The following is a 71,426-nucleotide window of genomic DNA, read 5'->3' as shown; positions in this document are numbered from 1 at the left end:
TGTAAATGAGGCAACTTGCAAGGCGAGCAGGCTCGGTGCACACCGAACGCAGATGTCTCAGAGCAGTTGAGACGTGTCCAAGTGGCTGTCAAAGGACAGCACTTTGCCGGCGCCGTGGCTTAGTTGGCTAAAGCGCCTGTCTAGTAAACAGGAGATCCTGGGTCCGATTCCCAGCGGTGCCTTTCTTCCTGTCTTACTGTACAGAATTTATACTTATGGGCAAATCCCATGCCTTTTAATTCAGGTGCATGCAAGTGTTCGTTTCCTTTCTGGAACAACTTGTTTTGAAAGAAATCTATACAGCTTGCGAAAGATGAAACACAAATCTTGCTTATCAGTGAAGAAGAGGTACTCCCAGCAGGCCAGCTAATACCAGCAAAGTTTTTTTTTCACCCTAACCCAGAGAATGGAGAGAAGCGAGGCGCCTGTGGCTCTGCAGTGTAATCAGTTCGCGAGTTCGGCGGTTAGCTGAAAGAGTGGTAAATGGAGCTCGCCCCAGCCCGTCCTTATTCTTATTCTTTTAAAGAGGATAAAAAATTAACTTCGCCGCCATTACTACCAGCTTTAAAAGACTGCCATGGGCACAGAAAAAAAAACACACTACAGATGACTTTTCTGGAACCGAAGCAGAGATTCCTTTACGAACCAACTGATAGAGCTCAGCCAGTGCATACTGTTAACAGAATGTGAAAGCACGATCAACTTTGTAACTGCAACCACAGGAAAAACAGCAAGAAGCAGGCTCCATTCCCCATTTAAATCTGTCGTGCGAGGCATGCTTTTTGCACGCATGAAGTAAATCCCACGATTGCTTTTGAACTTGGACAAAGTACTTCCAAGGGAGCGCTATGCGCAAAGATTTAACAAGCTCAACCCCCGCCGACGATTTGGTGTGAAGAAGCAGAACATTCAAGTTTCACAGACAGAAGCAGCACGCCAGCACAGCCAACATTAAAACGGAGGGCACACTACGATTTGCATTGACACAAAAGTGATCTGGGCAGACATCGTTCCCTGCATAACGCAAAAAGTGACAAAGCGCTTTTGGGTTGAGAGGACGCAAGAAGGTTTTTGTTTTGTGCCTTGATGTCAAGCTGAGAAAGTATCTTTAAACACTTTGCTTAGTTTCTCGAGAGACTGCCAAAAAGCAGTTCCCTCCCTTTCGTCTGAAGCCAGCTGAAAGGGGGTCTCGACAGAAGAACCTGGCAGCGGTGGGATTTGAACCCACGCCCCCGAAGAGACTGGAGCCTTAATCCAGCGCCTTAGACCGCTCGGCCACGCTACCCGCTGTGCACTGTCTCTTTGTCTCATTACTTGCCCGGAGGAAGCCGGGTGGGTTTTGCTCTTGTCGCCCGAATTAGTGGCGTTATGACCATGGAACCGACTGCACCTGCTTTTTCTGAGATGCTTCCCCTCTCATGGCGAGATCTCGACTTCTTTAACACCTCTTGATAAAGATCTTCTGTTGAGCAGGTTTCAGACCTCTGCGTACAGCACCCTTGATGTCATTTTATTTTTACAGCAGCCGCATCCGGAAAGTTGTGTCTTTTACGTTTTATTTGAACAACAAAACTACATACAATACAAACAAGAGCACATATAACGTATCAAGAAAATCGTCAGGGGCACATGCTATAATACAATGACACTTTATGAAAAATGATTACACAAAGTAAATAAAGATAAGGTCCGCACAGCTCGTTCTTACATTTCGAAAGAGTCCGTAAATACCCCTTTACGTCTATTTTGAACTGTTCAAACGTAGGACTCTTCCCAGACCATTTCACTTTATACCACATTCCTAAATGAGGATGCTTCTCCTGTTTTAGAACTATTTTGGGCGGTATGGCTTATACAACACACCCACAGTATTCTAATGGTGGACTGCAGATCTGTGCTATAGTTCAGTCGAATTAAAAGGATCCAGCAATCTTACTGGATTTGACTGGGATTCTGAAATGTCTCTTGCAAAAGTATTCGGGTTTGCTTGAACCTTTGATAAAAAAAGTGATCTGATCTGAAACTACCCAGCTTACAATCTCTGAGGTAGTTGTCACTAAACTCGGACGTGATGTGGCACACATGTGCCGTGTGCCTTTACTTTTGTAAAAAACTGGTATCGGGAAAAGTTTCTTAATATTTCTTTTGATTAGCATGCAAGAAAATGTGATCATTACCTATGGAATTTCCCGCCAGCGTGGAGCTTGAATTCACAACCTTGAGACTCAGTGTTCAAGAGTCACAGAAGAGGTCAGCCTGGTCTTCAGTTTGCCAACGATAAGCTCCGGCAGTGCTCCTCTGTAAAGCAGATTGTTCGGATCGGTTATGTGGGACGGCACTTCGATACTAAGATTGTTTGCAGCACACGCATGGTTTCCCCCTTCACGCAAAAAACATAGACGAAGGAAACTCTCGTCTTGGGCTGCTGACTCCCGGATTTAAAGCGCTCTGGGTGCCAGCTATGTCTCTAACAAGCACACTATAAAGACAGGAATTACACTTTGCTCACGTCACGCATGGAATGGCGAGGCTACTTGTTCAATATTATCTAGTCTCACCTCATATGGTGCCGATTCCTGGTTTTCATTTAAGAAAGAGCACTGCAAACACCGTAAACACTGCAAAACGTGTGATGAAAGAAGTCTTTTCCCCCCTTTGTCTAAAGCAGAACACAGCGGAGTCATGCCGAGGGTTGTGAGATCAAGATTTCAGTGGAGCACTTTCGTCTACGTCTTTAGCTACATGAGTTGGACATCCTCTTGTACAGAGAAAGCAGATTGAGATCCTCTGACATGAAAAGTGACAGATAAAAGCCATTTCTCATCCTTTCTCTTAGTGGTGGAACTATCGCATGTAAATGAGGCAACTTGCAAGGCGAGCAGGCTCGGTGCACACCGAACGCAGATGTCTCAGAGCAGTTGAGACGTGTCCAAGTGGCTGTCAAAGGACAGCACTTTGCCGGCGCCGTGGCTTAGTTGGCTAAAGCGCCTGTCTAGTAAACAGGAGATCCTGGGTCCGATTCCCAGCGGTGCCTTTCTTCCTGTCTTACTGTACAGAATTTATACTTATGGGCAAATCCCATGCCTTTTAATTCAGGTGCATGCAAGTGTTCGTTTCCTTTCTGGAACAACTTGTTTTGAAAGAAATCTATACAGCTTGCGAAAGATGAAACACAAATCTTGCTTATCAGTGAAGAAGAGGTACTCCCAGCAGGCCAGCTAATACCAGCAAAGTTTTTTTTTCACCCTAACCCAGAGAATGGAGAGAAGCGAGGCGCCTGTGGCTCTGCAGTGTAATCAGTTCGCGAGTTCGGCGGTTAGCTGAAAGAGTGGTAAATGGAGCTCGCCCCAGCCCGTCCTTATTCTTATTCTTTTAAAGAGGATAAAAAATTAACTTCGCCGCCATTACTACCAGCTTTAAAAGACTGCCATGGGCACAGAAAAAAAAACACACTACAGATGACTTTTCTGGAACCGAAGCAGAGATTCCTTTACGAACCAACTGATAATGCTCAGCCAGTGAATACTGTTAACAGAATGTGAAAGCACGATCAACTTTGTAACTGCAACCACAGGAAAAACAGCAAGAAGCAGGCTCCATTCCCCATTTAAATCTGTCGTGCGAGGCATGCTTTTTGCACGCATGAAGTAAATCCCACGATTGCTTTTGAACTTGGACAAAGTACTTCCAAAGGAGCGCTATGCGCAAAGATTTAACAAGCTCAACCCCCGCCGACGATTTGGTGTGAAGAAGCAGAACATTCAAGTTTCACAGACAGAAGCAGCACGCCAGCACAGCCAACATTAAAACGGAGGGCACACTACGATTTGCATTGACACAAAAGGGATCTGGGCAGACGTCGTTCCCTGCATAACGCAAAAAGTGGCAAAGCGCTTTTGGGTTGAGAGGACGCAAGAAGGTTTTTGTTTTGTGCCTTGATGTCAAGCTGAGAAAGTATCTTTAAACACTTTGCTTAGTTTCTCGAGAGACTGCCAAAAAGCAGTTCCCTCCCTTTCGTCTGAAGCCAGCTGAAAGGGGGTCTCGACAGAAGAACCTGGCAGCGGTGGGATTTGAACCCACGCCCCCGAAGAGACTGGAGCCTTAATCCAGCGCCTTAGACCGCTCGGCCACGCTACCCGCTGTGCACTGTCTCTTTGTCTCATTACTTGCCCGGAGGAAGCCGGGTGGGTTTTGCTCTTGTCGCCCGAATTAGTGGCGTTATGACCATGGAACCGACTGCACCTGCTTTTTCTGAGATGCTTCCCCTCTCATGGCGAGATCTCGACTTCTTTAACACCTCTTGATAAAGATCTTCTGTTGAGCAGGTTTCAGACCTCTGCGTACAGCACCCTTGATGTCATTTTATTTTTACAGCAGCCGCATCCGGAAAGTTGTGTCTTTTACGTTTTATTTGAACAACAAAACTACATACAATACAAACAAGAGCACATATAACGTATCAAGAAAATCGTCAGGGGCACATGCTATAATACAATGACACTTTATGAAAAATGATTACACAAAGTAAATAAAGATAAGGTCCGCACAGCTCGTTCTTACATTTCGAAAGAGTCCGTAAATACCCCTTTACGTCTATTTTGAACTGTTCAAACGTAGGACTCTTCCCAGACCATTTCACTTTATACCACATTCCTAAACGAGGATGCTTCTCCTGTTTTAGAACTATTTTGGGCGGTATGGCTTATACAACACACCCACAGTATTCTAATGGTGGACTGCAGATCTGTGCTATAGTTCAGTCGAATTAAAAGGATCCAGCAATCTTACTGGATTTGACTGGGATTCTGAAATGTCTCTTGCAAAAGTATTCGGGTTTGCTTGAACCTTTGATAAAAAAAGTGATCTGATCTGAAACTACCCAGCTTACAATCTCTGAGGTAGTTGTCACTAAACTCGGACGTGATGTGGCACACATGTGCCGTGTGCCTTTACTTTTGTAAAAAACTGGTATCGGGAAAAGTTTCTTAATATTTCTTTTGATTAGCATGCAAGAAAATGTGATCATTACCTATGGAATTTCCCGCCAGCGTGGAGCTTGAATTCACAACCTTGAGACTCAGTGTTCAAGAGTCACAGAAGAGGTCAGCCTGGTCTTCAGTTTGCCAACGATAAGCTCCGGCAGTGCTCCTCTGTAAAGCAGATTGTTCGGATCGGTTATGTGGGACGGCACTTCGATACTAAGATTGTTTGCAGCACACGCATGGTTTCCCCCTTCACGCAAAAAATATAGACGAAGGAAACTCTCGTCTTGGGCTGCTGACTCCCGGATTTAAAGCGCTCTGGGTGCCAGCTATGTCTCTAACAAGCACACTATAAAGACAGGAATTACACTTTGCTCACGTCACGCATGGAATGGCGAGGCTACTTGTTCAATATTATCTAGTCTCACCTCATATGGTGCCGATTCCTGGTTTTCATTTAAGAAAGAGCACTGCAAACACCGTAAACAGTGCAAAACGTGTGATGAAAGAAGTCTTTTCCCCCCTTTGTCTAAAGCAGAACACAGCGGAGTCATGCCGAGGGTTGTGAGATCAAGATTTCAGTGGAGCACTTTCGTCTACGTCTTTAGCTACATGAGTTGGACATCCTCTTGTACAGAGAAAGCAGATTGAGATCCTCTGACATGAAAAGTGACAGATAAAAGCCATTTCTCATCCTTTCTCTTAGTGGTGGAACTATCGCATGTAAATGAGGCAACTTGCAAGGCGAGCAGGCTCGGTGCACACCGAACGCAGATGTCTCAGAGCAGTTGAGACGTGTCCAAGTGGCTGTCAAAGGACAGCACTTTGCCGGCGCCGTGGCTTAGTTGGCTAAAGCGCCTGTCTAGTAAACAGGAGATCCTGGGTCCGATTCCCAGCGGTGCCTTTCTTCCTGTCTTACTGTACAGAATTTATACTTATGGGCAAATCCCATGCCTTTTAATTCAGGTGCATGCAAGTGTTCGTTTCCTTTCTGGAACAACTTGTTTTGAAAGAAATCTATACAGCTTGCGAAAGATGAAACACAAATCTTGCTTATCAGTGAAGAAGAGGTACTCCCAGCAGGCCAGCTAATACCAGCAAAGTTTTTTTTTCACCCTAACCCAGAGAATGGAGAGAAGCGAGGCGCCTGTGGCTCTGCAGTGTAATCAGTTCGCGAGTTCGGCGGTTAGCTGAAAGAGTGGTAAATGGAGCTCGCCCCAGCCCGTCCTTATTCTTATTCTTTTAAAGAGGATAAAAAATTAACTTCGCCGCCATTACTACCAGCTTTAAAAGACTGCCATGGGCACAGAAAAAAAAACACACTACAGATGACTTTTCTGGAACCGAAGCAGAGATTCCTTTACGAACCAACTGATAATGCTCAGCCAGTGAATACTGTTAACAGAATGTGAAAGCACGATCAACTTTGTAACTGCAACCACAGGAAAAACAGCAAGAAGCAGGCTCCATTCCCCATTTAAATCTGTCGTGCGAGGCATGCTTTTTGCACGCATGAAGTAAATCCCACGATTGCTTTTGAACTTGGACAAAGTACTTCCAAAGGAGCGCTATGCGCAAAGATTTAACAAGCTCAACCCCCGCCGACGATTTGGTGTGAAGAAGCAGAACATTCAAGTTTCACAGACAGAAGCAGCACGCCAGCACAGCCAACATTAAAACGGAGGGCACACTACGATTTGCATTGACACAAAAGGGATCTGGGCAGACGTCGTTCCCTGCATAACGCAAAAAGTGGCAAAGCGCTTTTGGGTTGAGAGGACGCAAGAAGGTTTTTGTTTTGTGCCTTGATGTCAAGCTGAGAAAGTATCTTTAAACACTTTGCTTAGTTTCTCGAGAGACTGCCAAAAAGCAGTTCCCTCCCTTTCGTCTGAAGCCAGCTGAAAGGGGGTCTCGACAGAAGCACCTGGCAGCGGTGGGATTTGAACCCACGCCCCCGAAGAGACTGGAGCCTTAATCCAGCGCCTTAGACCGCTCGGCCACGCTACCCGCTGTGCAGTGTCTCTTTGTCTCATTACTTGCCCGGAGGAAGCCGGGTGGGTTTTGCTCTTGTCGCCCGAATTAGTGGCGTTATGACCGTGGAACCGACTGCACCTGCTTTTTCTGAGATGCTTCCCCTCTCATGGCGAGATCTCTACTTCTTTAACACCTCTGGATAAAGATCTTCTGTGGAGCAGGTTTCACACCTCTGCGTACAGCACCCTTGATGTCATTTTATTTTTACAGCAGCCGCATCCGGAAAGTTGTGTCTTTTACGTTTTATTTGAACAACAAAACTACATACAATACAAACAAGAGCACATATAACGTATCAAGAAAATCATTAAGGGCACATTCTATAATACAATTACACTTTATGAAAAACGATTACACAAAGGTATTCGGGTTTGCTTGAACCTTTAAAAAGAAGTGATCTGAAACTACCCAGCTTACAATCTCTGAGGTAGTTGTCACTAAACTCGGACGTGATGTACCACACATGTGCCATGTGCCTTTACTTTTGTAAAAAACTGGTATCGGGAAAATTAATGTCGAAACCCAAAACAGTAACATATTTAAGAGTAAATGCCTCCTAATAGCTAGCAAGCGCTCCTAGTTAGTAAAGTTGTTTGTGTCCCAGCCTGTCACGCGGGAAACCGGGGTTTGATTACCGACGGGGAGACAGCTAGTTTTTTTATGATCAGATTCCAGTCTTTAATGCTGTGTGTGAGAGTTTACGTAACTTTCCTTTTCTCACATTTTCTGACGACTATTCCGAAGGAGCGCCCTATCAACTCCTAATACTTTTCAAAAATCTGCCTGCATGTTTGATTAGTTTTGTTTTACTTAGAAAAAGTTCAATATTAATCATAACTAAAGAAAATTATGATCAGAAACAAAAACAAAATGTTGAAGATGCAACTCGATCTTGAATCAGAGCTGGGTGACATGGGCTTCTGTTCTGATATGGTTGTACGAGAAACAGGAGGAATCTCTTCTCTCCTATGGAACATGAGCTGAATCAGGAATATCAACGCATGACCTACATCGTAAAACTAAAATAAAAACTAACATTAAGTTATCAGAGACATCCATTTATATACAAACAAGAGACAGACAAAGCAATAATTCTACATTAACTTGTCCTGCACTGATCAGACTAATTGAAATGGTCTGATTCAGAGCCTGTGCAGCTTGTGCTAATACAACAACGCCAGTATTGAACCCTCAGCACCATACTGACTACTGAGCACAAGTTCAGCTGCTCTCCAGCTTTGTTACGCATGGTTTTTTATTGCAAATGGAGCTGATCTCCAGACAGTACAGTGTTAGTCAGCAGCCTCTTCTAGTAATACATCGCCCCTGTCCAAAATCTCTAGGTAAAAAAAACACATTTTATACATTTGTCTGTTTAAAGATATAATCTCTTTAAAAAAGACAAAGGGTTTGTGTGTCAATTGTTTCGAATTAATTTCGAACGCAAAGAAAAGTAGTTTTCTTCCAAGAAATCACACATTTGTCGCAACCTCCATACTATACTTCTCTCTTGTAGTAGTAAAGCATTTTGATTTAAACTGAACAATATATTAAATGTTTCATCTATACACTTACGATTAACATAGGCAGCCTTGAACGGATTGCGGAAATCAAATATACAGATGGACTCAGAGTGTGCTTTCCAACTTTTGTGTAACATTTTCCTTTGATAGGGCGGAGTTGTTTTTAAATTCTGGATTAAATAAAAAGGAGTGACGTCAGTGTAAAACAGCTTTCCTTTGTGGGGAACAACAGTTGTGTTCCATATTTCTAATTATTTTGGTTTCAAGATAGCAATTTAGTATGAAACATAAAAGCCAGCTGGATAAATCTGTTACACATCATTTACAATGGTCTTTCAACTAATAGCCCGTGCAGGGATCAAACCCCAACTGTTGTTGCGAGTTGCATAAGGCTCTGCAACATGCAGATGAGAAACTAACCTCCGCTTCTTCATTATATACACAGTGAGCTATATTTGCGAGCCTACTGCCCCCTGCGGGCTCTGTATTTGATTGCGGTACAAGACCGGCTGTGGAGGTAAAGTGAGATGGGTGTGTACATTAAAAGGCTCATAGCGTCCCTGGGAAGGCTCAAACCACCACCCTTTTTGTTAACAACCGAGCCACAAAGACTCATGTACAGCTTAACACTCCTCGGTCTCAGTGAAAGTGATACACTCCATAAAATATCTGGAGAATCATTTGTCAATTTCCCTACGGGATTAATAAAGCATTATCTATCTCTCTTAAAGGAAAATCGCCAACAGTGGCCGATATCTATTGGAGTTTTTTTCATTCTATACTGCAATTTCTGAAGGGTACAGGCTTGGGGAATCGGACCTTATGGTGAAGGCTGCGGGCTCAGCAGCAGCAGAACCTGATCAGTATTGGTTGACTCCGATATACTTTGACAACTTAACTTCTGGATTTAGAGACATTTACCTTAGTGTCGGTATACTAAGATGTTTTGGTAACGAGGAAGGAGGGACAAAGCAAATTGGCAGAATGTGTGCTATTTTGTTGACTACAAGTCCCCACATGCCAGAGGGTCAATATTAAAAAAAAAACGTAACAGTATAATCTCTTGTACTTCACAATTTAATAGTGTCTGTTACATTGTGTCTCACACCTCAGTCTCAGAATTGTGAGACGAGTTTGTAATCAGGAGGGAGGGCAATAGCAATTCAGCAGAAATTGCATTCACCTTTTCCCAATGCATTCTCACATGCCATTTTCTCACATGCCATGCTCAGAGGGTCATATTTTTAAAATGGTATCATAAAATGTCCTGAAGTTCAGGATTTTGACAGTCTGTTATATTGTGTCTCACACCTTGATGTCAGAAATATGAGATGATTTTAAAATCAGGAGGGAGGGCCCTAGAAATATAGCAAACATTGCATTTACCATTTGACAATGTATTCTCTCGTGCCATGTTCAGAGGGTCGTATTTAAAAAAACGGTACAGTACAATGTCCTGAAGTTCAGGATTTTTATAGTCTTTTCCATTGTCTCTCACACATCTGTGTCAGAATTTTTAGACATTTTCATAACCAGGAGGTAGGTTCGATCACCCTCTGCTCATCCTCAGTTAACCATATAGTCTCATATGCCATGTTCTAAATGTCCCATTTAAAACTGCTATATTAAAATTTCTTGTAAAATGCAAGAGTTTGAGACTTTTTATGATCAGAAGGCAAGGTCGTGGAAAATATGCAGGAAGTGCCAGTGAATTTACGTTTTGCCTTTGTCTTATTTACTCGTGGTATAACATGCCAGTTTGTTTTATTGTGAGTTGTGTTTCTGAAATGTGTTTCATACAAAAATGCAATTTTGACAGTCTCTACTTACATATTCCCCTTTACTGAGGAAATGTACAATAATACATCCGGATAAGTATTTTTAAAAATGTCTGTAGAGAGCCATCTACAGGCGAAAGACGACATAACATCACAGCAGTAGCATTTAAGATGGAACGAAAAACACAAAGCAGCAGCTGGTGAATAAGAAGCCAACTTCAGCCTTGTTAATGCAATAGCATTAGGTGAGGTGGAAAAATATTTCTTGCTCTGAATCTTAACATTTTTATAGGAGGTGTTCTAGGACCTCTTGCCTCAGAAAAAGAACTGCCAGTACATCAATTATTTCTACTCAATCAATAGCAGCAGTGTTATCAGTACTGAGCCCTAAATGTAGGTCCTATCATCATATAAAAAGTCGAAAGTATCGACTGCATTCAACTGATAAAATGTATCTTCTATGAGAGTTATATCTTTATCCAAAATACATCGGAAACAAATTTGCACGTTTTTTGGGGGGGATCCTGAAGACTGAGACTCAAAACTTTTTTTTCCTTCTTTCCAGGAGGAAGGATTATTCAGATGCAAACATTGTCCCAAAATCGATGTACTCTTCAATGATATTCAAATCCTCAAATTCTTCATCTGAATGTCGATATTGAAATATGATATCGTACAAATTGTGGTTTTCTTTTTAAAGCAAATTTTATGCTTTAAATTAAATAAATTGTATTTATTATGAATGTGCCGGAATTTTTTCAGTACTTTAGAGGGTTCTGCCATTTTAGATGTTATGCTGTTCCTGTCTGATTTATCAAATGTGTCATTTAAATCTCCCATCATTTCTATATCAGCCTGAAGACCTTGAAGTAAAGATTGCAATTCATCCAAAAATGCAATTCATCCAAAAAAAGTTTCCCACTGGTGATACATACAAGGAAATGAATGTACATTTTCCCCCCAAATCAACAAATTTAAAATCAAATACCTCCCTCATCTGCAGGTGGAGAGAATAATGTCAGAATAAATACAGGTTTAAAAGTCAGGAGCATTGATAGTCCTATTTTAAAATGACACTAAAATGCTCACAATATATTAAAAAGCTCTGTAAAATAATAAAAAGAAATAATACACAGTTATAAAGCTCAGGAATTATCAATGGGAACTTACAATGGGTTGATATGATTTAAAAAATAAAATATTTGAAAAAATCCACTTACAATATGCTAAAAATGGCAAGAATACTTAAAACAGGTTTTAAAATTAAAAAAAAATAAAACAAGTTAAAAATAAATACTAAATGGGTTTGAAATTCAGGAATGTGATTGGCCAGATGCTTACAATGAGTGTTGCTGGTGTTTCGTGTGATTTACTGAAATGAAAAAATATTCAATTTAAAAACGGCAAGAGCTCGTATGAAAAAAAAGTTCTTAAGTATCTTTGTTGTAAGAGCTGCACCAGAACTAGTGTATTCATATACATCAGAAAAGTAGCTGAACGTGACTGGTTTATATTCAGTTATATGCATTGGGGACGAAAAGGAGACTTACATGGATTTTATTAGGTTTTAGGAATCAGAACATTTATTTTTACACATTTATGCCTACGAGCAGAAATAACTTCCTGCTTTCAGCACTTTTATTGTTTCTGCTTGTAACCTCGAACAGAGAAACCTAGTACTGACTCACAGAAACGCCCCGGAGTTTCTGTGTTTCTGGGATTTAAGAGGGATGTACTGTATGAAGACAGTAAAGGGAGTTTTTTTTTCCCGCTGTAGAGTATGAAGGCGGTTTGATGAGTCTGGAGGGAGGAGACGAGCATTCCGCACGGGGAGCGCAGAACAACGAGTTTCACCTGCAGCTCGCCGAGTCCTGTCCTATATAACCGCTGAGCCTGGGACACACTGAGTCTCTAACCAGTGTTCGAGATGTAAAGGGTTAAACCCAGAAGTCGAGAGTGGAGTTTTTGTATAAGTGTAAGATTAAGGGAATAGGGTTTTGGTGGGTTTGGTGCACAGCAGAGGTTTAGGTTTAGGTTTAGTTTGCTTTTGACACATTTGTAACGGCCATGGCGGCCTGTAGGGTCGGCATGCACCGTTACTTTTGTTCACTTTTGGTGTATAAGGGTGGTGAGGGTTCGGCTCACTCAGGTGATATTTCACGGTTGGACTTTTCAAGGAAGGTGTTACAGAAAGGATTAAGGCATTAGATGTCAAATTCTTAATCACTTTGCTGAAGGGAATTGGTTTTGACATTAGTTTCAATCGGCGAAGTTACTGGAACAATTTTGGATAAAAATAGAGTAGAAAAAAAGATGTGGGCCTGATTAGAATGTTTGAATGGCAGAAGCTGATGGATCTTTCTAATGTGGTGTGAGCCTGGTCAGTACCTGGAGGGGAAACCTCCTGGGAAAAACCAAGGTTGCTGCTGGAAGAGGTGTTAGTGGGGCCAGCAGGGGGCACTCACCCTGTGGTCTGTGTGGGTCCTAATGCCCCAGTATAGTGACGGGGACACTGGACTGTAAACAGGCGCCGTCCTTCGGATGAGATGTAAAACCGAGGTCCTGACTCTCTGTGGTCATTAAAAATCCCAGGGCGTTTCTCGAAAAGAGTAGGGGTGTAACCCCGGTGTCCTGGCCAAATTTCCAATTGGCCCTCACCAATCATGGCCTCCTAATAATCCCCCCCTATGAATTGGCTACATTACTCTGCTTTCCTCCCCACTGAGAGCAGATGTGTGGTGAGCGTTCTGGCGCACTATGGCTGCCGTCGCATCATCCAGGTGGATGCTGCACATTGGTGGTGGTGGAGGGGAGTCCCCATTACCTGTAAAGTGCTTTGAGTGGAGTGTCCAGAAAAGCGCTGTATAAGTGTAAGCAATTATTATTAATTAATAGGACTGTGATTGTTCGCATGTTTAATGAGATGGTGATGAAGGAAGATGTTTTGACATGGTTGTCTAAGTATTGTTTAGTGAAAGGTGAGCTTCAGAAAGTCTTGGATGATGATGGCATCTGGAACTGTGCATGGAGAGTACCTGTTTCATTGCATGAAGACAAAAAATGGTTATGGTGGATTTAAACACATTCCTTCTTTGATTGGATTAGGTGAAAATAGAGGCCTTGTGTTCTACCAAGGGCAGCCAAAACCGTGCAGGAGATGTGGGGAGCTGGGTCACTTTGTGGATGCCTGTACAAATGTGGTGTGTGGTAAGTGCAAGGAAATTGGACATGCATATACTGAATGTACAAGCGTGAGGAAATGTAATCTCTGTGAGTGTGAAGGTCATGTGTTTAAAGACTGTCCAAATTCCTTTGCAAATAGAACAAAACTGGGAAGACCAATGCTCTTCCAATAGCCTGCCACCTGTGGAGACTGAAAGTGCTCAAATGAAATGTACAGAACAGAGGGTGCAGTCTAAAAGAGACATTAGATTTAGAAAATGATTTAACTCTGAGCAGAAGAGTGAGGGAAGATCATTTTCCGAGTCCTCAGGTAGGTTCTCCCATGGGTTTAGATGTCTCCAATATATGTGATCTTACTGACCTAGCTTTAGAACCAGAGACTCAAGGAAGGCAGGTGGAGAAATATCCTATGGATTGTGGGGGTGGTGGAGGAGGAGACAATTAAAACAAAAGGGGGGGGAGGCCTGTATAGTAGGTGTCACCTACTGAATGATTGTAGCCAGAGCTTTAAGTCTCCCCTGGTCCTACTTAAGTATGGCTCTTAATATTGTGTCCATAAATGTGAGAAGCATTCGCTCCAAGTTAAGGGCAAGGAATATACTATCATTTGTGAGGAAGGTAAATGCTGATATTGTGTTGTTACAGGAGTGTGGGTTACCCTTTAAAAACTGCCATAAGGATATGGAAGAACTGGGGACATTGGGCCCATCAATCTGGAGTGGGTCCAAAGAAAATAAATCTGATGGTATAGCTGTTCTAATTAAAAATAAGATGGTAGAGGTACGTCATCACCTTGTAGTGAAACCAGGGAAAGCACTGGTGGTGTATCTGGGTTTCATGAATGTCTAATTTAAACTCTTAAATATATATTGTCTGAGTTGCTCACATGACAGATATGTCCTAATTCAGGAACTGAGTATATTGATTGGGATGGGATTTGAATTCTCTTTTAGAAAGAGAAGGCAGAATGAGGGGCGAGAGGCGGGTCCAATTTGATAAATCATCAATATTATTGCAAACATTATGTAAAGATTTTAAACTGAAAGATGGCTTCAAACTTCATAGTCAGGGGAGGGCAGGTTTCACATGGGACTAGTCTAATGGGACCCAAGCCTCATGCATTTTGTTTTGATACATGATTTTACTTGCACGACCGCAGGCCTAACCCCTGTTTTTTTTTCTCTGACCATTGTCTGCTGTCATGTACAATTTCTATTCCAACAGCTGTTACTGTGGGGAAGGGTGTGTGGAAGCTCGATATTTTGCTTCTGGAAGGTGAGGAAGTGACGCACAGGTTCAGGGAAAGATGTAAGGAATGGCGGTCTTTGTATGACCTGTTTGGCACAAGAGCACAGCGGCCGACCCTGAGCTCTGACCCCCAGCTTCTCTCCCTGTCTGTGTGTCTCATGGAGTTAGAAAGACTACAAGCTGTGCAAACTTCCAAATCTTTAACATCATTTCAGGGGTGTATGATAGATCATTCACAAGATCAAATGGCTGTTTATTATTGTAAGAAATGTAGTTCACTACTGTTCTTTTTACTCTTTTGCTTGCATTATACAGCCGTTAAGTGCATTTAGAACCTAAGAGATATCCAACTGATTAACCTGTCTGATGAATGTTAAATGGGTTGTGACTTTTGGCAAAGTTTTTTGCAACATTATTTGTTTCATGAATACCATTCATCTCTATAACAACTTTCCTGTACCCTGAACATATGTTTTAAATTGCTTGATCCCATTTGGTGCAACCTTTCCGTTGTACTCGTAATGTGTTGTTTGCATTAGGAGTGTGTTAAATAAGCAGAAAAGCAGCCCGTTTCTTCTACTGCTTCTGATCTTATACAGTGGTCAGAATCTCTCATCCAAAAGCTGATGAGTGGGAGGGGGGGAAATTAGTGCGTAAAAAAACATTAAAGAGCATAAGGATTTTCATCACATGGACTTGTTTGACTGTTTAGGATTAATGTTTTGGTGCCAGATCAATTAAAGGACAACAACCAGAAACACTGGTTCTCAGACTGAACGCATTCTCCTTCAATAATCTTTTTTACCAACAGGTGAGTGGAGTTGCCATGGGCACCAGAATGGGACCCAGCTATGCCAATATCTTTGTTGGCTGGGTAGAAGAACGCTTCTTCGCTTCCTACACTGGCTATGTCCCTGACCTCTACAAGCGATATATTGATGACTGCGTCAGTGCCGCCACATGCTCCAACGATCAGCTTAAGTGCTTCCTGCATCATTTCACCAACTTCCACCTGTCCCTCAAATATATGGTTAACATATCTTCCACTACTCTTCCGTTTCTGGACATCAACTTCTCCATCAACTACCCCAGACTCTCCACTTCTGTTTATTACAAACCCACGGATTCACACAGCTATCTCTTGTTTTCACCCCAAACATACTAAAAATTCTCTCCCTTTTTCACAGTTCCTTCGGCTACAACAAATATGCAGCAACGACATCGACTTCCTGAATCAAACCCTCAAAATCTACTCCTTTTTCATCAACAGAGGATACCCCAGCAGTGTTATTGACAGGGCCCTTGCCCGAGCCAAAAACACCCCTCGGACCATCAACCCAATCAGGAACTCCCACCATAACAACCGCATTCCTTTGGTGCTTCCCTAACACACTTCCTATCCCCAGGACTGTTAATGACAACTTTTCCATCCTACAGGATGATCCCTCCATTGGGGCCCTCTTTTCTGACCGCCCCATCATCTCATATCGCCAATCACCTAATCTGCGCAACCTTCGTGTTCACAGCTCCCTTGACCGCTCTCAGCAACCATCCACACCAGGTACTTTCCCCTGCAACAGAGCTCGCTGTATCGCCTGCAAGTACACATCCAACACCACACTCATTCTAGGCCCCTCAGGACAATTCTGGATCACCCAGATGGCATCTTGTACCTCCAGCAACCTTATTTACTGTATCTCTTGCAGTAAATGCCCAGTTTCTTTCTATATTGGAGAAACAGGAAGGAGACTTGGAGACTGCTTCAGAGAACATGTCAGGGCTGTGAAGATTGAAGATCTCTCCAAAAAACATTGTTTCTCATTTCACCTCTGATGGCCATGACCACTCTAATCTCTCCGTCTGTGTTCTCAAAGATGGTTTTCTAAACTCATACATTAGAAAGACTACCGAAACCAAACTTATCCTGCAGCTAGGATCACACCTTCCCCCTTCTCTAAACAACAGACTACTATTCTACTAAATTTTCTCCATTCATTGGAAGTTGTATTTCACACCTCTCAACACCTATTCTGACTTCACACCTCTTGATTGCCCTCTCTTTCTGTCCCCTGCTCCCATCTCTCACTCCTCCTCCCTCCCAGCCTTTGTTCTCCCACTACTTTACCTTTGCCTACTGCCTTCTCTCTCTCACACCAGAAGAAGGCTCCACAGCCGAAACATTGTTTTCTCTCTTCTTTTTTTTCCAGCATGGAATAAACCTATTACTTGTTCCTTAACAACCGGAAACAATATCTTCGGTCTTTCCAGAGCTGTAAGTAGTCATTCCAAGTTTATTAACTCGTCTCTGTGCTTGTATGTACTCTTCAATAGCCACTGATGTTATTTACAGCAACTATTTTTAAAAATAAATTAGCATTTTTTTGGACTTCCTTTAAAGAATTGGCACATTTGGCAGAGCGGTGGCTCTGTGGCTAAGGATCTGCACCTGTGGCTGGAAGGTTGCTGGTTTACATCCCACGGTCGGCAGAGGAATCCTACTGTCACGGACGTCCAAAGGGACTCACTGTGGGGAGCAGGAGAGCGGAAAAAGACCCATATGCGTAGCGGCAAGACGGGAAAAAGGCCCGGGCTCATTAGTGCAAAGAGTTCAGGAATGCCGTATAGAAACCTATGCCCTCAGGGAGCGGACGTGGGGCGCCCTGGTGCTAGGCGGGTCTCAGGACATCCGAACGTCAATGCTGAGTGAGGACAGAGTGCAAGACCCGGAAATATATAGCCCAAGGAAAAGAGAAAGACCGGAAGGACAGCAGACCGGAAACTAGGGACGGGACAGAGAAGGAGCGCCCTCTGGCTGCAGAGGGCGTGACACCTACTCCATTGGGCTCCTGAACAAGGCCCTTAACCCCAACTGCTCCAGGGGTGCCGTATAAATGGCTGACCCTGTGCTCTGACCCCCAGCTTCTCTCCCTGTATGTGTGATTCAAGGAGAGCAAGCTGAGGTACGCAAAATAGGAATTCCTAATGCAAGAAATTGTATATGGTCAATACAGTGATCATATCTTATTGGCACATGGTAATCTCCAAGGAACAAGTAATAGGTTTATTCCATGCTGAAAAGAGAAGAAGAAAACACAATGTTTTGACCATGGAGCCTTCTTCAGTTATGATTTGATTTTTTACAATCATACCCACACAAACTTTGCAATTTTTAAAAATCTTGCAAACACAACCCAGATATGTTGACTTAAAAAAAAAACAATTTGGGGGGTATTTTTTTTTAAGAAACACATACTTCTTTTCTAGTTTTTTATGTGGCTGTGACTGTCAGAAATCCTCAGTGAAAAGGTATGCAGATCCTGTGCAGATGTAAGTAGTTATTGAGACAGGCAAACAATCCAGAACGTCAGGCGAGGTCCAAGGTCGAGAGGCAAAAGAGAGTCCATAACCAGTAAGCGAGATTCAGAGTAAACGCGAGGTAGAGCTCTCAAAGAGAAGACTCAATACCGAGTAGCGGGAAGCGGGTTTGAATGGTTAAAACAGTGCTGCTTGCCGCACAGTAGAGCATGTGCTGGTGGATTAACACATGTTGATCTCCACCAGTTGGCTGGTGGTCTTGACATTGACAGAATGCTGTTTTGTGATTGATGCTATATCAAAATATAGGGTCCCTCAAAAATTAAACACAGAAATAAAAACATTGAATGGATTTGTACATCTGTTGCACTCCTACACTATTAACATCCATTGGGAGTTGAATTTCAATTATGTTTCCACTTCATTCAGATGTGTTCCCTATTTTTCAGATTGTTGGCAATGCCACATGTTAAAGGAGGACAGAGAAGTAGGAGGCCAGACCTGTGGCTGGTGGAGTAGGGAATGAGATCAAAGAATTTCTGAAGTTTTTTAAGCTAGAAAAAAAAATTAGGTGGCAAGACAATATGTGGTCAACACTGTCAAACAGAGTCCTTGGAGAGGATTGCTCCAGCAACAGGAAATGGTTATCAGTGATTTGGCATGAAGATAGAAAAAAAGTAAGAATCCAAGTGCTTAGGGCGCAGAAGGAGGTGAGTATTGGTAAGGATTCCAAACCAGATGACAGTACACAATCTATAGTCCATATTTCAAGTCAAAGTGAGAGACATAGTTTGGAAGGCAACAAAGAGCTCAGAAGTTCATCAGGAGATACAGAAGATGCATGGGCTGCACACGGCAGCACAGACAGTGGTGACATGTTTGAAGGAGAAAAAATCTGTGTAGAATCAGAAAAAAATCCTGAAGAGCACAGTGAATATTCCCAGGGGGCAAGCTCATCTGGGACATCACCTCAGGATAAAAGGGGATTAAGAAAGATTATGTCTGTGCCTAAAACTTTCCAAGTATGTCTGAAGGCTGAACAATGGAGAATAATACCACCTTTAAAAGGTACATCTAAACTAAGATGATCATGGACCCATATCTTATATAGAGAGTTCAGGAAGATAAATCCTTGCTGCCCAATAGCCTTCAAATACATCAGGAAAGAGAACAGCAGAAAAAAAACTTTCTTATAATTAAAGCAGTCTGTACTTTCAGTTCCTACCTTCAGTACCTTCAGTTCAGTACTTTCAGTTCCTGTAATGTAAAATACACAATGACAACAAGACAAACCAATGGGCAATGATGACATCACAATTGATGTTGTACTAGTAGGGCAAATACAACACAGTGAAAGGGAAACACAATTTCGACAGGCACGTCAGCCTTATCGTTGAAAGATTGCCCGTGCCCTCACAAAAGGAATCAGCAATGTGTACTACAGGCAGCTGAGCAGAACTCCGCTTGCTGAAATTGCAGCAGCCAATTTATCTAGGGCTCACAAGCAAGTATTAAACTTGCTTGGCAAGTTCGGCATTTAATTTATTCTGCGGAAACATCGTATCGGAATGAACTGCCCGAGATAAAAGAGTAATTGCGGCTTCAGATCGTTTTTACAGAGCATTGCGTTGTTCTGTTCATGCTGACTACACGCTTTAGATTTGTCATTTACTGCAAGCGTTGCTTTTCCAGGTTTTTCTGAAATTCCTCGCATTTGAGCCAGCACTAAATATTTCATTCCCGTCGCTGAATACATCGTGGAAACGGTATTTGCAACGGAATGCTGTCACACATGAAACCTCTTTGTTATTCGGTTCTGAAGTTTGAAAATGAAAATAAAACGGGGGTCACTTCATAGGCTTGAAAGAAGTCCAAGCAGCATAAAAACCCGCGAATTCTCACAAATTGCATTGTGCTGCACCTTTCTTCTGCTGCTGTTATAAATCAGCCTTAAACACCTGAATGCATACCTTACTGCTGCTAATCACATTCACGTATTTACGAAGCTTTTTTCTGTCTGTTATGTTTTTGCTAAGCATTTTCTCCGTTTCCCTCGTACTGTGATTGTCAGTGAGCACAACAAGACTGAAACAGTGTAAAGGCAGGTAAAAAAGACAGGGTAAAACGCCTGACTGTCGGGAGTGGGATTTGAACCCGTGCCTCTATTTGGAGAGTGAAACACAAAGCTTAAAAGACACGAAGCTGTGAATTTGCTGTTTTAAACCGCTCGACTATCCTGAAAAAATGGATGCTGATTGCACCAGTCGCATTTTAATGTTGTTGATTAAAAGATTTTATTAAATGAGAAAAAAATCTGAATGTGAAAAAAGGTCAAAATGCTATTGAAAAAATCAGTAATGTGAGGAAAGATGGATTGTGGGAGCCCCTTAACTACCCATGTCATGCTGTATTTCTCACTCATTCTACTGGGAGTGGTGCCGTCGCTTCTGGATAAAGTCTGTCAGTGGTCATCCCGACAGTGTTGACCTTCTTTCAGAGCCCGGATAGCTCAGTCGGTAGAGCATCAGACTTTTAATCTGAGGGCCCAGGGTTCAAGTCCCTGTTCGGGCGGTTGTGCTGTTCTTATTGTGTCTATTGTGAATGTCATCCTAAATAGTCTTTTATCTTTCACTCTTCTAGCTGTACTGTGGTTATTTTAAATGTCCATTACTTGTATTTACAGTAGTGTATTTAGTGTTTCATTTCACAAACCGAAAATGTTCAAGTAGTTCTTGTCACTCTACTCCACGTAATCATCTAAATTAAATCACAGTAGAGTACAGAACACGCAGTGAGGAGCTCACACAGTGAGTACTCTTGAATACGACAAGAGGAAAGGCACACTGCAACTCTGCAGAACATCACGTCCGAGTTTACAGTGAGAGCAGAGGTTGGAAGCGACGTAGTTTTTTAATACTCGCTCGCTGAACGATCTCTCAAGAAACCTCGGTGGAGATTTAACGGGTGTCTAATAATCACGTTCAAAAAGATGACGATAAGTTTTTTTTTTAACTAGGTAGCGTTAATGGCAACACGGTGTGAGTAGATCTTAAAGCAGCTGCAGAGTACCCGTAATGGCAACACACTGCTTTGAGTTCGGCTTTTCTTATTTCTTCTGCAGAACCAGTGGTATCGGAATATACTGATCCGCATAAGAAGCGCTTTCGGTTTTTGATCATTTTTATTGAGCACTGCTCTAAGTGCCACAGGCCAGATGGCTGGTGGTCTAAGGCGTTACGTTCAGGTCGCAGTTAACCCTGGAGACGTTTGTTAAAATCTCACTTCTAATAAAGAGGTCTTTCTCGTTAGAGTAGAAACGATAGAAGCCTTAAGCGGGAAAAAAATCACAACATCTCGCATTTCACGTGTTTAATGTTAACTGTCTCAGTGGTTGCCTCGGTGATTGATGGCTCTTCTCCCTCGCAGGGTGACTGCAAACTTCTTCAGAGAGGGAGTCTCCCATGCACGGCTTTTCTTTATCAAGAGCTGAGACAACAGAAACAGACTTCCAACTGACATTAATTACTTCTTGAGCGTTTAGTTTAAAAGCTGAAAGCAGGTGAAAAAGTATTTGGAAATGAGGAAATGACTGCTGACAGTAAACAGAGCTGACGCTCAGCTGCAGACAAGCGCTCCTCTTTAGTATAGTGCTGAGTACCTCCGCTTGTTGCGCCGGAGACTGGGGTGCGTTTCTGTGACAGGGCGCTGGTTTAATTTTTTAACAACCTGAGTTCACTTAAAAAGTGTGTACTGTGTACTACGTTTCGGATTAGTTACGGCGGTAGAATATGGAGATCATCTCTAGCTTTGAGCTCAACTGCAACAAGAAGTCATGCTAAATGTAGTTTAGTGAGTAGACATCGCGAGACAACAGAACGAGAGAGTAGAAGGCGGGAATATACAGTATGGTGTAAGGGCGTGATCTGTGTAGTTAATAAAATAGTTAAAATAATATGAAAACGTCTCCTTATTAAGATACACAACATTTATGGCGACGAGAGATGAGTGGTTAACGGACTCAAAGCGAGCGGAACACTGCTGATTTTAGTTCTCTTGCTGGTAGAAACGAACTTCTGAATTTTCGGACTTTTCGTTTAGCTTTCGCCATGGAAGATATGGTAGCCGCGCCGAGAAGCTTTGCTTATGCTCAGCTTTTTCCACCATTTCTACTGAACCTCGGACCTCCGTATTTGTATACGGAATACAAGATATGGATGGAGTCGTACAGATTTTTTTAAATAGCCAGTGGATCTACAGAAGCTCAGGATGCCGTGAGACGGGCTACATTACTGCACTGTATCGGGGCTCCCGTGCAGCGGATTTTCGCCAACCTCCCTGGAGAAAAAGGTACATATGAACAGACTGTAGCTGCCTTAGACGCTTACTTTACACCGCGGAGAAAAGTGGTTTTGGAACGGCATAAATTTAGGCAGAGAACTCAGTCTCAGGACGAATCTGTTGTTGCTTTTGTGACTGCACTAAGAGAACTGGCTAAATCTTGTGACTTTGGAGTATTGGAAACTGACATGTTAAGATATCAACTTGTGGAAAAATGTGCACATAAGAGACTATAAATTGCTGCAGGAGGAAGGGCTGACTTTAGAAAGAACTCTTACAGTCGCTAGAATTCATGAAGCAGCTCAAGCAGAATCAAGAATGCTTTCTGACCACAGTGACAAAGTGACACTGAACGGGGCGCTCGCTCAAACTTTACAAACAAAAGCCGAGCAGCCGGACGCAGTCATGCTAGAGATATAGAAGAACAGGGGACGGCTGACATTACATGTTACAGGTGCGGACTAACAATGCACAAAGCAGATGAATGCGGAGCGTGAACAGCAAAATGTCTACACTGTAAGAAAACAGGACATTATGCACACGTCTGCAGAACTTCACGTCCGAGTTTAAGGACAGCAACATCAGAGATTGGAAGTTAGGGAGTTTCAGGTCTGTTTTTTTATTATAGGTTCAAGAAAGTCTGAATACCTTTGCAAGAAGTATTTCAGAATCCCACTCAAATCCAGTACGAATGCCGCATAAATCTGCATTGTACAATTAGTATACTGTTTGTCCGTTGAATCAAACACGCCTTATGAAGCATTTCTAAAACAGGAGAGTTCGTTAGGGAATGCGTCTTCCTGTAAAAATAAAATGACTTCAAGGGCACTAAAAGCAGAGGTGTGAAAGCCTGCTCTACAGAAGAACTATAGCCAGAGATGCCAAAGAGGTCGAGATTTCACCACGTGAGAGAAAGCATCTCAGAAAACGAAGCTGCGGTCAATTCCACGCGTTATAAAAACACTAGGTCAAACAACAACTCTGTTGAGAGTAACGTGGCCGAGTGCTCTAAGGAGCTGGCTTAAACCTCCAGCCTCTTCAGGAGAATCTGTTGGAGTCGCACTGCTACAGCGTATCTCCTTGTTAAGTATCCCTTTTATTGTTGTTGCTGCCTCCAGGCGATGTAAACCAGATTCAGAAAAAAATAATTTGGACAACATTATTCCCATATTTCCTCGAAGGTGCGGTGGCCAAGTGGTAAGGCGTCGGTTTTGTAAACCGAAGATCGTGGGTTCACCCCACCCGTGCCCGTTTCATTTGTCTCCACTTTCCTTTAGTTTCAAAGTCTTCAAAAAAACTCGCAATGTAGGAGTCTCAATAGTAAGAGAGCATAACTGTCGCCAGTGATTAGTATTCTTGCATATCCTGCCTTGTTTTTTAGTCGACAAAGCTTGTCTCTCTTCACAACCATCTTCTGAATGATCGCCTCAGCATTGGGAAGGAACGTGCGCTTGGTACAGCCCCCGACTCCATGGTCGGATCACAAACAGATCGGGTGAGCTGTCAGTCCAGGTTGGAAGTAACGTTCGGAAGCACTAAAAATCTGACTTAGGAACAAGAAGTGAAATAAAGTCCACAGTGTACATTTCTAAATACCACAAAGTTACAACATATGGAATAGCATTTATTTTAAAATGTATTTTAAAATGTGCATTTATTTAGAGCTATATTTAGAGCTTAGTAAAGATAGCATTGCTAATATTGATGGAGTAGAAATGTAAGATGAATTGATAGCTTTTTCTGAACTAAAAAAGTCCTACAACGCCTCCTGTAACAGGTAAGGACTCATAGCAAGACATTGCTATTGCATTGCGCATTTTGCAGATACGACCAGTTTCTGCTTCTGGTGAGTGCATCTTTTCCAAACTGAAATTAACAAGAACATTTTCAAGATGCGCCATGTCCCTAAATCGTTCATCAGGACTACTATTAATATCAGGTGAAAGCAGTACAAAGCATAAATTTAACCTAAATATTAAGAGACTATATCTGTCAGCTACTGCTGTAAGCCATGTTCAGCCAACGCTAGAAATATTACTGCTCTACTACAGTAGCTAAAGAAAGCAAGTCCGACTTAGAAACGGATCACAAGTCGAAAACATAAACCGACGAGAATGGGATTGGAACCCACGCGTGCAAAACACAATGGAGTAGCAGTCCATCGCCTTAACCACTCGGCCACCTCGTCACGAGAGCCACCCCACTTGGGCATGATTTTGCTCGGCGACCAGGCTCAGCGCACATCGACCTCAGATGTCTCAGAGCGGTGTGTCCAAGAGGCTGTAAAGAATAGGTAATAGGTTTATTCCATGCTGAAAAAAAGAAGAACGAGAACACAACGTTTCGCCCGTGGAGCCTTCTTCAGGTGTGAGAGAGACAGGGCAGTAGGCAAAGGTAAAATAGCGAGAGAACAAAGGTTTGAGGGTGGGTACCCACCTGTATAAGAATAGTATTCTGCCAGTGCTGTGGTAAAGCTGGTTAAAAGACCTGTTTCATAAAGAGGAAATCCTGGGTCCGAATTCCAGCGGTACCTTTTTTTTCCTGTCTTGTTTTACAGAACATGTAATTTGGGACACTCAAAGAGGTCTTGATTTGGTTTAATGCGTTTATTAATTTCCTTTGCAGAACAACTTGTTTTTTTTTAAATCATACAGCTTGCGAAAGATGAAATGCGAGCGAATTTTTTTGTTCACCAAAAGTATGTAAATGAAAAAAAGCAAGGTGTAAGCATTTCTGTGGTGCAATCGGTTAGCGTTTTCGGTTATTAATCCCCAGGTGGGTTTTTTGATCCCACCCAGGGACGCACTTCTTCCTATAGTAAACATCATCACCGCAAAAATTTAATTGTTCCGCAAAACCTGAACTATTTTGATATTTACTCAAACAATTGAGTACCAGAGTCAACATTACCGGGAATTTCCAATAATTACCGACATTGGCAACTTGCAAGCAGTTAGTATTCACCCATAGAATTATATGTTCCAGTGAGTGAGGGAGAATTCACTTATGCTCCCGTTGCATCTTCAGCTAAAGTAATTTAAAAAACAATGCAAAACTGTTCGAGAACTTGTCAAGCAAAAACAACAGATCGCCGGAGTTCTATTTTAATATTTTCGTATATTTACCTTAATTTGAATATAAATGTTAACATAAACGCTGTTCAATATAATGTAATGTTGTTGTACTTTTAAAATATTTTAGCTGAGGGTGAGAGGGGGGATATAACGCCTTGCCAAACATCTAAAATAACTGTAAAAGGGGATGGCATTTTAATAAAACTGGCAATCAAAAGAAAGTTACAATTTGTATGGTATTATGCTCAATATCCCTCGATATTGAAGGTCAGATGAGGAATTTGAAGAAATTATCAAAGAAACAACGGCAATAGCAGAGGGTGTTGATTTTGAACCAGTGTTTGCACCTCAATAATCCATCAGTCTTCGCTTGACAGGCTTCCTCAAGATATTCGGTGTTCTATACAAAAAATCGACAATTAAGCGCAAATGTGACAAGAGGCAAAGACTGCGGTAGAGGAGGAATAAACTCCACACGATGACTGTATGTATACGTCTGTCTAATATTCGGCCCCTGCAGGGGCATCATATTCGCTGAACTGCCTGCCAGCGTGTGTACGGTCTTATAATTCAAGAATATCAATGGTCAGACGCTTACAACGGGTGTTTGTGTTTGTATTATTTAGAGAATTGAAAAAACATTTTCAAAACTACAGCTCGAATGAAATTTAAAAAAGTTTATTTGTCTCTTTGCTGTAACAACTGTGCCAAAACTATTCAGATACATCAAAATAGCATCAGAATGTAACTAGATTTTATTGGATTTTAGGAAATGTATTTTTGCGCATTTCTCTATACGATCAGAATACCTTCCTGTTTTCACCGTGTTTATTGTTTCTGCCCATGATCTCGGAAAGAAAGATCCAGTATCTGTTCACCGAAATATTCCAGGAGTTTGATATGGTTTGAGAGGAGTGTATGAAGGTAATGAAGGATGGAGGACACGCGCATTCCGCACGGGGAGCGCAGAGCAATGAGCGGCGCCTGCAGCTCTCCGAGTCTTTTCTTATACAACCTCTGAGTCCGGACACACAGCGTCTCCAGCCAGAGATTTACAGTTCAGAAAACATCTGTCTCGAGCAGAAACTGATCTTCCTGCTTTAGTTAAGGTTTGGTTATTGTGGGGGTTTAGCGCTTGTATCTCTCTTCTCTTACTAAACACTATCTACTGTAAAGTATATAAATAGAAGCTAAAATGCAGCTAAAATACTTCAGTAAGGCCGAGCAGATAGGAAAGTTTAATAAAAATGTTCTATGATCTATGTTCTAGTTGCCCATATTTTTTTAACTCTCGGTTCGAGCTCTGATTTAATCCTCTCGGCTCCTGCCGCTGTCACCGGGAGAGTGGCTGCATTCCGTAGGGCTACAGGCTGATTTCACAATGCCACATTTAATGAAATACAGGGGAAACCGCAAGGAAAACAATATGTTTTAATACATCTTCTTCTGGATTTATATTTCGGTCTTTCACCTTTGAATGCATACCTTGACCGTAAATCTTTACTCGATTACAGGCACCCCAAACAGTTCTTAAGGGAGAAATCGAAGCCTATTTGACTTTCTGCTAATCACATTGAAGTGTTCACGAAGCATTTCCCTGCCCATCATGTGCCCGCAAGCCTGTTTCTCCGTTTTCTTCTTTCTGTCGTTGTCAGCGAGCACAAGAAGACAGGAAAAATGCAAGAGAGGGAAAAGCTGTCAGGAGTGGGATTTGAACCCACGCCTCTATTCAGAGACCAGAACACCCAAGCAATGGAAAGACAGGAGTCCTTGAGTCTGGCGCCTTAGACCACTCGGCCATCCTGACGAGTTGCGTAAGTTGGTGTGTTAAAAGCACCAGTAGTTCACAAAACTGAGAAATGCTTTGCTGGAGAAGCGCCACGTTGCCTAATGTTGCCTAAACGGATCGCGGAAATCAAATATTCGGATCGATTTAGAGTGTGCTTTACAGCCTTTGTGTAATATTTTAAATTGTTTTTAAAAAGTGTGTACTGTGTACTACGTTTAGGACTAGTTAGTGTGGTAGAATATGGAGATCATCTCCAGCTCTGAGCTCAACTGCAACAACAAGTCGTGCTGAACAAAGTCAGAGTTCAGCTGAACCTTTGCTCAGTGTGGTGCTCAGGACTCAGGAGTATTGTTGTGGTTCTAATTAGCATGAACTGCAGGGGCTCTGAATCAGAACATTTCAATTTATCTGTTCAGTAAGTTAAAATGCAGGACATGTTAAAATCAGATTATCACTGTGTCTGTCCCGTTTGTATATAACCGAATGTTTAAAAGATACCAGTAAGGACACACAACTACTAATGCGGTACTTATTGGAAATAGTCCCAAAACAAGTACGTCCGGCAGCTGGTAGACCCCTGTAATAATTTTGCAGTGACACTTTGAAGATTTACGCTCTATTTAAATATTAATTTACTAAATTTCAGTTCTCTTTTCTCACACTCCCTGGCATAACTGAACTCTCACTCTCGCATACTAAAGGCTTTACATTCATTAGCTGTAATACAGATTCTTAATAAAGACAGAATGAAACTGTTTGTTTTGTGTCTCATGGTGATCCTCTTCTCGATCCAAATGAAATGTTTAATATGATCCCTCGAGAAAGAAAAGGAGTCAATTTCCGCCTGGAATGATTGATGCTCCATCAAACATTTTGTAATATCTCCGGAAGTTTATACAGTAGAATCCTGGTATGTGGCTTAAATTCAAGGTAAACAAGACTAAGGAAACGAGTTGGAAACGATGTCGATCTGGGATTTAAATCATCCGGAACATTTCACTACATCGGACAGTATATGCCAGAGAGCATCTCCTGACATCTGTTGGTAGCTCAGTTGGTAGAGCGGAGGACTGTAGTGGAAACAAGAGGGAATCCTTAGGTTGCTGGTTTGATACTGGGTCGAAGGAAGGTGCCCTTTGTGTATTTCATTCAAACAGTTAAAATAGCCGATCTTTTTCCACTCAGACTTTGATCACAAGCTCAATAAACGACGAAGCAGAGGCTCTTGTTCTGAATTCAGCTCACGTCTGATTGTCTTGTTTTGGCCAAGATCTGATCTTTGAATTCAGGGAATACTCTGTCTGCTTTGTACAGTAATTCAAAAGTAGATACAAATGTCACTTTTTTATTGTAGATATAAAGGTGTTCTCTGTTTTCAAAGGATAGGTACTTAATTGGCTTTATGATTTGGTTTTGATTTTGTATCGTTGTATTATTAAGTTTGTGCTTTTTGTGTTTTTAACATATTGTGAACTTATTTTTGAAACAAATGCTTACAAAAGCAGACATGGCACACATCTGTTTATACCAGCGGTGAATTGTATATTTTATTAAGTAGAAGCTACTGCGCACTTCTGGGAGTATAACAGGTTCGATATAAAGTGGCAAAAATATAAAAGGGGAAAATACCCCAGACTGGGTGTAAAGGCCTCGTTGTGACTGTTGTTTTATTGTTGAATACGGCATACTGTGCACGAAATGTTGCAGAAACACAATCTGATAGTTAAATAATTAGTATGAGGCCACGGATCCAAATATTAATTGCTGATTTTTTTAAAGTGATATCTTCCTATCCTCTGGTAGAAGTAACACGATGTGAGCAATTGTTTTTTGTTCTTTTTTTTCACGTTGCGATCCAAAAAGCCTCAGATGCACAGTCTGACAGCAACCAAACCAGAATGGATTCTGCTGGGAGCCGGACTGAGCTCATTCTTGCTCCCTGTGCTGAAAACAGAATTAGCTCTTCCTCGAACATCGTCTACAGCTGCTGGATGGTGCTCTACGTCCTGCTGCTCCAGCAATTATTTGGACGAAAGACAGATCACTTGTGCGCTTTTAACCTTCTCGCAGCTACAGGCGAGACTGAAGCTGGCGATATAAAGGCACGCGCTGGTACACCTTCTCGAACTTTCACAATCGCGATAAACATTTTTTTAAGACCTTTGAAAAACTAGATATAGATATAGATAAAACTAGATAAAAAAACATGAGCTTTATCGGTTTTTACATTAATCGATTTTGAATCAAATTTGATCTTTTTACATTGCATTTTACGTTGAAATGTAGCATGCATACCTAATCCACCAACGGACAGAGCAATATTTTACGTTGCCTTCCAGAGCTTCCAACGTGTGATAGATTTGTATGGGTGTCTGTATGATACCACTACAGCACTGGCGTAGGTGCAAAATCCACTTTCACAAGACTTTTTCAGTGTCTTCTCTCTCAAATGGACCGAAGCACAGGAGCCAATATAAGAGAAAACGACAGATGTTTAAACAGAGTATGTCCCAATGTCTGCGACAACGCATTGTGATTTTGTATAAACGCAAATGGTTTATCATTTAAAAGCCAACATCATTCTTTTTATCCCTGGCGCTAATACGCTACCATACATGCGAGCTGTTGTGTGAAAGAAAATTCATATGTGCGTAGGAAGGCAGAATAAAATCCAGAACTGTGTTGGTGACATCGATAAACAGGGCTCATGTTCACAACAAAACTTTACTGTATAAAAGGTTAATATTCGTAAATATATATTTTTTTTAATTATGCAAGGTGTCTGTTAAACCATTCATGAAGGATTTTTAGACAAAAAAACACACCATTATATGAGAACATATATTTACTATATCTGCATTTAACTCACTTTTTAACAATATCAATTTCAAGGCCGATATAAATTGCTGCCCTGCTTTTTTGTCATAAATACACAAGCTTGTTATGTCTTGTGTCAGAAATAAACTGCATGAAATTTGCTAAAGCAACAGATCTTCCTGCTTTAGTTAAGGTTTGGTTATTGTGGGGGTTTAGCGCTTGTATCTCTCTTCTCTTACTAAACACTATCTACTGTAAAGTATATAAATAGAAGCTAAAATGCAGCTAAAATACTTCAGTAAGGCCGAGCAGATAGGAAACTTTAATAAAAATGTTCTATGATCTATGTTCTAGTTGCCCATATTTTTTTAACTCTCTGTTCGAGCTCTGATTTAATCCTCTCGGCTCCTGCCGCTGTCACCGGGAGAGTGGCTGCATTCCGTAGGGCTACAGGCTGATTTCACAATGCCACATTTAATGAAATACAGGGGAAACCGCAAGGAAAACAATATGTTTTAATACATCTTCTTCTGGATTTATATTTCGGTCTTTCACCTTTGAATGCATACCTTGACCGTGAATCTTTACTCGATTACAGGCACCCCAAACAGTTCCTAAGGGAGAAATTGAAGCCTATTTGACTTTCTGCTAATCACATTGAAGTGTTCACGAAGCATTTCCCTGCCCATCATGTGCCCGCAAGCCTGTTTCTCCGTTTTCTTCTTTCTGTCGTTGTCAGCGAGCACAAGAAGACAGGAAAAATGCAAGAGAGGGAAAAGCTGTTAGGAGTGGGATTTGAACCCACGCCTCTATTCAGAGACCAGAACACCCAAGCAATGGAAAGACAGGAGTCCTTGAGTCTGGCGCCTTAGACCACTCGGCCATCCTGACGAGCTATGTAAGTTGGGGTGTTAAAAGCACCAGTAGTTCACAAAACTGAGAAATGCTTTGCTGGAGAAACACCACGTTGCCTAATGTTGCCTAAACGGATCACGGAAATCAAATATTCGGATCGATTTAGAGTGTGCTTTACAGCCTTTGTGTAATATTTTAAATTGTTTTTAAAAAGTGTGTACTACGTTTAGGACTAGTTAGTGTGGTAGAATATGGAGATCATCTCCAGCTCTGAGCTCAACTGCAACAACAAGTTGTGCTGAACAAAGTCAGAGTTCAGCTGAACCTTTGCTCAGTGTGGTGGTCAGGACTCAGGAGTATTGTTGTGGTTCTAATTAGCACGAACTGCAGGGGCTCTGAATCAGAACATTTCAATTTATCTGTTCAGTAAGTTAAAATGCAGGACACGTTAAAATCGGATTATTACTGTGTCTCTGTCCCGTTTGTATATAACTGAATGTTTAAAAGATACCAGTAAGGACACACAACTACTAATGCGGTACTTATTGGAAATAGTCCCAAAACAAGTACGTCCGGCAGCTGGTAGACCCCTGTAATAATTTTGCAGTGACACTTTGAAGATTTACACTCTATTTAAATATTAATTTACTAAATTTCAGTTCTCTTTTCTCACACTCCCTGGCATAACTGAACACTCACTCTCGCATACTAAAGGCTTTACATGCATTAGCTGTGATACAGATTCTAATAAAGACAGAATGAAACTGTTTGTTTTATGTCTCATGGTGATCCTCTTCTCGATCCAAATTAAATGTTTAATATGATCCCTCGAGAAAGAAAAAGGAGTCAATTTCCGCCTGGAATGATTGATGCTCCATCAAACATTTTGTAATATCTCCGGAAGTTTATACAGTAGAATCCTGGTTTGTGGCTTAAATTCAAGGTAAACAAGACTAAGGAAACGAGTTGGAAACGATGTCAATCTGGGATTTAAATCATCCGGAACATTTCACTACATTGGGCAGTATGTGCCAGAGAGCAGCTCCTGACATCTGTTGATAACTCAGTTGGTAGAGTGGAGGACTGTAGTTGAAACAAGAGGGAATCCTTAGGTCACCAGTTTGACTCCGGCTTGAAGGAAGGTGCCCTTTGCGTATTTTGTTAAAATAGCTGATCTTTTTTCACTCAGACTTTGATCAAAAGCTCAATAAACGACGAAGCAGAGGCTCTTGTTCCGAATTCAGCTCATGTCTGATTGTCTTGTTTTGGCCAAGATCTGATCTTTGAATTCAGGGACTACTCTGTCTGCTTTGTACAGTAATTCAAAAGTAGATACAAATGTCACTTTTTTATTGTAGATATAAAGGTGTTCTCTGTTTTCAAAGGATAGGTACTTAATTGGCTTTATGATTTGGATTTGATTTTGTATCGTTGTATTATTAAGTTTGTGCTTTTTGTGTTTTTAACATATTGTGAACTTATTTTTTAAACAAATGCTTACAAAGGCAGACATGGCACACATCTGTTTATACCAGCGTTGAATTGTATATTTGTATTAAGTATAAGCTACTGCGCACTTCTGGGAGTATAACAGGTTCGATATAAAGTGGCAAAAATATAAAAGGGGAAAATACCCCAGACTGGGTGTAAAGGCCTCGTTGTGACTGTTGTTTTATTGTTGAATACGGCATACTGTGCATGAAATGTTGCAGAAACACAATCTGATAGTTAAATAATTATTATTTTAATAATTTGATAAGTATGAGGCCCCGGATCCAAATATTCAGTTCTGATTTTTTTAAAGTGATATCTTCCCTTCCTCTGGTGGAAGTAACACGATGTGAGCAATTGTTTTTTGTTCTTTTTTTTTCACGTTGCGATCCAAAAAGCCTCAGATGCACAGTCTGACAGCAACCAAACCAGAATGGATTCTGCTGGGAGCCGGACTGAGCTCATTCTTGCTCCCTGTGCTGAAAACAGAATTAGCGCTTACCCGAGCACCATCTACAGCTGCTGGATGGTGCTCTACGTCCTGCTGCTCCAGCAATTATTTTGACAAAAGACAGATCACTTGTACGCTTTTAACCTTCTCGCAGCTACAGGCGAGACTGAAGCTGGCGATATAAAGGCACGCGCTGGTACACCTTCTCTAACTTTCACAATTGCGATAAACATTTTTTTAAGACCTTTGAAAAACTAGATATAGATATAGATATAGATATAGATAAAACTAGATAAAAAACATGAGCTTTATCGGTTTTTACATTAATCGACTTTGAAACAAATTTGATCTTTTTACATTGCATTTTACGTTGAAATGTAGCATGCATACCTAATCCACCAACGGACAGAGCAATATTTTACGTTGCCTTCCAGAGCTTCCAACGTGTGATGGATTTGTATGGGTGTCTGTATGATACCACTACAGCACTGGCGTAGGTGCAAAATCCACTTTCACAAGACTTTTTCAGTGTCTTCTCTCTCAAATGGACCGAAGCACAGGAGCCAATATTAGAGAAAACGACAGGTGTTTAAACAGAGGATGTCCCAATGTCTGGGACAACGCATTGTGATTTTGTATAAACGCAAATGGTTTCTCATTTAAAAGCCAACAATATTCTTTTTCTCCCTGGCGCTAATAAGCTACCAGACATGGGAGCTGTTGTGTGAAAGAAAATTCCAATGTCCATAGGAAGGCAGAATAAAATCCAGAACTGTGTTGGTAATATCGATAAACAGGGCTCATGTTCACAACAAAACTTTACTGTATAAAAAGTTAAAATTCGTAAATATATATATTTTTTTATTATGCAAAGTGTCTGTTAAACCATTCATGAAGGATTTTTAGACAAAAAAACACACCATTATATGAGAAAATATATTTACTATATCTGCATTTAACTCACTTTTTAACAATTTCAATTTCAAGGCCGATATAAATTGTTGCCCTGCTTTTTTGTCATAAATACACAAGCTTGTTATGTCTTGTGTCAGAAATAAACTGCATGAAATTTGCTAAAGCAACAAAAACTAAGCGCCACAAAGAAGACAGACATTTGCGTTTATAGTGCAATGTTATCTCGAGCCTTTAAAATTACTTTAAATGCAATTTGTTTTTCTCTGTGGCTCTAAGGCTTTGTCATTTACTGTAGTTATTCAGGAGAACATTATGTTAATCATATAGATGAAACATTTAATATATTCAGGTGGGTAGCTACGTCAGCATGCGTATCTGCAAAGGAACAAGTAATATTGTAGGTTTATTCCATGCTGAAAAGAGAAGAGAGAAAACAAACCTGAAGAAGGTTTCACAGCTGAAACGTTGTGTTTTCTCTCTTCTCTTTTCAGCATGGAATAAACCTATTACTTGTTCCTTTAATATATTGTTCGGTTTGACTCAAAATGCTTTACTACTACAAGAGAGAATTATAGTATGAAGGATGAGACAAATTTATGATTTCTTGGAAGAAAATGTTTTTTCTTTGCATTGAAATGATTCGAAACTTTAGCGCGACACACAAACCCTTTGTCATTTTTAAAGATATAATATTTTTAAACAGACAGTATAGTAATTTTTTTTTTTACTAAGCAATTTTGGCCGGGGGCGATGCATTACTAGTAGTGGCGCTGAGGTCACTATGGTGCAGTTGAGCACCGTAAGATTAGGGCCAGTGACGTAATGTATAACGCATCTGACTGTCTGAAGATCAGCTCCTGCTCTGAGCTCAATAGCAATGCAAAACTGTGCGAAACAAAGCTGGCGAGCAGCTGATCTTGTGCTCAGTAGTCAGTACGGTGCTGAGGGTTCAGTTCTGGCGTTGTTCTAATTAGCACGAACTGCAATGGCTCTGAATCTGACCATTTCTATGGAAGCCCGTTTCCGCCAGGGAGTAAAAATAAAAACGCGCTATGGTATCTCAGAATTCCGACTTAGTAACTGAGAATTCCGACTTTATATCTCGTAATTACGACTACCTCACATTTGGGACTTCGAAATAACCCATATTTCATTGTCTGTCCTTTTGTTATTGTAACGGATTCGGGTTCCAGGGCTTGTGCCCTCGCCGCTCCCACCCTAGTTCGTGCCTCACTGCATTGGCTCGAACCCAGGCCTTGCCAGCTGAGCTAAAGAAGAGTTTCTTTTTTAAGTAAAAAATGACATACAATGGAAATATTTAAAAAGTATAAGTTTCAGCTTTTATAATTGTGAATTCTTCTGGATGTGAAGTGTCTATTTCTGTATCTTATTTCATATTCTTTCTTCGTTTTTGTATTTCTGGTGTTTAAATAAAAAAAGAATTTAAAAGCCCACCATCCACTATTCCATCCGTGTACTATGGAAGCCTCACTACCGGAAATGGGATTCCATAAAAATTAGTGTAATTAATTTGATTTTTATCAGGGCACTGTACAAGACAAGTCTTCAGGCTTATAGATCCTATGATCTTGTACGATTCATCAATATAGTGTAACGGAACGGCCAACATACAATTTGTAGTTCAGGTGGATAGCTGCGTCAGCATGCGTAGGCTGCAAAGGAACAAGTAATAGGTTTATTCCATGCTGAAAAAAAGAAGAAATAAAATATGTTTTGGCCGAAACGTACCAGTAAACTTTACATTAACAATACCAGCCAACGATACATTATCATTTCACACCGGTTCTACAGGAATCTACAGCAGAGCCCTGAGTTGACTCCTGGAGTCCCACTGAGCCCATAGAATTCCACATCAACCATCACTCCTGCGCACAGTCCGCTGAGAGCGCCTGTCCATAAACCACTGGATTGAGAAAGGGATCAAATAATTCCCCATTTTCTTAATTCTACATCAAAGGACTGTTAAAGGTCTATTTGAAGGCATCAATTCGTATTCTTAAACCAGATGAACGCCTGGAATAAGTTAATATTACTTATACATAGTCGTGCTACAATACTCCAGTTGAAGGCACGCTTCTAGCTTTGTGGTACTCGGTGCGTCACAAATTTATGTTTGAATTTCTGTGGATGAACTACTATAGGTGTACCCTCGCTCACTTTCTTTAGCGACAGTCGTTGCTCTTCATGTGAGTGATGTATTTGCCTGTTTTTCAGTTCACTTCCCTGCAAGGAATATTTACCTCAGAGCTCTCTTTCACAGACTGCAGGCGCTATGTTTGTTAACAGGTATTATAGTGATGACATCTTTCTGTATGATCAGGACAGGAGCTGCAAGTCCACTGTGTTGTGGCTGCAGTACAATTTTAGCTTATTATTATAATACTTTTTAACAGCGACAGATTCTTAAGATCACGAGGTGTTTACGATATTATTTCAGTATTAAGTTGTTACTACATTCGGAACTGTCCCATAGGATTCAGTGTTCCATTAGTTTAGCACTAAACTGCTTAGTCTATTGCAGGAATTGTACTTAGTCCTGTCCTGTAGTGTCCTCTAGAGAGCAGCAGCTGTTTCCTTGGGCTCATTGCAATTGGGAACATTGTGATTTCTGAGCAGGGGACTAAAGTCAGCAGACGAGCGAGTTGCAAATTGGTATTAATCTGGCGTACAGAGCTGCATGCTAATCTCTGGATCATCTCCAGTTAATGTGATGCTGTTCTTACCTTGCAATTGACCCAATCTGACTACTGGCACCGACAACCCTGTTATTACAAATAAACTTCTTGTGTACCTACCGTGATACATAAGTTTGGTGGAGAGGTTTGGCAGCCTATATTCAGTCAAAAGTGTGTGTGCAGATCACTGTGATATACAGGCATCAACAAACTGACATACAATATTAAATGTTTAACTGATAAAACCCAAATGAACCAAACCTGAATAAATTAGTGGTGGAAAGGAGTCTTTTTATATAGCAAAAGGTCTCTGAGCCTTTGGTAATAACGATGGGTATATAACCCATTGTCCTCAATATTAGAAATGAATCCTTGAGCACTGCTGTTGTACCAACAGTCCTCAAAAGTGCTGCCATTACCCCCATCCCATAAAAGCCTAACATTACCCTTTCTTGCATAAACTATAGAGCGTGCCTTCACATTTCAGTTGCAGTTTAATCTATTATCACCCTACTCCCCACTTCATAACCTTCACTCTTCTAATTCTAGTCTCCTAACTGTCCCCCAAGCCCGTCTACACTGTATGGGTGACAGGGCCTTCTCCTGTTATGCCCCCAGGCTCTGGAACTCTCTGCCCAAGGATACCAGAGTCACCTTCCCTAAACTCCTTCAAATTCAGACTCAACACCTTGTTCTGTAGAAGAGCCTTTACTGAACTGGTTCCATTCTTTACCCCTCTGCTTCTACTTTCCTTAGTACCACCATCCATGGTCTCCTCTGTCTATTGGAATTGTTTTATCCTGTGTATTCTTATTGTAATTCTGTCAAGTGCTTTGAGAAGCCACCTTCAGAACCATTATATAAAATAGTTTATCCTAAATCCTTGAAGCTTTAATAGGGCACTGCAGTAGGGCTAAAGATTAACTGTTAGTGGGCCAGCAGGATTTGTGCAAATTATAGGTAGGCACAAAGGAAGACTAGGATTCACTTGAAATTCATGACATGGGACACTGAAACAGGGGAGAGGCTTTGTGTAGTAAGCGTTAAGTAAGTCTCAATCTACACAGTCTGTGCTGCTGGTAGAGGTGGTTGTGAACACCCGCCTTCCCAGTCAAGTACTGGGATCTCCAGTCTCAATCCTAATACTTCCCCATGACTGTCCAATACCACTACTGTGAAACCAACACCCATAAGACAAGACCTCAGAGATTCTAACTGCACAATTATTCACTGATGTTTGTGCACCAGTATTGTTCCTCTGCCAAGGATGGGAAGGCCTACTTTACACCAAGCCCCTGTTGACAATTCCTTCCTTGCGTTTCTTTTAGTCAGTTTGTGCAGCCTAGAATAGGACACCAGATCTCACTCTTACTGGGCACTACAGTAGCAACTCACACTCCATAAGCACTACCCATCTCGGAAACAGGAGGATTTCCAGTATATTGAACACCATCTCTCACAGTAAAAAAAAAAAAAAAAAAAAAAAGAAGTCACAATGCCCTGCCCAAGGAATAGTGCGGCCATCTTCCCCCACTACAACGCTTTATTACTCCAGCCATTTTCAGTCCTCATTGGCAGCAATACGGGAAGCATTCTTGAAAGGGGAACCCCCACAAATACTTCCATTGATTAATGGGTCTCACTTCCCTTGAATTCCTCCACCCCATTCAAACCTATAAACCATAAAGAAACAAGGGCAGGCAGAAGGGTCTTTCACAGCTTTATTGAAATGTTGCCATTACAAGGCAAGTGGAAGCAGGAGAGTCACAAGGGCCAGGCTGGAGCCTTCATTCAGGCACCTGTGGAGGAAGAAGGAGAACAATCCAGCTACACTACAGGACACCACCCCTACAGGAGCTCCTCCTGCCAGACCCTACCTGTCCACTGGACAACATCTCCAAAGTCCTCTGCTCCCTCCACATCCTCACTGGTGCTCTCTGCATCTTCACTGGAGCTCTGAGGGTCTCCCTCCTCATCCTCAGTTCAGTCAGCTCCCACATCCAGAGGAGCTTCTACTGGTGCCACAGCCACCGACTGCTGGTCACCAGGCTCCTGGTACCTGTGGACAAGCAACACCCAGGAGTGAGGGATCTGCTATACCCAGAGTCCCACAGTGATGCTACTCATCTAAACAGTCCCTTTGTCCAGCATGGGATCATTCCTCAGTTGTCCAAGCATGGTTGTCTCTTGAGCAGAGATGCATCCACAAGGGATAGAGAACCAGACCCACCTTCATTCCAACTGCCAGCACACCTGGACTCACAGCAGGCACAGACCTCATGGTCACCATACAGCTCCTCCCACCTGGAGGAGAGGAGGACAGGTGAGGCCTCCACCTGGCATGTCCCAGAGCACCGTCAGCAGGCTCCTTGCAGAAGTACCCCTTAGCCTCCCTGTTGTAGGTGCAGGACTTGGTCCCTGGTGTTGCTTTAGCAGGAGCCACAGCCATGACACAATGCATGTACAGCTCAGTCACTTCATGCTGCAAGAGGGAAAGTCACAGCATTAAGGGATCAAGGCCAATAGAGGGACAGAGAAGGACCTTCTGCCATCAGTGAAGGCAAGCTGGCAGCTCTAGGCACTACAGCTGCCACAGTCTGGTTCACATCTAGATCATGGATGAAAAAGCAGACAATGGATCAGTACAGCAAGAAGGCTGAGCAGCTTTTGAGAGCAGTACCTTCCTGGACAGCTTCTTCTTCCTTGAGGAAGGCATCAATTGTGAAGCGGAGCACATCCTTCTGCTTGGAGGGGACAAACCTGGACAGGCACCCATCTGCCTTGCTGTCCACCATGCACCTGGGGACAAGGACAAGGATGAACCCCTGCAGGCTCTCGGGGCTCCTGCCCACCTCCCCTCCCAGAAGGGGCCGTACCCCAAGTTGTCGACCCAGTGGGCTGGAGAAAGAGAGAGGCAGCATTACACCTGCACACAGCACCCCCTGCAGGCAGGAGGAGCCACTCACTCAAGGAGCTTACAGTTGGTGGTGAGCAGGACAAAGCTGTGCTTGTTCTTCAGGTCCTTGAAGAAGGTCCTTCTCCTGGCCCACGTGGAGACATAGCCAACCTTGTAGGAGTAGTGGAACCTGCAGGACAGAGGGGATGAGGGGCTTCTGGACACTTTCCCAGCAGCTTCTCAGCAGCAGCAGAGCCCTGCCTACCTGTTGAAGGAGCACTTGACCGGCACAGAGAAGGGAATGAAGCGATGCACAGGTGCACTGGAGGAGGGCGGGGCATAGCGGAGAGTGTTGGAGTACACCAGGCGGCCCTGGACAACCTGCAGGGTCACAGAGGAAGGGATATTCCCAGGAAAGGCAACCCCGACACTAACCCTACAGCTCACATCGATACACTGCCTATAGATGAAGACCTGCTTACCGATCGCTCGGTGCCGCACTCGTGAAGCCCGTAGATGAAGTAGAAGTAACTGCGTGTGGTTCGGCTGACGCTGCAGTTGCCCAAGGTCACCTCCGATGGCCGACAGCTGAAGCCGAACAGGAGCCGACTGACCCTCACGTACATCCTGCTGGAGTCGCACCACACAGCCACTCCTCGGGTGCCCCCGATGGCCGGGCGAGCCGGCTGCCGCCCTCACTGGGGAGGAAACAGGACGCTCTTGATGTAGGCGGGTAAGGGGCGTCTGCCGGCTTCGGGCTTCATCTTCTCCTTGTCGAAGTAGGGCGAGTACGCGTCTCTGGACACGGGAAGGGGGCGAAAGTCGGGAGCCAAGGACTGCGAGTCGTTCTCGCTTGCAGACAGGTCTTCAGAGGGCGCATCTGCCAGGTTCAAGTCCACCAACTGGACTGCGTCTTCAGGAGCCGGGAGGTCGGCCTGGAGCGCTAATGCCCGAGAGTCCCAGCCAGCCGGCCCGGCGGAGATCAGTGCGGGGAGCCCGGCCCCTGCGCACAGGCACAGCACAAAGAGAAACGAGCACATCGCCAAATTAACGTCCCGCTAAATTGCTACAGGAGTAAAATAAGTAAACCACCAAACTGTGTTGAAGCAAGAAAGCATAAAGTGTGAACGCGGTGACTAGGTTTTTATACTGGCAGGACCTGCTACCACACACCTGGTCACACTACCGCTCAATCAACACAATCAATTACACACAGAGACTCTTGTTCTCAGCGTCTAATTAGAACCTGCTTCCAGTCTGAGGCGGGACTCCGGGAAGCCGCCTGAACACTTTCCCGTGTGTATCCGACCTCAGCGGAGGAGTTCCACGCAATTTAGACAGAATTAAATCACCCACACGTGTAGATTTGGCTCAGATGAATTTATTGTTCAATTAGTTTCTAATTTACGAGGACAGTGTGTTAAACTCACTGTCAGACAGAGTACGGAACATGTGACACGTCCGTCCACACTTTCTTTTATCGAGGGGGCTGTTCTATCAACACGTACTGCAATGAAAATAATTTTACTATTTTTCATTTTTGCATGTCATATTAAAATGTGTAATACAAGCATTTCTTTGCTTCCCAGTAAAGAAATACTGATCAGCTTTTGACATGATCTGATAATAATTTGTCTGATTTTTCAGATTGCTTTTGCTTCGCAGCACTGAGAACCTATGGAAGCCCGTTTCCGCCAGGGAGTAAAAAATAAAACTATGGTATCTCAGAATTGCGACTTAAACACTCAGAATTCTGACTTTATATCTCACATTTGCGACTTCGAAATAGCCCATATTTCATTGTCTGTCCTTTTATTATTGTAATGGATTCAGGTTCTAGGGCTTGTGCCCTCGCCGCTTCTGTATCTTATTTCATATTCTGTGTCCGTTTTTGTATTTCTGGTGTTTAAATATTTTTTTTAAAAGCCGCTATTCCATCCGGATTTTTATCAAGTCTTCAGGCCTATAGATCCTATGATCGTTGTGTTTTCTTTCTTTTTTTTCAGCATTGAATAAACCTATTACTTGTTCCTTTGCAACATACAATTTGTACGATCTGGTTGCAGTGTGGTGATGGCACCGCCCTCCCCTGCGCATAACAGGGATGCTGGCCGCCGGGGCTAAAGAAAGTGTTCTTAAGCTCAGCTGGCAAGACCTGGGTTCGAGCCAATGCAGTGAGGCACGAACTAGGGTGGGAGTGGCGAGGGCACAAGCCCTTAGAACCTGAATCCATTACAATAACGAAAGGACAGACAATGAAATATGGGCTATTTCGAAATCGCGAATGTGAGATATAAAGTCAAAATTACGAGATATAAAGTCGCAATTCTGAGTTTTTAATTTGAAATTCTGAGATATAAAGTTGGAATTCTGAGTTACTAAGTCGGAATCCTGAGATAACATAGCGCGTTTTATTTTTACTCCCTGGCGGAAACGGGCATCCATACATTTCAATTAGTCTGATCAGTGTAGGACAAGTTAATGTAGAATTATTACTTTGTCTCTTGTTCGTATATAAATGAATGTCTCTGACAACTTAATGTTAGTTTTTAATTTAGTTTTAGTTTTACGATGTAGGTCAAACGTTGACATATGCACAGGTATAGGAAATGTCTCCCTCCTGATTCAGCTCATGCTCCATAGGAGAGAAGTGATTCCTCCTGCTTCTCGTACAACTATATCAGAACAGAAGCCCGTGTCACCCAGCTCTGATTCAAGAGCGACTCATATCTTTAGCCCCTTTTTTTATTCGTGATCCTAATTTTCTTTAGTTATGATCAATATTGAACTTTTTCTAAATAAAACGACAAAAATCAAACATGCAGGCAGACATTTTAAAAAGTATAAGGAGTTGACAGGGTGCCCCTTTGGAATAGTTGTCAGAAAATGTGAGAAAAGGAAACTTACATTACAAGCTCTCACACACAGCATTAGAGATTGGAATCTGATTGTAAAAAAAAAACTACCCGTCTCCCCAGCATTTAACGGTGCTGTTGTTTTTATTTTACATATTGTTAGCATTTTAATAAATTGTTAAAAGCGGAGCTGCCAGCACACTTACAAGTATCCTTGTGAAGCAGTCAGTGAATATGAGTCTGGTGTTAGCGTACAGGGCCAACTCCTCAGTTAACACGCAGTTCAGCAGTCACTGGTGATTAAACTGCTAGCACAACTGGTCTATACTTATATTGTTAATAATATAATCTTAATAATATTATTAACCTTAGGGGTGCCTGTCTGGACTCAGAGGGAATCTTGCTGGCACAATATCGTCGCTTAGCTCACCTTGTTCCGTTTAGGGACTTTGCCTCGCCCCAGGGGGAAAGCTCCCTGGTTTAGAGACCCGCCCAGAGCTCAGAGGAACCACGTCTTGTCTTGGTTTCAAAACCAAGCTCAGAGGAATCATGTCTTGTCTTGGTTAAGGGATTTTTACCCTGAATCTCAGAGGCGTGTCCTTACTCTTTTCCCTATAAATGATTCTTTATATTCTCTGTATGTTTCCGGTCCTTCCTTTTCGGTAACCTAATTGTGTGGTAACATAAAAAATATACTCACCCTGTGTGCTGTCTGGGAATTACCGAAGACTTGGAGAATCCTGTCGACTACGCCAACTGTTGTGGGAAATTCTTCATCAGAGGAGCAGGACACGGTCTTGTGCAGATTCAGTTTTATTGAGCTCAATAAGTCTGACAATGCGTGCTGGGTCTGCCCCACAAAACAGACAAACCGCAAGGGTTTCCCAATTCTTATATACAGTCAGAAGAAAGTTTGTTTCACCACCTGAGTGCTTGTCATGTTCTTTGATATGTAATTACTTCTTGTCCTACTCTGTCTTGCTCTAGGTTCTTTCTTTTGATATGCAGCAGACATTGGTCTGGTTTATCCTGTTTGTGGGTGTTGTTCCTGTTTTTTATTATGTAGCATTAAGCCACTGGGGCTGCTAAAGCAGGTCAGCTTTATGGCATCTTAGTTTAACTTATGTTTGAGGCTAGATTAACAGACCCCATCAACACCTCTCACAGTGTGCTTAAGTGGTGATACTGTGATGCTGGATAAGTGAGATATATACACATGTCCCACTTCAGTTACAATGGACTTCACTGGGCTCCTAGGAAGATTCAAAGCTTTGCCAATCTTTTTATAACCTTCTCCAGCTTTTCTCCTCCTAACAACTTTATCTCAAAGCTCCACAGGCAGCTCCTTGGTCCTCATGACAGCAGGACTGATCTGATCTGCTGTTTTAGTTGTGAGACCTCACAGTCAGTGATATTTATTGTGCAATTTATCGAGCAAGTGAACACCGGTGAACTTGAAAGGAACACAGGTGTACCTTGTTAACATAATTTAGTATGACCTCTCAAGATAATTGACCCAAATTAGGTTGTTAAAACAAAGGGAGTGAATACTTATCAATTAAGTAATTTTCCATTTTTATTTAATAGATGACTTCAGAACTATAAATATTTAATTTCATTTTAACATTATAAACAATGGGGCATGAATACTTTCTGAAGGCACTGTATATATTGCTTGTCTTGTTTAAAAAATAGTTGCATTGAAAAAAATGACTATTATAGAATTATTGCTAATTCATACGATATCTTGTTCTTTATTATTTACCCTTTATTGTAAATAAATATTATTTATTGTATAAATATTTCTTGTATTTGATATATATCCTCTCTGGGGAAAATACACTTTAGATTGTGCAACAAAGACTTTGAGCTTTTGTTTGTAGAATTTAATCAGATGTGTGACTTTTTTTCCTTAAGAGTGACAGTTAAGGATCTTAATCTGTTTTATACACATTCTGTGTATAACATGGTAAGTTAAAAGCTGTTACACAATTACAAGCTTATCCAATGAGAACAGTCTTAATTGGAAAATTAAACAGGACTAAAATTAACATTTCAAGACTATAAGGAATCCAATTCAATTGACAATGAAATTTATTCAATTTAGACCTCATTCATTTTAAAATTGAATAAAACTAAAAACATTTTATTATACACATAAATTAAACTCTGTGACAGGAGCTATTTCTATTTTAGTCAATCGTAAATAAGAGTATAGTCATAATTTAATTGACCAGATGAACTCAAAAGTGGGTGAGTCCAAAGTGACTGTGACTAATAGATATTTTATTAAAGTAAAGGTTTGTTCCATGCTGAAAAGAGAAGAAAATAAATGTTTCGGCTGTGGAGCCTTCTTCGGATGTCACAAGCCTACTTGCACTGAAAGACATTTTAGTTTACTTGACTGATAACTGACCTGCTGACTAGATTGGTGTTTTTAAGTCACCTGACTGGAAAAAAACCCACTCTTAACTGCAGCGGAATGGTCTCTCTCCTGTGTGAATGCGCTGGTGCATTTTTAAGTCATGTGACTGAATAAAACTCTTCCCACACTGACTGCACCTGAATGGTTACTCTCCTATGTGAATGTGCTGGTGTGATTGCAAGTGGCTTATCTGACTAAAACTCTTCCCTCGCTGACTTCAGCTGAATGGTCTCTCTCCTGTGTGAATGCGCTGGTGGGCTATTAAGCTACTTTGACTAAAACTCTTCCCACACTGACTGCAGCTGAATGGTTTCTCTCCTGTGTGAATGCGCTGGTGGGTTTTTAAGTCACAAGACCGAATAAAACTCTTCCCACACTGACTGCAGCTGAATGGTCTCTCTCCTGTGTGAATGCGCTGGTGGGCTATTAAGCTACTTGACTGACTTAAATTCTTCCCACACTGACTGCAGCTGAATGGTCTCTCTCCTGTGTGAATGCGCTGGTGGGGTTTTAAGTCACCTGACCGAATAAAACTCTTCCCACACTGACTGCAGCTGAATGGTCTCTCTCCTGTGTGAATGCGCTGGTGGGCTATTAAGCTACTTGACCGACTAAAACTCTTCCCACACTGACTGCAGCTGAATGGTCTCTCTCCTGTGTGAATGCGCTGGTGCCTTTTTAAGTCATATGATTGAATAAAACTCTTCCCACACTGACTGCAGCTGAAAGGTCTCTCTCCCGTGTGAATGCGCTGGTGGTTTATTAAGTTACGTGACCGACTAAAACTCTTCCCACACTGACTGCAGCTGAAAGGTCTCTCTCCTGTGTGAAGGTGCTGGTAGGGTTTTGAAATGCTAGACGGACAGAAACGCTGCTCCTCCCTGTGCCATAATGGCAGTTTGTCCACTCCATCTGAGCAAGGCCTTGACTGATCTTTCCTCATCCTCTGAAAATGCTCCATGGAATGATCTTGCTCTGTGTGCTGAAACTGAGATTTGTTTTCTCCACCTTGTCCCTCAGTGTGCTGCTCAGCAGTGTGAATCATCTGGGGCTCCTTCTCCAGCTCTCTGAGACTAAAACCATCCAGTTCATTCAGTTGTTCCTCTCTTTGCCGAAGAACAGACATACTCTCCAGTTCATTAAAACTTTCAACAATTTTCTCAGTAACCAGATCATTAAACCTGTGTGTAAAGTCAACAGATACTAAGGGATCATATGGTTGTTTGAGACTCTGCAATGACAGTCTCTCCACTTGAACAGAACAAGGCCTAATGATTATCAAGCCCTGTAGGAGCTGCTGTTGCTCCTCCTTGTACTGACTCTTCTCAGTGTGCTGTGACTCAGTATTGTTCTCTTCACCAGGTACATCAGTCTGCTGCTCTGCAGGGTCAATCAACTGGGGATCCATGTCCTGCTCTGTAAGATTAAACTCACACAGTTCTTCTTTGTGCTCTTGTACAGAGAAACAGCCTAGTTCATTACAAACTTGCGTAATATTGTTTGAGTACAGATTATTCATCTTATCTGTAAAATCATCACATACTAAGAGTCCAGGTGTCCCACTCTCAGACTCCATCTTCATCATGGGCACAGAGTCCAGAACCTCAACAATCTGTCTGCTCTCTGTGTGCTGCTCACTGAGAGTCTTTTTCCCTTCTGGAGCAGTGAGCTCTGTCTCCTGCATCAGACTGGAGCCCCACTCCTCCGCACTATGCTTCTGTTCAAGAGCAGCCCTTTCCCCAGCCTCAAAGAGAGCACTGGCCTCTGAGCCTGTAAACACAGAACAAGATAAAATCTTTATAATAATAATAAAAAACCTTATTTTATATAGCACCTTTAAAGGTGGCTTCTCAAAGCATTTTACAGAATGCCAACAACAAAAAATACACAAAATAAGCACAATTAGAACACACAGTTAGAAGAGACAGTAGATGGTGGTACTAAATACAGTAGGAGCAGAGGAGTAAAGAACAGTTCAATGAAGGGTCTTCTAAAGAAGAAGGTTTTGAATCTGGATTTGAAGGAGTTTAGAGAAGGTGACTCTCTGATATCCTTGGGGAGTTCCAAAGCTTGGGGGCATAACAAGAGAAGGCCATGTCACCCATTGATTATAGACGGACTGGGGGACAGATAGGAGAACACAATTAGAAGAGTGAAGGTTGTGACGTGGGGAGTAGGGTGATAAACCAGACAGGTACTGAGGTGCCAAGCCATGGAGAGCCTTATAGGTGAGCAGGAGGATTGTTAAGTCGACATGCAACTTGACAGGAAGCCAGTGCAAGGACTCCAGGATAGGAATAATGTGAACACTTCTTCTAGACCTGGTCAGGATTCTGGCTGCCGAATTATGGACATACTGGAGTTTGTTCAATGTGGATTTAGAATCCCCAGAGAGTACAGCATTACAGTAGTCGATTCAAGATTAGACAACACTTTTCAGCCACAGTTAGTGATAACATAGGGCGTAGTGGAGCAATATTTTTGCTGCACATATGGGTCAAACGTCAAATAGCATCCCTAAGTTTTTCAATATAGACTGAAGCTCAAGTATAAGATTATCTACAGATAGAGTTACAGCATTGGTTTTACAAAGTTGATGGGTGGTGCCAATAAGCATGACTTCAGTCTTGTCACAGTTAAGATGAAGGACATTTTGAGTCATCCAAGATTTTATATGGGAGATGCAACTAAATAGAATAGAGACAGACACATCAGCGTCAGGTTTGGTATGGATGTATATTTGAGTATCATCAGCATAGTAGTGATAGCTGAGGCCATGTGATCTAAAAAGCTTTAAACTACACACATGCGTACTAGTACACTGACAATCAATTTGGGTTGTTTAAACATAGCGGAATAAATGGGTATAAGGGGGTGTTCTGATTTAGCTTTGTCAAAAACCTAACTACCATATAAAAAGAAAGTCTACTGTAATAATATCACAATCACGTTACATTTACTTTAACAGTGCACTGAGAGAGAGAGGGGTTAATACAGACACATTGACTGGACACTACAGTACATTAACACTACAGTGAGAGAGAGGGCTTTATACAGACACGGACAAACTGGAAATAAAAGCATATTAACACTGCATTGACAGAGGGGGGTAAATACAGACACTGGACATAACAGTACATTAACAATGCACTGAGAGAGAGAGGTGGGTTAACAGACAAATTGACTGCACACTACAGTACATTAACACCACACTGAGACAGAGGGGTAAATACAGACAATGATTGGACATAACAGTACATTAACACTGCACTGAGAGAGAGGTGTTAATAGATACATACTGACTGGACACTGCAGCATATTAGCACTGCACTGAAAGGGGTTTATACAGACATGCTGACTGGACAGTACAGTACATTAACACTACACTGAGACAGAGGCATTTATACAGACCGTACATTAACAGTGCTCAGAGAGAGGGGGGTAAATGCAGACAGACTGACTGGACACTATAGTACATTAACATTGTACTGAGAGAGATAGAGGGATAAATACAAACACACTGACTGGACACTACAGGACATTAACACTGCATTGAGAAAGAGAGGAATTAATACAGACACACTGACCACACATTACAGTAGTTTAAAACTGAACAGAGAGAGGCAGGTTAATACATACATACAGACTTAACACTACAATGCATTAACACTGCACTGAGAGAGGGGTGAACACAGACACATTGACTGGACACTACAGCATATAAACACTGCACTGAGAGATGGGTGAATACAGACACACTGACTGGACACTACAGCACATAAACACTGCACTAAGTGAGAGGTTAATACAGACACTTTCTGGACAATACAGTACATTAACACTTCAATGAGAGAGAGGGGTTAATACTGACACTACAGGACATAAAGACTGCAATGAGAAAGATCTAAACCAATCAAAATAATTTTTATTTACACAATCATTAGTATAAATAAAAAAAATCTAGACCGATACAACGTGAATACAATATTTATAAATGGTGTCTCCTAATGACGTTGGATTACAAATTGATTCAGTGGAACAATTGTTGAATGTGAACGAGGGGTTTTCAGCACCGTAACCGGACAAAACAGTTCAGTTTCCAGTAAAGAATCCCGTTGCTACATCACACATGTCTTTCCCACGTCACTCTGCATCTCTCAAAGTTTATTTGATGACAGTTTGATACCTTGTTACTTTGTTAGATACTTTGTTAGAATGCGTACTGAGAATGAGAATGAGAATGTTAACTATTGTGAGATGTTTTCTTTAAAATAAAGTTAGTTATTTAAAAAATCTCACCAGTGAGTTAGTTATATACAGTGGTTTTTTAACACACACACACTCTGACTTCATACAAGTCACCACACTGACCTGACAACATTTCTTCTTTTATTTCTGCAGTGACTTCACAGGGAAGCGTCTTGGTACCCTGATCTGTGCGACCCTGATCTCCTCCTGCTCCCGACTCCTTCTCCCTCAGCTGCAATCTCCACTTCAGGCTCTCGTTTTCCTTCTTCAGCTGCGCCATTTCACTCCCGACACTGTCCTCCACAAACTGTGTGATTTTAAACACGGCCCGTCTCACCAGAATCTGGGAGACGCTGAGGAGTTTGTCTTGAAACTCGTCCTCAGAGTCAGAAATTCTGTTTCGGAAAACTTCTGAAACTTCATACACGATCGATTTGAGCAAAACCTGCATGAAAGAGTCAAGCTGGGTTTGCAGATTTAACAAGCACTCCGCCATCCTTCTTCAGAGTCGGTCAGAAACAAAGGCTCACTTCCGAAGTTTAAACAGAATAGCTTCTTTATTTTTATTCTTCACAGATCCTGCTCTGTTCAAGCATAAACACAAGACGTTACGTATTCAGAACCTGAAGTCATTTAAAAAATAATAATGAATAATGATAAGAAAATGATTCAGTCACCCACACGTTGGTGAAATACACGCAGTGTCGCGCAGTATGATGACGTCATTCTTTAGCGCGGATGCGGCTTCAAGACAACCGAGAAGCGGAGCTGAGAAAGAGGAGTTCCTGCAGCCGGATATAAACTTCACTGCACCTCCTAGCGCCACCTAGTCAAGAGGAGTGAATCGCCCGCGACCTTTGCCATTCGTAACGGAACAGATACATTTTTTTGCCCTTTCACATCCCTCCTCCCCAACGAAAACGTCTCAAGCGGATTTTTGTTCTACATCTCCCTATGCAGGTTTTTGGTTAAAGAAAAAAAATGCTGTCGTTTTCTTGCCAACTGGCAGTATTTCTCCTGCACCGATAAGCAAGATTTCTATTTCATATTTCACAAATTGTTTGAATTTCTCGAAAAACAAGTGGTTCCAAGATAGGAAATAAATACTTGCATTTAACAAAATCAAGCCCTATGTGATTGTCCTTAATGATACATTCTGTATGACAAGACAGGAAGAAAGGCACCTCAGGATTTTGGACACAGGATCTCATTTACTTTTTAACAGTTTCAATAAGACCGATGAAAATTGTTGCCCTGCTTTTTGTCGTAAATACACAAGCTCTTTACGTCATGGGTCGGAAATAAACTGCATGAAATTAGCTAAAGCAACAAAAAGCAAGCGCCACAAAGAGGACAAAAATTTGAGTTTATGGTGCAATATTACCTCGTCTTTAAAATAACTTTAAACGCAGTTTTTTTTCCCTCTGTGGCTCTAAGGCTTTCTTATTTAGCTGTACTGTTTTCTTTTACATATTGTAAAAAAGTCGCTAAATCATACGAACCATAAAAATTCCAATTGTAAACAAATTACAAATTTGAAATTATTAATATTCCTGAATTTTAAACCCATGGAGTATTTATACCTTGTCTTAGTATTTGTGAATTTTACAGAGCTCCTTTTCAAAAACTGTCTGCAGTCTTGTTAACGTTTTTTTTTACATTTTGTTACATATTATTAGCATTTTAATGTCTTTTTAAATTATTTGTAATCTCTAAACCGCCGTCACCCAGGCGGACTGGGTTCGACTTCGGGTATAGGAGCGCGTCTGTTGCCTTTTGGATTTCAAAGGAGCAGCTCAGCGCAGAAGAGAGCCCTGTAAAACAGCATACGGAGTGCAAAAACGTGTAATAATAGTTATCGCTTTGGTGTGTTAACAGAGATACATTGCGCGAGGAGGGGAGGAGTGACTGGCAGAGAGTGCTGACCTTCAAAAAAAGGACTCGTCTCGGTAAATATATTTCCACATCTTGAAGAGGAGGTTATCCCCATTTCTCTAGTCGGAACTCCTCTATTGCTAGACAGCTGTAGAATATGGAGTCTCCAATCCTGCTCTGGGAGTGGGGTGTACTGTCGTTTCCGTAGCGCGGTGGTTATTACGTTCACCTCGTTTCTTTGGCCTTCTGACAGGCATGTCTTTTTTAAAGAAACTACTGTATAAAAAATAGAGAGGAACTAAGCTACCAATAATGGTTGCAATAATGAACAATGTTTTGCTCAAGCAATTTCATACTATAATTTGGCACGTATTAACTGCGTTTATCTGTCCTAGTGTCTGGTTAAAATACATTGAGAGCAGAGTCCTTGATTCATCTACTAAAGCAAGGAAAGAGATTTGCTTCTTGCTAATCTTTAGCTGGACCAAATACATGCATTGCTATTTAGTGCTAGGAAGTAACGTGCAAAAATAATAAAACGGTAAATATTTTTGTACAACATACTTTTAAATACTGTAGGTGTAACTGAATATCAATGGTGTAGCGAAAGATTTAAAGCACACTTGATAAAAAAGTGATATACTAACAGTATGTAAAAAAACTCAGCATAATTAAATACAGTAAAAAAGTTTAAAATGAACGATCAATAATGAATTTCTTATCATGGGTGTTGTTTGTGTTTCATGCAATTTATATTAAAAGCAATCATTTAGAAATACATTCAAAAGACAACAATATTTTTATAAAAATATATATTTTTAAAAAGTCAGCAGAATGCACAAAACAATGAAGTGATGTAACAGAAAATGCTCACACAATTTGTAAAAACATTTTTTTAAAGCTCTAATATTCACAAATACTAAAACAAAGTATAAATATTCTGGCAGTTTAAAATTCAGGATTATGAATGCTCAATTGCTTACAATGGGTGTTTGTGTTCTATACCTGAACCGATAGAAACACCTATTTCTCTACAAGACATAGAAATAATGACTTAGTAAAACAGAGCACTTTTGCTGGAACATCATTTAATCATAGGATTTGATCGCTTGAAGATGGGCACACAACATGTCTTTTTCCAAGGCTTGTCACACTGTCATTCCATGAACCCATTCCAGCTTCTCATAGCAAAACGTCTACTTTTTACTACTATAAGAACAGTGATGCACAAGAAATATTTAGTTATATAAAATATTGTAATAACAACAGGGAGCTATTGGCCTGACACAGTATATCCAGGTGGATGCTGCACATTGGTGGTGGTGGAGGGGATCCCCATTACTTTGAGTGGAGTGTCCAGAAAAAGCGCTATATAAGTGTAAGCAATTATTATTATTATTATTATTATTATTATAAACAACACAAACCTTCTGCCTTACTGTATGCACTTCTCCAGGACCAATTTCAGCACACGATGATCCTCGGTCAAACGAGAACTTTAATTTATATCACATTGGCTTCTGGAAAAGCAGTTGATTTGACATCACATTTGCCGCAACACACTTCGTCCTCACTTTGAGTGTAATCTTGGGATTTGAGCACAGAAGTGAGACACACCCCACCCCATATAGGACTTGAGACCCAAATTCCTGCCTTAAAAGACTAATAAACATCCACTCTGACACAATTTTAATATCTAAGTTCTCTAATTGGCCATCTTCACCTAGGTAATGAGCCAATCATCTGGTCCTGAGACTTAATAGGCTGGATTTGAGCGTCTTTACGAAAAAATTATTTGAAAGCCTCATTTTTTGCAAATAGCGACACTCTATCTGTTCTTCACATACCAGATTTTAAATATTTGAGCACTTTCCTCTTCACACTCATTTATCTATAGTTAGTGGTATCTTTGCATCATATTTCACCATGGAAAGAAAGATCAAAGGCTTTTGGCAGAAGAGAAGGAGCTCTCCTGGCCCGTATAGGAACAAGCAATCTTGGTGTTATTAGCACCACACTCTAACCAACTGAGCTAACCGGCCATACAGAAGAAAGTGCTCTCTGTGTAGCATAAAATTTCATTTAGAGATTTTTTTTCCTACACTGAATTGAAACTCTCCCAATTAAGTGTGTGGACTCTCTGGAAGTGGACAAAATGGTCATTGATTTTCTATCCCAGTCCTCCTTGGAAGAGGGAAGGATTGCTCACTGTGCAACATAGACTGTGTTTTAGAGCTTCTTTTACTAAGAATTGAAACTCTTGCAAATACGTGTCCTTACTTCCTGGAAGTGGATACACGTGGTCTGAGTTGCTTTCCTGTGAAGTTACTGGAATAATAAAAGAAGAAATGCACACGAAACTGGAGCTGTCAGGTCAGTGGGGTGACTTGTATGAAGTCAGTGTGTTTAAAAACACTGTGTTTAACTTCCTCACTGGTGAGAATATAGTGGAGAGATGCAGATTGAAGTGGGAAAGACTTTCTGTGATGTAGCGCCAGGATTCTTTACTTGAAACTGAACTGTTATTGTCTGGTTTTGGTGCTAAAAACATCTGGAAATAACAGTAACAAGACTGAAAATACCTTTTCAAATACAATTACTGTGTCAGTATTATAGAACTCAAATCATTAAATAATATTTTGCATATTTTATTATAGTGTTGATATGTAGAAATATATTCTGTTAATAATTGCTAATTTCATTTAATTTGGAAAATTCCCTTTCGTCCCAAAACCAGGCAACCTAACATTTTCTGCAGACAAAAGGTTAAATACATTGTTAAAGATCCAGACTGAAAGTATATAGAATATAGTTTTACACAATCCCTTAGTGTTTCACAAATTATATTTATTTTACAGGTGGCACCGTGGTTAACATTGCTACCATGTAGTGCTGGAGCCCTGTATTTCATTCCTGACCTGTGTGCTATCTGTGCGGAGTCTGTATGTTGTCCCCCATGTTTGCATAAGTTTCCTCCAGGCGCTCCAGTTTCCTCCTAAACTAAAACATTCTGATATTATTTTAGGAAGTGAGCTTAAAAGGCTCATTCTTTCAGGATCATGAGTTTTGTAATGTCAGTTTGTCACACTTGTCAAAGTGTGTATTGTTTGAGCATACTTTTAACTCTCCTGTGTTCCTGTCATTTGAATCCAGATGCTTTAGGAGATGTCTGTAGTTATAACATTTCTGAAGTTTTAAAATTTGGGATTCTGTGCCTTCTTGTAGGGAAATTTCAATACCAGGTTGTCTCATGTTGTGTCTGGTTTTGTCTACAGTGTCCTTTGTGTAGATCAATTTATATGACTAAGTTGATAAACATTTAAATCTCCTTTTCCTGTGGGGTGAAGATTATCATTGTGATTGGCCAAGGGCTCCTTAATTTTTTATTGATACTTTTAATATCAAACATTAGAAATAACACGCAGATAACAAAAATAGTTTTAAAAAGTTTATTGCAAAACATCTTTTTAATAACATTTAAAAAAATTGTTACCATCAAAAGTGGTACATTCAGAATTGTACATCAATGAATGGTTTTATTTCTAATTTCTAAAACATCAAAATATAAAAAGAAGAAAGACTGAGCAGAAATGGGATCTTCAAGCCTCCCTTTTCTAAAACACAAGCTGCAGGTACTGTAGACACAGACACTGAGGATAGTGTGGAAACAGAGGAGTGAAGTGGACTCAGGTCACAGACAGTATCAGTGTGGAAACAGTGGAGTGAAGTGGACTCAGGTCACAGACAGTATCAGTGTGCAAACAGTGGAGTGAAGTGGACTCAGGTCACAGACAGTGTCAGTGTGGAAACCGTGGAGTGAAGTGGACTCAGGCCACAGACAATGTCAGACAGTCTCAGTGCTCACAGTTGTTCTAAGACTGTGTGACTCTGTTGGTGAAGCTCTTCTGTGTCTAGACCTGCAGGAGGAGCTTCTCCCAGACAGCCCTGTCAGTCTCACAGCACCCATCCTCTCCCTGAGACTCGTCCCCAACATCATCGTAGTCAGTCCTGTGAGGGGTAGGGGCTCCTTCTTCAGAGGGCATTGTGGGCAGGACCCTGTCCACTCCAGGGCAAGTGTGGGGGACACCTGACAGAGAGACACAGCCTAAGAGACAGGCAGTGGACAGCTGATGGAAAGGGACGACACTCTAAGCTGATATTTTTGGTTTAGCAGGTCATTAAAATTGGACCCATCAATTTTTAATCATGGGTACAGTATGCATTTTTTTAATTGTATATGTGCGATTTTAAAATCTATAGGAATTAATTGCCTATAAACAATGCTAGAAATAGATAGTATCACAAAATAAATACTTGAAATTCGGTTTGTCAAATGAGTCAGGTATTGAAATAATATTACAAATTACAAATAGGGGTTATGAAAATGGTGAATATCAGAAATGACAGAGTAGATAAATTAATAATTTAAAAAATCATAGCCCCCACCTTGTAAAAATTGTTAAAAATTTGCTAAGAATATACCCAAGCTTTTGGTATAGTTAAAGGCAGATGCGTTCTTTGTTCTTTGGTACAGCTTTAGGAAAACAAGTAATATTTCAGACACAATGAGTTAAATATTTGTTAACAATGACAATACTCACACTAAACAACACACAGAATAAACATACAGCACACATGCATTGTACAAATTAACTAACAAGGTGTTTTAGGCAACTACTTCCTAACCACCCAGAGAAACCACAAAGTGTCACCAAGTATTTAACTTTTACAGAACACCTACACAGGCCAAAAGAAGAGATATACAGTAGCCGCTTTTTTAAAAATCAAATAGAATACGACCTACACTTAAATCTCTCTCTTTATGAACCTGGATGCTACAAAATCAATATCAAAATCAGAACAGTTGTTACAATCATTTAGTCAAAAGCCTTGAATAGGACATTTTTTAAATCAAATTGTATTTTTTAGGAAGAGTTGATGGTTCAGTGCAGATTTCACTTATGCTTATGAAGCTCCAGTGCTCTAAAACCACAGTGAAGAAATACTTTGACAGTATTTTCTGGACTAATTCTCTCTGCAGTCAGAGAACAGAATTCCTAGTCTTGGGGAATCCAGAGCTGTGCTCTGCCCAGACCTCACTCTCTCATAATAGATCAGCAGCTGATCAACCTCAAACATCTGATTGGCTGGATATGTCAGTATTTGGGTTTCAATGAGACTTGTCACGCCCTCTGCAGCCAGAGGGCGCTCCTTCTCTGTCCTGTCCCTGGTTTCCGGTCTGTTGTCCTTCCGGTTCCCCTCTTTCCCTTGGGCTATATATTTCCGGGTCTTGTACTCTGTCCTCGCTCAGCATTGACGTTCGGATGTCCTGAGACCCGCCTAGCACCAGGGCGCCCCACGTCCGCTCCCTGAGGGCATAGGTTTCTAAACAGCATTCCTGAACTCTTTGCACTAATGAGCCCGGGCCTTTTTCCCGTCTCGCCGCTACGCATATGGGTCTTTTTCTGCTCTCCTGCTCCCCACGGTTAGTCCCTTTGGACGTCCGTGACACTATCGTGTAAATTTCGCTTTGTTGCTGATAGGTTAAGCTTTCGAAACTCTGCCCCAAAGTCATGTGACTGATTTTTCGCCCTGTTTCGTTGGTTAAACGCAATGATCACAAGCACCACCATGGTAACTGGGATGTGTAGTTTTTAATTTGAATTTGTTTGAATTATAACTGTACGTACTGTCTTCATATTTAGCCAGAGCTTTAAAGAGAAGGCGCGCCAAAAAATTTCGGTGCCATCATATCCGCTTTAAAGGTACCCCCGTGCTGGAAGAATTTGACCTTGGAACGTTTGCCCAGCGTAGTTATAGTGGACATAAAAACAAGAGTTCGCTGGCATTATATCCTAGAAGACACAGACCGGCGCCAGACTGGTAAATGCTTGATGAACTAGGGATTGGATAGTTTCCAAGTGCTTGTACAATCGATGGAAATGTTCAAATAAATGTGCAAAAGAAATAAACAAAATAATCATTTTGTTTCTTTAAATTATTTCTTTATCATATTGGCTAGCTAATGTCCTCTCTTTGCTAGTTAGTGGCTGTGTTTCTGCGTTGGGTAGCAACGGGTGACTGTTCTCAGGCGGAAGATGTAAACAGCTTAATTTTCGTGTTAAATAATTTTTAAAAATTAAAATTCATTCTATACAGCAATCACATATTTGGGTACCGTTTCATAAAACTTTCATGCTTAAAATGTTTAGGGAGAAATGGAAAACTGGTGTGTATTTTTTCTTTAAACTATCAAGACCAGCCATACACAGTACAGTTTATGTACAGTGCCTTGCGAAAGTATTCGGCCCCCTTGAACTTTTCAACCTTTTGCCACATTTCAGGCTTCAAACATAAAGATATAAATTTTTTATTTTATGTGAAGAATCACCAACAAGTGGGACACAATTGTGAAGTGGAACAAAATCTATTGGATTTTTGAAACTTTTTTAACTAATAAAAAAATGAAAAGTGGGGCGTGCAAAATTATTCGGCCCCTTTATCTTCCAACAAGACAATGATCCCAAACATACAGCAAAATCTACAAAGGAATGGTTCACAAATAAACGTATCCAGGTGTTTGAATGGCCAAGTCAAAGTCCAGACCTGAATCCAATCGAGAATCTGTGGAAAGAGCTGAAAACTGCTGTTCACAAACGCTCTCCATCCAACCTCACTGAGCTCGAGCTGTTTTGCAAGGAAGAATGGGCAAGAATTTCAGTCTCTCGATGTGCAAAACTGATAGAGACATACCCCAAGCGACTTGCAGCTGTAATCGCAGCAAAAGGTGGCTCTACAAAGTATTAACTTTTGCACGCCCCACTTTTCATTTTTTTATTAGTTAAAAAAGTTTCAAAAATCCAATAGATTTTGTTCCACTTCACAATTGTGTCCCACTTGTTGGTGATTCTTCACATAAAATAAAAAAATTTATATCTTTATGTTTGAAGCCTGAAATGTGGCAAAAGGTTGAAAAGTTCAAGGGGGCCGAATACTTTCGCAAGGCACTGTAAATGCTGTGCTACAGTACGTGCAGAATTTTAGAAAACAGTGCATCAACAAAGTATACTGTTTAGGTTACTTTAGAAGACAAGGTACCAAAACAATATATGCTGTCTGGGTTGTTAGAATTAGCTGAAAGTAACTGATAAGCTTTGAATAACAAAATATAGTGCTTCTTCTCTCGCTTTTTGATGTAATCTGTTTTCTCTTAGGGAAAGGGGAACTTTTAGAAGGGACAAAGCGCTGAGCTTTTTTACAGCGCAACATCTTTTAAAAACCCTGTACTGCTTGTAACAAATTGAGTCTCTGGTTGCACTTTGCGAAGTGGCAGCAGGGCTTGCAATATTGAAATAAAGACCTTACTCAGGTGAGAACTCTCTCTTGTGGCTTCCTTGAGAGTTCCATGACAATTTGAGGCTGCTAAAACTCCATCTGGACCCTGACAATTTTAGCAAAATTGGACGAACCTCGGAGGATAAATTGTTTATCCTTCCAGAGACGCGTCTGGAGAATTGGCAGCTGTCTGACGCCAGTAAGTGATCCTTAAAAATTCATAGTTTGAGAAGCGAGCCACAGGGGTGTTCTCACGCGGGTTTGATGAATCTGGGACTCATATAAAGAACTTATCTTAACACAGACGTGTGGTTTTTGCTCTGCGGAGTAGTTGATGTGATAAGGTTCTAAGTAAGGCACCGATCAGTAAAAATGGGAAATTAAAATTCAAAGATGAAAATGGGACCGAGCAGTCCAGCAAAAGTACATGTACGACAAATTCAGAGAAACAATTATAGCCTGGGTTAGAGTAAAAAAAATGTTTTATGTTCATGAACTGTAAAGCTAGGGTAATAGGTGTAAGGGAACTTGCACATAATTTATATATGATAATTAGGGGCCCATAACTATGAAGGATCTTTGTAAGTGAATCAGAATGGACAGAGGAAAGTTGAATTAGGAAAAAGAAGTTTCCTGAAGAAGGGGAAACTTAGAAGAGAAGGAGAAGAAAGGAAAGAAAGTGAATTGGAAAACTTATGTAATGGAAAGAGGAATCACAGAAATAATGGGAAGCTTCAAAAAAGACTAGTCTTGAAACTAAAGAACAGCAAGCTGCAGCTAAAGTCATGGCCATGCCTACTAAAAAGAAAAAGTCTCCACCGAAATTAGAAAGCGGTCCGGAGCCACTTATTTGTGAAATGCCAATGTGCACTTTTCCAGGTCCAGAAGGAACTCCAGCATATGTACAGTACATTGACATTGGTCTCCTGGTGAATTATTTGCATTAGTTAAGTCTTTTCCTAAATTGCCTGATGATCGTAAAGAATTTAGAAGAAAGGGAAGCGCCTTTTTCTTGATTGTCTTAAGCCTAATTACAGTGACATAACCTTGTTGCTAGATCATATTGTTCCTAAAGGTTTACAACGTCCTCTAAAAAGGAGGAGGCAGATTGGCGGATACGTGACCCAAATGATGAAGAAGTATCCATCTAAATTAAACCACACGGACATGGAGAGGAAAAGTTAGGCGGCCGCTTCTAAAAAGAGGTAAGGACTCCTCTTTTCTAAAAAGTCCCTTGTCCTCTCCATGTTGCTGTGGTGGGTTCAGGGTTTTCCTGAAGCTGAAGCGAGTACAACAGAAAAATGAGTTAATGGTGTATGTGTCTTAGATGCCTGTTTTGTGAAGGTGGGGTAGAAAAGGAGGGATTGCTGAAGGAATAGCATCTCGCCCTGCCCGTGCGAAAAAATCCAGGTGTTGCATCCTGGTACACGACTGCAGTACGGCTGAAGGTAGTTACTAGAACTGTACTCGCAGAAGAGCCGAAAATGGTAACTCGATTCAACTGTGTGTTTAAAGCCAGGATTTGGAACCTGGTCCGTGTTCCCGAATTGTGATCGTTCGTCAGTTTGTCTCAACTGGGGGGTTCCGCGGGGCGCGTGGGAGACGTGAAAATGGTTTGGTGTGAAGAAAAAAAAAAGTTTGATTAATCCAAAGTGAAACTTGAAAGAAATATGTCAGACGGAATTTAGGCTGAACAAGAATGTAGAAAAGTGTATGAACATTTGGATAAAAATAAACAATATTTAGAGGAATATTTGAGAATTCAACAGAATATCATAGATGACACGCACAAATCTCTGATGGAAAAGCTAAAAGCAATGGCTGAACGAAACAAAGTTATATATGCAGAAAAAGAAACAGCAAAAGAAGAAATAGAACGCCTTAAGAGAGAATCTTGGAGAAGGGTGGGAATTAGTGTGGAGATTTTTGAAAGAGCATTACCCACCGAAAACTGATTAGACAGCATGTCAGCAGAAGGAAGCGAGGATGTTTCAGATTTTACAGAAAGGTTTATAGCTTTATGGATAGTATACTCGGGGTTAGCCGATGAGAAGGAAGTGAATGAAGATACTTCCACAGTAATAAAACAAATTTACTTGAGTGGGTTAAAACCTGATGTTGCCAAGAATGTACAACTATGCTTTCCTGATATTACGGACAGCGGAGACAGATTTGATTTAATAACTCGCGAAGCATGCATGCAGAAGTGCGAGCACTTCAAATGGGAGGTAAAAAGACTCCCAAGGAGGAGAAAAGGGAGCCGCCAGTTTGTCGAAATTATCGTGCGACTTTAATGTTATACCGAGATATAAAACCCCAAAGACAAAACTACTAATAAGCTGGTGTGCAGTTACTAAAAAAAAGGTGTTTTTTGGAGAAATTGTAAGAAAGAGGCTTGATTTCACAATTAAAGAACATGTCAGAAGCTGAAACGAGAGCCGTGCGTGAACTAACAGTTTTAATCTAGTAAACCCCTCTGTAGCCTTCCTAAATTTATCTCAGGATTTAAATAAAAGTGAAAAAATCTTACAGTGTGCAGTAACTGGGGGACACAGGAGCACAGCTGTCCTGTTTTTAGACTAAAACAGCATAAAGATGTGATATAAAGTTTTCTAACGGGTAACAGGAGGCTACAGGAGAAGGGGTGCAAGGGTTGTGTTTAAAGCAAATATAAGCTGTCACAGTCTGCTTGGGAAAAGATGTACAGTTTCAACTACTGATGTGGGTGGGGGACACCCCAGACCTATTTTAGGCCCAGACTGCAGCATTTTATAAGGAATTACTGCATGAAATAGCATTTATGTAAACTAACTCAATAGAGTTATGTGATATTGTGATTGTTTTACCTAATTAAGGAATCCATAAGGCCGGGCTACTCCAAGTATTGGACCAAATACATGCATTGCTATTTAGTGCTAGGAAGTAACGTGCAAAAATAATAAAACGGTAAATATTTTTGTACAACATACTTTTAAATACTGTAGGTGTAACTGAATATCAATGGTGTAGCGAAAGATTTAAAGCACACTTGATAAAAAAGTGATATACTAACAGTATGTAAAAAAACTCAGCATAATTAAATACAGTAAAAAAGTTTAAAATGAACGATCAATAATGAATTTCTTATCATGGGTGTTGTTTGTGTTTCATGCAATTTATATTAAAAGCAATCATTTAGAAATACATTCAAAAGACAACAATATTTTTATAAAAATATATATTTTTAAAAAGTCAGCAGAATGCACAAAACAATGAAGTGATGTAACAGAAAATGCTCACACAATTTGTAAAAACATTTTTTTAAAGCTCTAATATTCACAAATACTAAAACAAAGTATAAATATTCTGGCAGTTTAAAATTCAGGATTATGAATGCTCAATTGCTTACAATGGGTGTTTGTGTTCTATACCTGAACCGATAGAAACACCTATTTCTCTACAAGACATAGAAATAATGACTTAGTAAAACAGAGCACTTTTGCTGGAACATCATTTAATCATAGGATTTGATCGCTTGAAGATGGGCACACAACATGTCTTTTTCCAAGGCTTGTCACACTGTCATTCCATGAACCCATTCCAGCTTCTCATAGCAAAACGTCTACTTTTTACTACTATAAGAACAGTGATGCACAAGAAATATTTAGTTATATAAAATATTGTAATAACAACAGGGAGCTATTGGCCTGACACAGTATATCCAGGTGGATGCTGCACATTGGTGGTGGTGGAGGGGATCCCCATTACTTTGAGTGGAGTGTCCAGAAAAAGCGCTATATAAGTGTAAGCAATTATTATTATTATTATTATTATTATTATAAACAACACAAACCTTCTGCCTTACTGTATGCACTTCTCCAGGACCAATTTCAGCACACGATGATCCTCGGTCAAACGAGAACTTTAATTTATATCACATTGGCTTCTGGAAAAGCAGTTGATTTGACATCACATTTGCCGCAACACACTTCGTCCTCACTTTGAGTGTAATCTTGGGATTTGAGCACAGAAGTGAGACACACCCCACCCCATATAGGACTTGAGACCCAAATTCCTGCCTTAAAAGACTAATAAACATCCACTCTGACACAATTTTAATATCTAAGTTCTCTAATTGGCCATCTTCACCTAGGTAATGAGCCAATCATCTGGTCCTGAGACTTAATAGGCTGGATTTGAGCGTCTTTACGAAAAAATTATTTGAAAGCCTCATTTTTTGCAAATAGCGACACTCTATCTGTTCTTCACATACCAGATTTTAAATATTTGAGCACTTTCCTCTTCACACTCATTTATCTATAGTTAGTGGTATCTTTGCATCATATTTCACCATGGAAAGAAAGATCAAAGGCTTTTGGCAGAAGAGAAGGAGCTCTCCTGGCCCGTATAGGAACAAGCAATCTTGGTGTTATTAGCACCACACTCTAACCAACTGAGCTAACCGGCCATACAGAAGAAAGTGCTCTCTGTGTAGCATAAAATTTCATTTAGAGATTTTTTTTCCTACACTGAATTGAAACTCTCCCAATTAAGTGTGTGGACTCTCTGGAAGTGGACAAAATGGTCATTGATTTTCTATCCCAGTCCTCCTTGGAAGAGGGAAGGATTGCTCACTGTGCAACATAGACTGTGTTTTAGAGCTTCTTTTACTAAGAATTGAAACTCTTGCAAATACGTGTCCTTACTTCCTGGAAGTGGATACACGTGGTCTGAGTTGCTTTCCTGTGAAGTTACTGGAATAATAAAAGAAGAAATGCACACGAAACTGGAGCTGTCAGGTCAGTGGGGTGACTTGTATGAAGTCAGTGTGTTTAAAAACACTGTGTTTAACTTCCTCACTGGTGAGAATATAGTGGAGAGATGCAGATTGAAGTGGGAAAGACTTTCTGTGATGTAGCGCCAGGATTCTTTACTTGAAACTGAACTGTTATTGTCTGGTTTTGGTGCTAAAAACATCTGGAAATAACAGTAACAAGACTGAAAATACCTTTTCAAATACAATTACTGTGTCAGTATTATAGAACTCAAATCATTAAATAATATTTTGCATATTTTATTATAGTGTTGATATGTAGAAATATATTCTGTTAATAATTGCTAATTTCATTTAATTTGGAAAATTCCCTTTCGTCCCAAAACCAGGCAACCTAACATTTTCTGCAGACAAAAGGTTAAATACATTGTTAAAGATCCAGACTGAAAGTATATAGAATATAGTTTTACACAATCCCTTAGTGTTTCACAAATTATATTTATTTTACAGGTGGCACCGTGGTTAACATTGCTACCATGTAGTGCTGGAGCCCTGTATTTCATTCCTGACCTGTGTGCTATCTGTGCGGAGTCTGTATGTTGTCCCCCATGTTTGCATAAGTTTCCTCCAGGCGCTCCAGTTTCCTCCTAAACTAAAACATTCTGATATTATTTTAGGAAGTGAGCTTAAAAGGCTCATTCTTTCAGGATCATGAGTTTTGTAATGTCAGTTTGTCACACTTGTCAAAGTGTGTATTGTTTGAGCATACTTTTAACTCTCCTGTGTTCCTGTCATTTGAATCCAGATGCTTTAGGAGATGTCTGTAGTTATAACATTTCTGAAGTTTTAAAATTTGGGATTCTGTGCCTTCTTGTAGGGAAATTTCAATACCAGGTTGTCTCATGTTGTGTCTGGTTTTGTCTACAGTGTCCTTTGTGTAGATCAATTTATATGACTAAGTTGATAAACATTTAAATCTCCTTTTCCTGTGGGGTGAAGATTATCATTGTGATTGGCCAAGGGCTCCTTAATTTTTTATTGATACTTTTAATATCAAACATTAGAAATAACACGCAGATAACAAAAATAGTTTTAAAAAGTTTATTGCAAAACATCTTTTTAATAACATTTAAAAAAATTGTTACCATCAAAAGTGGTACATTCAGAATTGTACATCAATGAATGGTTTTATTTCTAATTTCTAAAACATCAAAATATAAAAAGAAGAAAGACTGAGCAGAAATGGGATCTTCAAGCCTCCCTTTTCTAAAACACAAGCTGCAGGTACTGTAGACACAGACACTGAGGATAGTGTGGAAACAGAGGAGTGAAGTGGACTCAGGTCACAGACAGTATCAGTGTGGAAACAGTGGAGTGAAGTGGACTCAGGTCACAGACAGTATCAGTGTGCAAACAGTGGAGTGAAGTGGACTCAGGTCACAGACAGTGTCAGTGTGGAAACCGTGGAGTGAAGTGGACTCAGGCCACAGACAATGTCAGACAGTCTCAGTGCTCACAGTTGTTCTAAGACTGTGTGACTCTGTTGGTGAAGCTCTTCTGTGTCTAGACCTGCAGGAGGAGCTTCTCCCAGACAGCCCTGTCAGTCTCACAGCACCCATCCTCTCCCTGAGACTCGTCCCCAACATCATCGTAGTCAGTCCTGTGAGGGGTAGGGGCTCCTTCTTCAGAGGGCATTGTGGGCAGGACCCTGTCCACTCCAGGGCAAGTGTGGGGGACACCTGACAGAGAGACACAGCCTAAGAGACAGGCAGTGGACAGCTGATGGAAAGGGACGACACTCTAAGCTGATATTTTTGGTTTAGCAGGTCATTAAAATTGGACCCATCAATTTTTAATCATGGGTACAGTATGCATTTTTTTAATTGTATATGTGCGATTTTAAAATCTATAGGAATTAATTGCCTATAAACAATGCTAGAAATAGATAGTATCACAAAATAAATACTTGAAATTCGGTTTGTCAAATGAGTCAGGTATTGAAATAATATTACAAATTACAAATAGGGGTTATGAAAATGGTGAATATCAGAAATGACAGAGTAGATAAATTAATAATTTAAAAAATCATAGCCCCCACCTTGTAAAAATTGTTAAAAATTTGCTAAGAATATACCCAAGCTTTTGGTATAGTTAAAGGCAGATGCGTTCTTTGTTCTTTGGTACAGCTTTAGGAAAACAAGTAATATTTCAGACACAATGAGTTAAATATTTGTTAACAATGACAATACTCACACTAAACAACACACAGAATAAACATACAGCACACATGCATTGTACAAATTAACTAACAAGGTGTTTTAGGCAACTACTTCCTAACCACCCAGAGAAACCACAAAGTGTCACCAAGTATTTAACTTTTACAGAACACCTACACAGGCCAAAAGAAGAGATATACAGTAGCCGCTTTTTTAAAAATCAAATAGAATACGACCTACACTTAAATCTCTCTCTTTATGAACCTGGATGCTACAAAATCAATATCAAAATCAGAACAGTTGTTACAATCATTTAGTCAAAAGCCTTGAATAGGACATTTTTTAAATCAAATTGTATTTTTTAGGAAGAGTTGATGGTTCAGTGCAGATTTCACTTATGCTTATGAAGCTCCAGTGCTCTAAAACCACAGTGAAGAAATACTTTGACAGTATTTTCTGGACTAATTCTCTCTGCAGTCAGAGAACAGAATTCCTAGTCTTGGGGAATCCAGAGCTGTGCTCTGCCCAGACCTCACTCTCTCATAATAGATCAGCAGCTGATCAACCTCAAACATCTGATTGGCTGGATATGTCAGTATTTGGGTTTCAATGAGACTTGTCACGCCCTCTGCAGCCAGAGGGCGCTCCTTCTCTGTCCTGTCCCTGGTTTCCGGTCTGTTGTCCTTCCGGTTCCCCTCTTTCCCTTGGGCTATATATTTCCGGGTCTTGTACTCTGTCCTCGCTCAGCATTGACGTTCGGATGTCCTGAGACCCGCCTAGCACCAGGGCGCCCCACGTCCGCTCCCTGAGGGCATAGGTTTCTAAACAGCATTCCTGAACTCTTTGCACTAATGAGCCCGGGCCTTTTTCCCGTCTCGCCGCTACGCATATGGGTCTTTTTCTGCTCTCCTGCTCCCCACGGTTAGTCCCTTTGGACGTCCGTGACACTATCGTGTAAATTTCGCTTTGTTGCTGATAGGTTAAGCTTTCGAAACTCTGCCCCAAAGTCATGTGACTGATTTTTCGCCCTGTTTCGTTGGTTAAACGCAATGATCACAAGCACCACCATGGTAACTGGGATGTGTAGTTTTTAATTTGAATTTGTTTGAATTATAACTGTACGTACTGTCTTCATATTTAGCCAGAGCTTTAAAGAGAAGGCGCGCCAAAAAATTTCGGTGCCATCATATCCGCTTTAAAGGTACCCCCGTGCTGGAAGAATTTGACCTTGGAACGTTTGCCCAGCGTAGTTATAGTGGACATAAAAACAAGAGTTCGCTGGCATTATATCCTAGAAGACACAGACCGGCGCCAGACTGGTAAATGCTTGATGAACTAGGGATTGGATAGTTTCCAAGTGCTTGTACAATCGATGGAAATGTTCAAATAAATGTGCAAAAGAAATAAACAAAATAATCATTTTGTTTCTTTAAATTATTTCTTTATCATATTGGCTAGCTAATGTCCTCTCTTTGCTAGTTAGTGGCTGTGTTTCTGCGTTGGGTAGCAACGGGTGACTGTTCTCAGGCGGAAGATGTAAACAGCTTAATTTTCGTGTTAAATAATTTTTAAAAATTAAAATTCATTCTATACAGCAATCACATATTTGGGTACCGTTTCATAAAACTTTCATGCTTAAAATGTTTAGGGAGAAATGGAAAACTGGTGTGTATTTTTTCTTTAAACTATCAAGACCAGCCATACACAGTACAGTTTATGTACAGTGCCTTGCGAAAGTATTCGGCCCCCTTGAACTTTTCAACCTTTTGCCACATTTCAGGCTTCAAACATAAAGATATAAATTTTTTATTTTATGTGAAGAATCACCAACAAGTGGGACACAATTGTGAAGTGGAACAAAATCTATTGGATTTTTGAAACTTTTTTAACTAATAAAAAAATGAAAAGTGGGGCGTGCAAAATTATTCGGCCCCTTTATCTTCCAACAAGACAATGATCCCAAACATACAGCAAAATCTACAAAGGAATGGTTCACAAATAAACGTATCCAGGTGTTTGAATGGCCAAGTCAAAGTCCAGACCTGAATCCAATCGAGAATCTGTGGAAAGAGCTGAAAACTGCTGTTCACAAACGCTCTCCATCCAACCTCACTGAGCTCGAGCTGTTTTGCAAGGAAGAATGGGCAAGAATTTCAGTCTCTCGATGTGCAAAACTGATAGAGACATACCCCAAGCGACTTGCAGCTGTAATCGCAGCAAAAGGTGGCTCTACAAAGTATTAACTTTTGCACGCCCCACTTTTCATTTTTTTATTAGTTAAAAAAGTTTCAAAAATCCAATAGATTTTGTTCCACTTCACAATTGTGTCCCACTTGTTGGTGATTCTTCACATAAAATAAAAAAATTTATATCTTTATGTTTGAAGCCTGAAATGTGGCAAAAGGTTGAAAAGTTCAAGGGGGCCGAATACTTTCGCAAGGCACTGTAAATGCTGTGCTACAGTACGTGCAGAATTTTAGAAAACAGTGCATCAACAAAGTATACTGTTTAGGTTACTTTAGAAGACAAGGTACCAAAACAATATATGCTGTCTGGGTTGTTAGAATTAGCTGAAAGTAACTGATAAGCTTTGAATAACAAAATATAGTGCTTCTTCTCTCGCTTTTTGATGTAATCTGTTTTCTCTTAGGGAAAGGGGAACTTTTAGAAGGGACAAAGCGCTGAGCTTTTTTACAGCGCAACATCTTTTAAAAACCCTGTACTGCTTGTAACAAATTGAGTCTCTGGTTGCACTTTGCGAAGTGGCAGCAGGGCTTGCAATATTGAAATAAAGACCTTACTCAGGTGAGAACTCTCTCTTGTGGCTTCCTTGAGAGTTCCATGACAATTTGAGGCTGCTAAAACTCCATCTGGACCCTGACAATTTTAGCAAAATTGGACGAACCTCGGAGGATAAATTGTTTATCCTTCCAGAGACGCGTCTGGAGAATTGGCAGCTGTCTGACGCCAGTAAGTGATCCTTAAAAATTCATAGTTTGAGAAGCGAGCCACAGGGGTGTTCTCACGCGGGTTTGATGAATCTGGGACTCATATAAAGAACTTATCTTAACACAGACGTGTGGTTTTTGCTCTGCGGAGTAGTTGATGTGATAAGGTTCTAAGTAAGGCACCGATCAGTAAAAATGGGAAATTAAAATTCAAAGATGAAAATGGGACCGAGCAGTCCAGCAAAAGTACATGTACGACAAATTCAGAGAAACAATTATAGCCTGGGTTAGAGTAAAAAAAATGTTTTATGTTCATGAACTGTAAAGCTAGGGTAATAGGTGTAAGGGAACTTGCACATAATTTATATATGATAATTAGGGGCCCATAACTATGAAGGATCTTTGTAAGTGAATCAGAATGGACAGAGGAAAGTTGAATTAGGAAAAAGAAGTTTCCTGAAGAAGGGGAAACTTAGAAGAGAAGGAGAAGAAAGGAAAGAAAGTGAATTGGAAAACTTATGTAATGGAAAGAGGAATCACAGAAATAATGGGAAGCTTCAAAAAAGACTAGTCTTGAAACTAAAGAACAGCAAGCTGCAGCTAAAGTCATGGCCATGCCTACTAAAAAGAAAAAGTCTCCACCGAAATTAGAAAGCGGTCCGGAGCCACTTATTTGTGAAATGCCAATGTGCACTTTTCCAGGTCCAGAAGGAACTCCAGCATATGTACAGTACATTGACATTGGTCTCCTGGTGAATTATTTGCATTAGTTAAGTCTTTTCCTAAATTGCCTGATGATCGTAAAGAATTTAGAAGAAAGGGAAGCGCCTTTTTCTTGATTGTCTTAAGCCTAATTACAGTGACATAACCTTGTTGCTAGATCATATTGTTCCTAAAGGTTTACAACGTCCTCTAAAAAGGAGGAGGCAGATTGGCGGATACGTGACCCAAATGATGAAGAAGTATCCATCTAAATTAAACCACACGGACATGGAGAGGAAAAGTTAGGCGGCCGCTTCTAAAAAGAGGTAAGGACTCCTCTTTTCTAAAAAGTCCCTTGTCCTCTCCATGTTGCTGTGGTGGGTTCAGGGTTTTCCTGAAGCTGAAGCGAGTACAACAGAAAAATGAGTTAATGGTGTATGTGTCTTAGATGCCTGTTTTGTGAAGGTGGGGTAGAAAAGGAGGGATTGCTGAAGGAATAGCATCTCGCCCTGCCCGTGCGAAAAAATCCAGGTGTTGCATCCTGGTACACGACTGCAGTACGGCTGAAGGTAGTTACTAGAACTGTACTCGCAGAAGAGCCGAAAATGGTAACTCGATTCAACTGTGTGTTTAAAGCCAGGATTTGGAACCTGGTCCGTGTTCCCGAATTGTGATCGTTCGTCAGTTTGTCTCAACTGGGGGGTTCCGCGGGGCGCGTGGGAGACGTGAAAATGGTTTGGTGTGAAGAAAAAAAAAAGTTTGATTAATCCAAAGTGAAACTTGAAAGAAATATGTCAGACGGAATTTAGGCTGAACAAGAATGTAGAAAAGTGTATGAACATTTGGATAAAAATAAACAATATTTAGAGGAATATTTGAGAATTCAACAGAATATCATAGATGACACGCACAAATCTCTGATGGAAAAGCTAAAAGCAATGGCTGAACGAAACAAAGTTATATATGCAGAAAAAGAAACAGCAAAAGAAGAAATAGAACGCCTTAAGAGAGAATCTTGGAGAAGGGTGGGAATTAGTGTGGAGATTTTTGAAAGAGCATTACCCACCGAAAACTGATTAGACAGCATGTCAGCAGAAGGAAGCGAGGATGTTTCAGATTTTACAGAAAGGTTTATAGCTTTATGGATAGTATACTCGGGGTTAGCCGATGAGAAGGAAGTGAATGAAGATACTTCCACAGTAATAAAACAAATTTACTTGAGTGGGTTAAAACCTGATGTTGCCAAGAATGTACAACTATGCTTTCCTGATATTACGGACAGCGGAGACAGATTTGATTTAATAACTCGCGAAGCATGCATGCAGAAGTGCGAGCACTTCAAATGGGAGGTAAAAAGACTCCCAAGGAGGAGAAAAGGGAGCCGCCAGTTTGTCGAAATTATCGTGCGACTTTAATGTTATACCGAGATATAAAACCCCAAAGACAAAACTACTAATAAGCTGGTGTGCAGTTACTAAAAAAAAGGTGTTTTTTGGAGAAATTGTAAGAAAGAGGCTTGATTTCACAATTAAAGAACATGTCAGAAGCTGAAACGAGAGCCGTGCGTGAACTAACAGTTTTAATCTAGTAAACCCCTCTGTAGCCTTCCTAAATTTATCTCAGGATTTAAATAAAAGTGAAAAAATCTTACAGTGTGCAGTAACTGGGGGACACAGGAGCACAGCTGTCCTGTTTTTAGACTAAAACAGCATAAAGATGTGATATAAAGTTTTCTAACGGGTAACAGGAGGCTACAGGAGAAGGGGTGCAAGGGTTGTGTTTAAAGCAAATATAAGCTGTCACAGTCTGCTTGGGAAAAGATGTACAGTTTCAACTACTGATGTGGGTGGGGGACACCCCAGACCTATTTTAGGCCCAGACTGCAGCATTTTATAAGGAATTACTGCATGAAATAGCATTTATGTAAACTAACTCAATAGAGTTATGTGATATTGTGATTGTTTTACCTAATTAAGGAATCCATAAGGCCGGGCTACTCCAAGTATTGGATCTAAAGAGGAAAAAAAGGAGTATAAAACCAACTACATGATAAAGCCAGGGTGAATGCCTTCTCAGAACGAGCTTGTCCAGTGACGTATTGGTTTAAGGGGGGTAGTGCAGTCTAAAGACAAAATTGCCTTGACCCCTGCAGCAGAAACTGTTTTTGATGTTTTGAAACAAGCTTTCTTGCAGGCACTGGCCCTGGACTGGATTCCCTCAGACGGATCATCTGTATGTAATCTGTCTGTAAGTGAAAGAAATGGGTTGTGAGCCATTGTGCTGGTGCAGGAGCATGGAGATAGGCATCGTCTGGTGGGTTTATTATTATTCAGGACCCCTTGATGCGGTGGCCAAGGGGCCGTGTTTATGTGTTGTGCAGGCTACCTGCCTGGCTGTATAAACTGTGAATAATCTGGTGTAGAACTAGCAGACCGAATGAAAATATTTAATTGAAACTTGTAAATATGCTAAATGGAAAATTGTAGCAATTTACAGTGCCTTGCGAAAGTATTCGGCCCCCTTGAACTTTTCAACCTTTTGCCACATTTCAGGCTTCAAACATAAAGATATAAATTTTTTATTTTATGTGAAGAATCACCAACAAGTGGGACACAATTGTGAAGTGGAACGAAATCTATTGGATTTTTGAAACTTTTTTAACTAATAAAAAAATGAAAAGTGGG

At 40.9% G+C, this 71,426-nt stretch overlaps 1 protein-coding gene, 1 long non-coding RNA gene and 9 other non-coding genes across 11 annotated transcripts; 4 read left to right on the top strand and 7 right to left on the bottom strand.

Annotated features, from left to right (window-relative positions):
• The first annotated feature begins 108 nt into the window (after positions 1–108).
• Positions 109–182, top strand: trnat-agu (transfer RNA threonine (anticodon AGU)). The gene has a single exon. It is a non-coding gene; the product is annotated as a tRNA-Thr (tRNA).
• Positions 183–1,203: 1,021 nt separating this feature from the next.
• trnal-aag (transfer RNA leucine (anticodon AAG)) lies at positions 1,204–1,285 on the bottom strand. Its single transcript has one exon. It is a non-coding gene; the product is annotated as a tRNA-Leu (tRNA).
• A 1,675-nt stretch (positions 1,286–2,960) lies between these two features.
• On the top strand, positions 2,961–3,034 carry trnat-agu (transfer RNA threonine (anticodon AGU)). The gene has a single exon. It is a non-coding gene; the product is annotated as a tRNA-Thr (tRNA).
• Positions 3,035–4,055: 1,021 nt separating this feature from the next.
• On the bottom strand, positions 4,056–4,137 carry trnal-aag (transfer RNA leucine (anticodon AAG)). The gene has a single exon. It is a non-coding gene; the product is annotated as a tRNA-Leu (tRNA).
• A 1,675-nt stretch (positions 4,138–5,812) lies between these two features.
• On the top strand, positions 5,813–5,886 carry trnat-agu (transfer RNA threonine (anticodon AGU)). The gene has a single exon. It is a non-coding gene; the product is annotated as a tRNA-Thr (tRNA).
• A 1,021-nt stretch (positions 5,887–6,907) lies between these two features.
• On the bottom strand, positions 6,908–6,989 carry trnal-aag (transfer RNA leucine (anticodon AAG)). The gene has a single exon. It is a non-coding gene; the product is annotated as a tRNA-Leu (tRNA).
• A 13,572-nt stretch (positions 6,990–20,561) lies between these two features.
• trnak-uuu (transfer RNA lysine (anticodon UUU)) lies at positions 20,562–20,634 on the top strand. The gene has a single exon. It is a non-coding gene; the product is annotated as a tRNA-Lys (tRNA).
• A 6,537-nt stretch (positions 20,635–27,171) lies between these two features.
• On the bottom strand, positions 27,172–27,282 carry trnal-caa (transfer RNA leucine (anticodon CAA)). Its single transcript has 2 exons — positions 27,245–27,282; positions 27,172–27,217 (listed from the first exon to the last, which is right to left on the bottom strand). It is a non-coding gene; the product is annotated as a tRNA-Leu (tRNA).
• Positions 27,283–30,861: 3,579 nt separating this feature from the next.
• Positions 30,862–30,972, bottom strand: trnal-caa (transfer RNA leucine (anticodon CAA)). The gene is made up of 2 exons: positions 30,935–30,972; positions 30,862–30,907 (listed from the first exon to the last, which is right to left on the bottom strand). It is a non-coding gene; the product is annotated as a tRNA-Leu (tRNA).
• Positions 30,973–38,196: 7,224 nt separating this feature from the next.
• LOC148638295 (zona pellucida sperm-binding protein 3-like) lies at positions 38,197–44,008 on the bottom strand. The gene is made up of 6 exons (XM_088623385.1): positions 42,941–44,008; positions 39,868–40,388; positions 39,651–39,766; positions 38,871–39,575; positions 38,367–38,793; positions 38,197–38,288 (listed from the first exon to the last, which is right to left on the bottom strand). Exons 2-4 carry the CDS (start codon positions 40,009–40,011, stop codon positions 39,452–39,454), a joined length of 384 nt encoding a protein of 127 aa, XP_088479511.1. The 5' UTR covers positions 40,012–40,388; positions 42,941–44,008; the 3' UTR covers positions 38,197–38,288; positions 38,367–38,793; positions 38,871–39,451.
• Positions 44,009–44,111: 103 nt separating this feature from the next.
• LOC148638294 (uncharacterized) lies at positions 44,112–49,631 on the bottom strand. The gene is made up of 2 exons (XR_015931079.1): positions 49,037–49,631; positions 44,112–46,435 (listed from the first exon to the last, which is right to left on the bottom strand). It is a non-coding gene; the product is annotated as an uncharacterized LOC148638294 (long non-coding RNA).
• Between the last annotated feature and the right edge of the window lie 21,795 nt (positions 49,632–71,426).

The sequence above is a fragment of the Lepisosteus platostomus genome, assembly GCF_059453375.1.
Source record: "Lepisosteus platostomus isolate fLepPlt1 chromosome 5 unlocalized genomic scaffold, fLepPlt1.hap1 SUPER_5_unloc_2, whole genome shotgun sequence".
Taxonomy (NCBI): domain Eukaryota; kingdom Metazoa; phylum Chordata; class Actinopteri; order Semionotiformes; family Lepisosteidae; genus Lepisosteus; species Lepisosteus platostomus.
This window is presented reverse-complemented; position numbering and strand designations above follow the sequence as displayed.

Excerpts from the sequence above, each read along its gene's own strand:
- LOC148638295 (XM_088623385.1), bottom strand. The coding sequence starts at position 40,011 with ATGTACGTGAGGGTCAGTCGGCTCCTGTTCGGCTTCAGCTGTCGGCCA. Across the intron at positions 39,767-39,867 it reads AGTGCGGCACCGAGCGATCG|GTTGTCCAGGGCCGCCTGGT; the intron begins GTAAGCAGGTCT and ends GTGACCCTGCAG. Across the intron at positions 39,576-39,650 it reads GTCAAGTGCTCCTTCAACAG|GTTCCACTACTCCTACAAGG; the intron begins GTAGGCAGGGCT and ends TCTGTCCTGCAG.